This window comes from Centrocercus urophasianus, unplaced genomic scaffold (genome assembly GCF_019232065.1).
Source record: "Centrocercus urophasianus isolate 14NV4802_14NV808 unplaced genomic scaffold, USGS_Curo_1.0 seq_12, whole genome shotgun sequence".
In the NCBI taxonomy this organism is placed as follows: Eukaryota; Metazoa; Chordata; class Aves; order Galliformes; family Phasianidae; genus Centrocercus; species Centrocercus urophasianus.
This window is the reverse complement of record NW_024884364.1, coordinates 4,149,340-4,203,583: the sequence shown is the minus strand read 5'-3', so window position 1 is coordinate 4,203,583 and position 54,244 is coordinate 4,149,340. Positions and strand designations below refer to the sequence as shown.

Sequence of the window (54,244 nt, the reverse complement as noted above, 5' to 3'; positions counted from 1 at the left end):
GACTTTCACATCTTATCTGTTCAAAGTGGGCAAACAGGCCAAATCACTTCTGTTCTTACTGCAGGGCATTTGATCATCTACAGTATATGCTATGCAAAATGTTTATGCAGAATAATGCCTAGAGATGTGGTGGGGTCACTGTCTCTGGAGGTATTCCAGAACTGGAGATGTGACACTGAGGGATGTGGTTAGCGGGCATGGTGGGGATGATTTTGACTTGGACTTGGTGATCTTAGAGGTCTTTTCCAACTTTAATGATCCTATGATTCTAAAACACAGAAATATCTGCTGTTACAGCAAGTGACATCAGTTGTCAAGGGTTGTTCCCTGAGTTTTGAGGTTGGTTGTAACCGAAAGCTGTGCCCTGAGTGCAAGTATGTGCTGTGGAGGATGCTGGTAGGAGGTGCTGGTATGTGCTTCCAGGACCAGAGATAATCCCAGTGCCCTACTGGAAGGGACAAGCTCTAGAAAAGAGTTATCCTGGATGGGGCTAGCTCTGTGCTCTCTCGCTGTGCTCACTCAAGCCTGGTGGTCTTGCTCTGTTTTGATTTTAGGAGTACGCTTTCATAAAGCATCCCCCCCAGCATGTTCTGATTTTGTCTGAGGGTGGTACTGGCCTGTAAATCCAGCCTAAGAGATGTTAACTATTCCACTGCTGATGCTGAGCAGTGTGGTTCTCAGTGTCTTTTTTTTTTTTTTTTTTTTTAAACTCACCTTTGTTTTGGATTGATTTGTTGATTCCCTGGATAGGCAGATACATCTGAATTCAGTCATTCTCACAAGTAGCATTATATCAGGCTTACCCACATATCTGATAAACTGTTTGCTTTTGTTCCAACAAACTTGCTTTTAACATTTTTAAATGTAAACTGCAAAGGAATAATGTATACTAGCTAAGCAATAAGAATTCTGTCAGGAATCACTGCTCTTTCATGATGGAACCCCAAGAAGGGGTTTGAACCAGAAGCACTAGAATAAGGTGTTAGCAAATGCATTCACAGTTCTGGTTTTGAACTGTGGTCGTACTGAAGATGGTGATTCATCATTGCTGGCTATACAACTATATAAAACGCTTCCAGTGAAAAGCTCTTCTATAAGGTTGAATGATGTTTGCCTGAGACTTTGAAGGTTGCAGTGCTCTGGTGGACCAAAAAAAATGGGAACCATTGCTCCATGGAAAAGATATTGTTCTATTACGTACATTAATATTTCATTCCTGCTGACATTCAGTTCCCAGTTACCATCACTTCTATACCAAACATTTTGTTTTACGTACAGGATTGCAAATTTTGGGATACAAACATGTATGCCAAGTGGCTGTGTGACCAAAATAAGGTAACAAGCTGTTGCCTAAGTAGAGCAAATGAATCGTGGACTGATGCTAGTATACATGGGTGGATACATTCTTTGTCATTTAATAAACCAAAGCTTTCTGCATTCTTGGGGCATTGTAAATATCACTCCTTTGGGCTCTCCGGTGCCTAATAAGGATTACTCAAAAGCTGCAGCCTCTCCCTCATTACAGCATGTGCACACATATACACCCAGTGTGACTGTATAAGCCTCATTTCCTAAGGAAACCCAAGCTAAACTTGTGCCAATAAATTACTTCTGAAGCTCTCGCCCATACCATGATATCACCCTCTCCACATTACTTCATTGCTACCCACCACCCACATCACTCACGTCTCCTTTCTCCACTGCTGTACCAGACACACAGCCATTTACAGAGGCTCTAAGGGATAAATGTCCTTGCAGTGCTGAGCTCAAGTCAATGAGCACCATGCCTGCAGTGTGTTTAGATGGCCATTCAAGTCACTGAGTGGTACGTAAGTGAAAAAGCAGCTTCTTACCCTTAATGTTGGGAAGAGGCAGTGGAGGAAGCCCATTATCACAGGTTCACCGCAGCACTGAGACAGTGAGTAAGACTCTCAAACTGCAATAAGATGAAATGAGATAAACCTCCAGCACACATACACACGTGGGTGAACTACATCAGATTTAATGCTCCTTTGACTCAAAGAGACTAGCTCAGGGAGCTACTTTGCTAACCAAAATAAAACAAAGAGGTAACTGTGGTTAACTGTGATGTGTGGATACATGACACACATTATTTAAGCATCTTTTTTTTTTTTTACAATGATGTTATTTGATGTCTGTTTCACTTTCCTGTAATTTGGTGACCTTCCAGGCTGCATTTTGTTAAATACAGTTCTTACATTTGTTTTGTTTTGTTTTGTTTTGTTTCCCTTCTCTTCTTTGCTCTTGTAATTGTCTTTCTCACTGTGGTTCCTCCATTCTTTGCTCCTGCCTCAGCTGCAGCGTTTCTACTTACTATGATTGCTTAAAGCTCTGTTTCTTTGCAGACCTGATGCAGCTCAGTGCTGCAGTTTTTTCCTCTCTCCCTCAGCAGATGGTCCACATTTTGTAGGTGTTACTGGGGACACTGCCAACCAAAGGGCGCACAAGTCTGGCACTAGCTGACCAAGTGACTTGTATAAAATGCATTCACTAATGGCTAATGCATTTGATGGGCTTTTGGATATTTCATTGTCTAGAACAGTAAAATGCCTAACTGCCATTGACAACCTGGCCCTTAGACTTTACCCTTGATATCTCTTATTTAAGGAAAAATTCTTAGGTTTTCTAACCTAAAAGAGGCATAATTTTCTCACATTTTTCACCCAGGACTTAGCACCCAGGTAAGACACACCCAGTATCCAAAGCATGGAAGCATACCCATGTCCAGCCCATGTAAACACAGCCACTTAGTGTTTGCCACTGCTCCAGACCACAGCTTGGTCAACTGTGACTTGCCATTCTTAGCATCTTCTGTACTTGAATTACACTCACATCCAAGTTGTAGAGCAAGAAGGGATCAAAGAATCATATTAAGATCATGTAGCTTCAACTCCCTTGCTATAGGCAGGGACACCTCCCACTAGACCAGGTTGCTCAAAAGCCCCATCCAGCCTGGACTTGAATGCCTCCAGGGAGGGGGCATCCACAACCTCCCTGGGCAACCTGTTCCAATGTCTCACCATGCTCACCATAACGCGCAATCATTTAGTGAAATGCTCCTGCTTTTGACTCTACAGTTGTTGAAGAAAGCTGCAGAAATGCCTGGAGCTACTGGAACAGGGTGAAAGGACTTTCTGACCTTCTGACACAGACATCTTGCCTGTATCAGTGACCCTCATAGGACCACAGTACCCCCCAGGAAGTATCAGGTAGGTCACCATGGTCAGTTAAGAAACATAACAAGAACAAATACGAAGTCTTGCACTTGGGAAGACAGAAACAACACAAGGTAGAGAATGCCTACCTGTGTGTGAGGAATCTTTCCTCAAAAGGAGATTTTTCTACTGCAGTGGACAGTTGCTGGCAAAATAGGTCTTGAGAATGGCATCAAGATAAGATAAGTCATCCATCATGCAGGCTATGTCACAAACCAGCATACAGATACGTACTGCTATGGAGATACACTTGAAGATGGAGTCCTGACTCATCTCCATACCTACAAATGTTGCGTGCATTTCACAGCACATGCTGTTAAATACCACATTATTCTCCATAAGTGAGGAAACAATCATCACTTCATTCTACTTCTTCCCCGTTATCTTCCTCACTTTGCAGACATGCTTATAGAGAAATTCGTAAGGTCACTTCTGGAAGAGGATATGGTCAAACCCAGGACTTTTCTACAACAGCATGAAATTTCAGCAGCTTTATCTTTCCTGTATCAATGAACTATGTCATGTACTAGACTGTCATTTTCCATGCGATAAGCCTAGGCACACCATTGCCAGCAAGCTACTGCTATGCAGCAAGTAGTTGTTTACCACTGGCAAATCCTGCTTCACACCATTAAGAGCACTTTCACCATTAGCTCAAACAGCAGTGTGTTTGTGCTCATAAGTGTAGCAGGAAATCAACCCAGGGATGTCTTGAGCTCAGATGCGCATTCTGATCTATCGATTAGAATGTAATGTGCAATGAAACACAGGTCTTCCATGTGCCACGCTCACTTCTCTCACCTACAAAACGCTGTTCTCACACAGGGGCAAGCAGAGAGATCCTGATGAATTCCCCAGAGAGGTACTAATACCTGCCGTCCCACTGTACAGAAGCAGGCTCCAACCAAAGATCATCACTGGTGGCTTGGCTGTGGAACTTGCAGCTCTGGCCTACCAAATACTAGAGCCAAGAGCCAGAAGGCCTTTCAAGGGTATGTGTTGATTACTCCCCTTCCCATGTTTTTGCAGCCATGCCTTTCTCCCCTCCCTGCAGCATTTAAAACCCCCTCCAGCTCTGCTTCCAACTAAAGCTGAAGAGTTGTTTCATTGCTGAGCAGAGGAGGTACTGTGGAAGAGCCTTTGGACAATGCTTCTTCAGAAAGCAGTCTGCTGGGGAGGACAGTTTGCTCAGGGATATCAGATAAGGATGCTGGTAATTAAGGTGTGCCAGATGTCCCATAGCTGAGGTATCAGAGCGTCTGTGTTAATATGATCTCTACGTAGCATACTGGAGTATCTGGAGACAGGTCCCAGGCAGGGAGAGTATGGAAGCAAAGTTAATGAGCCCAGTGAGATCTGGGATGACCTTGTCTGGAGGTAGTTGTATGTCTCAGCACCATGCAATCCAGTTGTGACAAATGGGAGCTCAGAGACTTGTGGGGTGAACCTCTGTGCAGCAGCTCTGGCTGGGGATGTCTCCTAACTTCAAGGTATCCCCAGCTCATTCAAAAAATAGCTTTAGCATGTCCTGGCTTTCAACACCGTTACAGAACTGTCAGAGAATCTCAAACTCACTCCCTGTAGCCAACTGCTCCTTACCCTTACGCTATACTTGTACTAAAACATCTTCTAGACCGCTTGCAGGTCAGGTCTATGGCCCATAGGACAGCTGTTCCAAGGTTCTCCCACCCACACTCTGAGTAACGGTGCTATTTCTCATCTTCAAGCATGGGCAACCTGCTAGCACAGAACATGCTCAAACACGTTCAGCTATTTGTCCCATACCTCAGCAGACCTTGAGATGATTGCTAGAAGATGTTTTAGGAATTTCACTGCATGGGATGTATTCGGGTCGTGTCAGTTGTGCCTGGGTCAGTTGGGGCTGGGTGTGGAACAGCAGTTCTGTGAGTCACTATGCATCTGTGAGATTGGGAGGTGAGGTCTACACAGTCTTATTGAACTACAGTCAGTTGAAGTATCCAGGACACAGATTTGGGGTGGCTGTTCTCGTTGTCCACGAAAAAGCTTGAGAGTTGGCATGGTGAGTCTGGGCATCTGATCTAGAACACAAACATTACCTCAGGACTCTTATAAAATGAAAAACTGTTCTGTTAAGCCAGAAAAATGTGCAATGTGTTAGTAAATACAGCTCACCCTAGAGACCAGCTCTTGTCATTGCTTAGCAATGTTATGAAATCATACATTCCCCTCCCAGCACTGGGCTAAGCAGTGGAAACCAAAGGGTTTTGACTTTCCCCCACACAGAGGCCCAATGCTATCATTCCACTCCAAGTTATCATTCCCCAGGAGATGATAAGCACCCTCTGCTTTACCACAGAAGTGGCAAATGTAGTTGCTGAGCTCCTGCAAGTCAGGCTATTGCATTATGTTTTAAGAGCAGACAAAATGCTTGACTTCAGACATCTGCATTCGAACATGTTGGCCTTAAATTGCTGCAGCCAGGTTGTCCCTGTGGGTCAGGATTTATGCCAGACCTTTTACGTGCAAGAACAGGATAAATAGCTGTACACAAAGCTGTAAAGGAAGCTAATCCAAAAGAAAAGGTCATTGATTTCAATCTGCGTGAGAAAAAGCTTTTGGACTGGAAATGTTAGTGACAAAAGACAAAATGGATAATTTGTTGTTATTGCAAGCTGGACAACTTATCCCAGGAGAGTAGAAACTGGAAGACTGGGACAGAGAGCTCTGATGTTGTGCTACCTTCTCAGGGCCACTGCAGTGCGGCAGAGAGACTGCTGAACTGTTTGATGACATGGCAGAGGGGAAGGCAGATTCCTTTCTGGCAGCACAACAGGCTGTGATAGATGAACAAAAGGAAAGGACAAAAGGTCTGTAAGAGGGCTTGGAAAGGGGGACAGGCAGGTTCCAGCTGAAAGGCACAGATTCACAAGGGCTTGCTCAAGACAGAACACCTGCCTTAACAGTTTTGGCTCCTGTTGGTACCTCTCTTGGTTGCATGTCCCAGCTGAGGAGGAAACGTCATTTGTCTCAACAGGTAGGTGACATATGCTAGGCAGGATGGAGCCGTGCTTTATCAGCTCTGTCCCCATGCATATCTGTACATGGGATATGCTAGATCTGGTGAGAATCTCTGGGGCCAGTGTATTAAGAGGCCTTTCATACTGCCCTGCTCCTCATAAAACCCAAATCTGTCAAAGGCGTGGCTGAGTTTGTGCTGCCCCTGGAAATGACAAATTAACATTAGCTGTGAATCTAAATTCGTTTCAGCCATTTATGGCCTTATCTGAGCCATAGTCCCTGGAAAAGCTGGTCCTGTTTGTCAGTGAGACATTCCAGAGAAAACATCATGTGTTCGTTTCACAAAGTGAAACAAGAGCTTTGTTCTGCATGCTTTCCCCCCCCCTCCCCTTTTCTGAATGAGGCAGTTTTGTCCAGGGATTACAAGCCAATGTTCCAATCCTTCACAGACGTTTCCCATTATCAGCGCTGCCTCTTGTCCTCCAAACCATTTTCCACAAGACTTCTGTAACTTAGGCTGGGAAACAAAGCCAGGAGCTTTGAAGAAAGGACCCTATTCCAGACTGCTGACAACACTGAAAAATGCTGCAGGGTGTAGCTGGGACCACCCAGACTGAAGCACCCTCAGCAGGGGACCAGCTGAAAAAGATGCTTGTGGTGTGAGGAGGCTCACTAAGTGCTGTACAGCCATTTAAACAGCTTGGTAAATTAGCTTTGATGAGGTATAATTGCATTGTACAGAACTAGTTAAAGACTGCTGATAGACAACTGCGACTGATTGTTAACCCTGCAGCATGCAGCAGAAAAGCTCCTTGTGTTGCCTCCTTGAGACCTCCTCACAACCAGTGAGACCCCAATATCTGGGAGGCCAAATTACCGCTGCTGTGGAAAGCTACTGAAGTGGGTTGGAGGAAGGTAAGGAAAAAGTGGGGCTTTTTCTTTGCATTGTTTTTCTCCCCCTCAAAGCATCATCCTCTTCTCAGAGGAGCTGGACCACCTACTTACTGCACAAACGCAAACAAGTCACTTCCAAACAGAAACCACCAAATGGCACAGCATCAGGCTCTGTTCCGCGGATCCCCCTCCCACTGAGCTCAACTACAGCCGGGTTCATTAGGCTGGATGGGCCCCAGCAGCCTCCTCAGTGTAGCCATGTTTGCACACTCCTTCGGGGTATTCAGAGATACTTTTCTGAAAATTTACAGAGAGATGCAGTAGTTTAATCAAAGGTGAGACGCCTTGAATTGATTTCCTAACCTCAGTACAGATCCTGGTGCACATTCTGTTCTTTTAAGCCAGACACTAGTGAACTGAGATAGAGCTGCCAGCCGTTCTGAGAAACTTCCTGAAGCTGGATAGATCTTGAGTTTAGATAGCCTGAATCAGTCCCTAAGACACTGGTACTATGGTCTACAGAACACTGAGAATTAGCTTGAATTTAGGCTATGACTCCAAATCAGGAGTTATGGTCATCATAATATTTCGTGTTCAGTACTTAGCATAAACTCTCTACAACTCTAATGCTGACTGAAAATACATAAATAACACATTCTTTCTTTCCTACAATTTTTTCCACTTTCATTTCTTTCATGATTGTGAATAAATATGCATTTGACTGCACAGAGACACCTCCTGCTTCTGTTCCCCTGTTCTGATCAGCACAAGGTTCTCTAACGGCCTCTTCTCTTTATTTTTGAGCACAGACACAGTAAAAGAAGGAAAACCTGGCAATTTTAGCATAGACTAATGGTGTACTGTTTCACCCAGTTGATTTACTCTCCCCTTTGGGGCTCCTATCTGTTCTTCCTTTTCCTGTAAACATTATACTGCAATGGTAAACAAAATTAAAAACAACTTAGTTACATTGTTCAGTCAGAGCAAAGATCAGGCAATTTCCCTAAAGCCATGGTGATTTTTCTGTGGCTGCCAAGATACACTGCCCAAGTGAAATCTGTTCTGAACAGATGAGACACTCTGCTAAGGAAGCAATGGATTAGTTGTCAGCTCACACATGTTAAAGTAGAGATACCGGATGCCCAGGGAGAGATATCAGCTTTTGCAACCAAGAAAAAAGAAAAGGGGACATGGAAAAAGCAAAGAAACATTGATGTTTGAAGAAACATGACAGAACTGAAGCAGATAAACGGGGAAAAAATCAGATCTGGAGGGATGCATCAGAGAGTGCTAAGACTGAATGGGTGATAAAAGCCTTGGAAAGAAAATAATTTTAAAAACTTTTAAACCGTTATCTGCCCTTCAGTGGGAAGGTGATACCTAGTCATGTAAGAGAGTAAGTAATATAGGAGTGTTTCCTTGGTGTAAGTTACACATGACTGCCTGCATGGCATGGTTTTCTTCTCAAAAATTGGTGTTTGTTTGCATTTCAATGTCTTTTAATCACTGCTCCTGGTGGAAAAAATTAGGGTTGAGGTCATAGTATCCTTTCGAGTTGTGGAATGAATATCCAGAAGATCTTTACAAAGCCATCTGCAGAACACCTTCTACAGTAGCTCTGGACCAGGAATTGCCTCTCTCTTGGGAAGACACTTCTGGTAACACATTTCTTAGGCAGCTTATAGGGAGCCAGAATTGCTTTTGCTTCTGGACAGAGGCTTAACTTTTCTGGATCTCAGAGATGCTGGACTGTGCAGACAGCAAGACAGCAGAGGGCACACTGCAGTCAGTCACTGCAGGTATAGGATATCAGAACAGTCTGAGAAAAGATCACACAAAAAGCATACACAGATGTCTTCTGAGGTGCTGTTCAATGAGAAGATCAATGTCCTGATGGTTTGAAGCATTTCAACTTGGCAACATTCTCACCTGTCCTTTCTGAGTTTTTCAGAACACAGTAAAAAAACATTAAAACAACAGCAAATTCCATGCTGTGGTATCAGATGGATAAGTACCAAGGACAACAGCGAGGCTGGAGCCTTTAGCAAAAGATATTAAGCATCAGTCTTTAAAATAGGCCAACACGAGGAGAGGATGCTGTCTGTGTGCCTAGTGTGTCCCACAGATACCTGTAGACAGAGGAGGAGTGACTCTGTGCAGGAACAGGCCCTGGAAGCTCCTACTGACAGCATGACCCAGCCTTGTGTTCCCAGTCAGATTTTATTTCTGCCTTGCCTCCTTGTTCCCCATGGCTGGTTTATTTTTCCAGTCCCCTTTTCCCTCTCTCTCAGTCTTGGCCTCTGGTCTTTGTTCACTCAGTCCCCAAAGCATCTGCCTACCTGAGCCCTGAGGCACACTCTCCCTCCTCTCTGGCATTTCCCCAGATACACATTTCCTGCTACCAGTGCCCCTTCTCAAGCTCCTCAGGCAGTCCAAGGTCCCTAAACCTCAGCTGCTTCCAACTTTATCCCTCCACTCCTCCCACGGTCCAGATTCTACCATTCCCATCCTACATATTCCTGGTCACTCCACGCTATGCAGAGTCACTGCCTTTTCTCTATTTCAGTGTAAGGAAGCTTGTACCAATATAACACCTTTAATTCCCATCTTGTCCTTAACTCTCTGTTCTGCATTGAAGGTAAATGCCCTCCCTTCTCTAAGATGCTTCGGCAACTGACAAAAGCAACCTAGGAGTACAGGAAGGACAGGCTCCCAACCTCCAGCTGTGAATCAAATGGGTAAACTTGTCCACCTTGTGAAGAAACTCATGCTGATGGCTTCTGCCCTCCAAGATGTGAGGTGGCACCTACATACCCACCCAGGGTACAGGAAGTGCACAGGCAATCTCAGTGGCCTTCAGCTGATAGGATGACACAGATATAAGCCATCAGCTCCATTTTATCATCTCATTGTTGATTACCTTTCAAATAAAAATACCGTTCTGTTGTAGAAAGGCTGAATTTCAGTGTTTGTGTATTGAAATGTAACAAATCATCTATGTATCCTTGGGAAAAGCAATGGATTATCTCCAGCTATATTTACATCTTTGGGTCATTTCCCAATGGGAGATGGGAAAGGCTGTGAAACATGGTGGTTACAGTCTAACATTTCTAATGACAGAAATTAGTATCAACTTACCTTCCTTACAGACTGATAAGGTTGCACTAAAGCTTCCCATCATCTCCAGGCCTTTTAGAGTGAAGAAAACTCAAGCTAAGCCCATTTGTTTCCCTTTCCATACTGCTTGTAAGACTGATCCTGGTTAAAATAAATGCAGAAAGAAGTGGGCTGTAGCTTGGAAGGCTGAATACAGCAGGGGGAAGAAAAGCTTGTGGCTGAAGAGCTTGGCTATGGCTAGGACAAGAGAAAGGCTAAGAAGGTGGGGACAGACGTACTGGACTCTGAAAACTAACTGATACTTTTCCACTATATTTCCTGCAAAAGAAAAAACATTCCAACAGGCACACTTTTATTCCTTAAAAATGCGGCTGTTGGTGCCAACAAGACAACCCCTCTCTTACAGTGTATTAAAAAACCCTGTCAGCTCCCAACTGCTAAAAACTCACCGTTTTTACTGAAATTTTCCGTTCTTGCTCTCTGCCTCAGACATGTACTTCCTTTTAAGTTCTTACAGAAATAGCATCATTGCTTTCTGAAAGAGGACTTGGGAAAAGAATAGTTTTAACAGCACAGACTTGTTTTTCCAACCATTCCAGAAAGGGGTAGAAATTCGGAGAGCTGTAACAAGAGCTTTAGATTACAGAGAGGAGACATCTCCTTCATTCTTTTTTCTTGGATCCTTGAGTGACCATGTCAAGAACTTGTGTTTGAATTTATCAGCACAAATACTAGTCTTTTTGAGCTACAGCTACGTGATTGCTAACTGGTAGAAAAAAAACACAGGAGAACCTGGTTAAAAATTGTGGATTCTGATTCCTCTGATTTTACAGAGGAGTTCACACTCCTAAATCTTGGCAGCCCCACACATTCCTTAAGATAAAATAAAAAACTCCTCCCCCTTCCTTTTGTGACTTTCCTCTTTTTCTTTCCATACTTGCAGCAAGACTATGAAATTTGGCAGGATACTTAAATCAGGGTGAGAACTTTTTTTTTTTTTTTTTTAATGTAGTCTCATGAAAATCTGTTCAGATTTTGGGTTGAAGTACAAAATGTCACAAGTTTTCACTTCCCATCTGTGATTGGCATAGCACAGCTTGCAGTTCTGGCCACATGCCATAACTCCCTGACAGTTTTACTGCCATGTGCAAGTCCTGGCCCTGTGTCTCATTCTACCACTTTCTAGAGAGCTTTACTCCAGCTGATCTGTTGCCAGCAGAGAAGATGTGGCCAAATGTGATACAGGAAAACTCTAGGATGGCTGACGTCTAGATGTGTATGTATTTCTCCCCAAGCAAAACACTTGTTGGATTACTGGAAAACTGGCCAATGTGGGGAGTTATGGACTAGTGGGCGGACTACAAAGTGGGAGAAGCAGGCTGGACAAGTGGGCTCAAAATGTTGTGGTCAACATTTCAAAGTCTACTAGGAAGCCAATTGCAAGTAATATTTCTCAGAGGGTTAATTCTGAGACTGGTTATCATATAACATACTCATCTACACTGTGGAAAAGGGGGTAGAGAACACCTTGAAGAGTTCACAGATATCAAAACTCAGAGAGGTGGTGGACGCACTGAAGGGAAGGGCTGCCTTAATAAGCTGGAGAAGCAGGCTGGGAAAAACTGCATGAGGTTCAATATTGATAAAACGGGTGTCTTGAGAAACCCCCAATTCCCAGTGCAGGCTGGATCTCTGCCTAGAAGGCAACTTTGTAGAAAAAGGCCTCGGGCTCCTGATGGACAACAGTTGACAATACCCAGAAGTATGCCTTGGCAGAAATAGGCTAAAAGCACACTAGGCTGCAGAGGCAAGAGAGCAAACTAGGCAAGTGATCGTTCCCTTTTGTCAAGTGCTCATGAGGCTGCATCTGGGACAGTTTCCATTTCTGGTTTTCCCTGGTCATGAGAGATATCAATATACTGAGCTGGGTCCTCCAAGAAGATCAGGTATCTGAAATATGTAGAAAGAGAGGCGAGGGACCTGAATTTTTGGCCTGGAGAAGAGAAGGTTGTGGGGGACTCAATTGCTATCTCAGACTGTAGAAAAGGCTATGAGAAAGTCAGACACTCCATAAAGGTCCAGATTGAAAGAGTGAGAGGAAATGAATACAGGTTGCAGCAAAGGAAATTCCAACTAGACTTAACACACACACACAAAATCCCATCAGCAGAGCCAAGGCGAGTGGCTCAGAGTTGGGATTTTAGGACTCATTTGAACATTAGCAACCTTATCTTACTTTAGAATTAGGCCTGCTGGGAATAAGGGAATGGATTTGAGACTCAAGTGGTCTCTCCCAAGCTGTCCTCTGATTCTATGAATACAGCAGTAGCAATTCACAAACAACAGGACTGACATTTGCTTGAACTGACCTTCAGGGTTGGAGACTGGCAAATGGTTAAGGTTGGGTAACCTATAACTCAGAACTACAAAACCTCTCAGCTCCCACTGTCCTGAGCATTCACCTTGTAATTGATTAAAGCATCTTGACTTGCAGAAAGGAAATACAGAGTATTCATCATTCTTCCCTCTTACATGACATCCATTCTGGGTATATGGACCCTCTTGCTCACAAACTCTGCTTCCTCAAATCATTATTGGAGACATCTGAGCCCTCCTGTTTAAGTAGTGCATTCTCTGGGAGCTCAACCTGTAGACACCTGTTGGCCAAACCCTTCAAAGACAAGTGCAGCAGGCCTGATGGTAATGGAAGTCCTCACAAAGGAATTCCTTAAATCTCATGAAAGAGCTTGCATTTCTCAGTGTCTTAAGTTACAGACTTTAGGAAACAAAAAAAAGCCTCAGGAAGCACTGCTACGCATTTAGTGAGCCTGGCCCTCCAGAACTCACTTGTTTTTTCAAATGGAGATTGAATATGATGTTGGTTACCTAGGTATCAAGTATGAGACCTAGAGTGCGCAGTCCTGCTGCTCATCTTTCTGCCCTTGCAAAATCATTTCAATTCTGTTGAGTTGGACCAATAATTAGATGGCAGCTGCCACAGACAAAAAGCACAGTTCAGCAATCAAAGGCAAAGTAAAATCCTTACTTCTTTCTTCCAACACCTGTAGCACGTGAATGGCTATTCTTGTTTCGGTGCTTGTTTTGCCCTCTCGTGGAAGTGTGGGAAATCTGAGGCCTGCTTCATGCTGAGTTGTCTGAAAAAAAAAATCAGAAAAGTTGGCAAAGTCATTATTTTGTCCTTGATTCTAGATGGGACAACTTTTTTGGTTTAAAACTCTGTTTCTTCTTGGAATTAATGGATGTCTAAGTCCTGACAAAATTAAAGGAATCAGAGACTGATAATTTTGGTACCACATTAAACACCCAAAGTCTTACGTTGTCTTAGCTGTGGTTGCCCACAGCAGTAATCAGCATTTAATGAAGATAACATTTCAAGCTGCCCTCCCACTGCTCAGTTCATCTACACAGATGTACACATACACGAGGAAATTGGATCCCAGAATCACTTTCTATGTCTCTCTTAAAACTTACTTCCCCATCTTTACATCCCCTCTACAAATAAAAGGGCTTAGATCATAACATATAGTGATATTTGATTCAAAAAAGGGGCAACAGGAGGAGGCAGTGGACAGAAAAGAAAGAGCTCGTTACTGCATTTAAACTCTATTTGTTTCATTTGATGAGCACAACCCCTTGGGCTTAAATGGCCTTCCTGCTGGTGACAGTGTTTCTAAGGCCAGCTCAGAAACTGTAAATCATAATATGTATGATCTTGTATAGCAGTTGAGTACATGTCTTCATCAAGTGCATTTTGTTGGCAACTCCATCCATGACAGAGGAGTTGAAAGTCAGTGATCTTTAAGGTCTCTTCCAACCTAAGCCATTCTATGATTTTATGAGTCTGTGATCAATAGCAGGCTTCCCAGTTCCTCACAACCCCATGACACATTAATTACACAGGCAGCACATGATGTTCCAGGGACGTCTCCTAAACCACCTTACTCCACTACCTTTTTCTGAAGAACTGCAGGCATGATTCTATACTAAGTGAATACTGTCTTTGTGGTATTTGCCACGGTGCAGGAAAATTTGTAAGCTAACAGGGTAGCTAAACAAGACCTAACTTCTAATGATAAATCACAATTAGAAGGCTGTGGTATCTCTTGTATTGAACGCATCGATTGTCAGCTGCTGCCAATAACACAAAAGATGATTCATTCCTTGAGGTTCTGTTTCCAATTGAGCAACAGCATCTGATATTTCCTTCTACCTGAGCCTTCAAGCCATGACAAAACATTATATTTACTTTTTACTTTCTTTCTGCAAAGCACTATAGTAAAAATGCCCTTACCAATCCTTTTTTTTTTTTTTTTCTTTCTTTCTTTCTTTTTTTTTTTTTTTTGGTTTGTTGTATCCTTTTGGCTAGGAATCACTGTTTCTCCTTATCCTTCAGCCTCAATCTTGTCTCTGCAGACAATGCTTTTTTCATTCCAAGAGTCTGCAAGAGCCAAGGGAGCTTGTTATTCTTGCACAGGTCAGGCTGCTTTCTTTGTTTCCTTTTAAAATCCAGCACATCCCACACTCTGCTTCGCTTGCTATTTCTAATAATTTATTTGTAGACACTATTCAGTGTTGGACTATCAGATGTATTCCTTCCTCATATTCTTCCTCCATTTTTTCCCTTATTCTGTATGAAATTTCAAGAAAGAAAATATACTAAAATAATTTGTCTTCTTCTGATTATTTTTTCACTTGCAGGTTAAATCCTTCTGATATTAGAATTGTGTACTAATAACTTGGTGGTACAGAATCTTGAGGCTTGTGAAGAACATTCTGGAGGACTGTGATTTGCTTTCAGTCTTAGCCTGCAGTCAAGCATATGACAGAGAAAATTCAGACATAGGAATACAGTTTTGCAGCATTGGCTTCAGCTCATCTGTATGCTACCATCCTCCTATTATTTTAGCTATCTGGAGTGTTATTTTCCTTACTTTTATTATAACTGAGCTTGATTTCAAAGCAACTGCTGTGGAGGTCTTGTCAAAGGTTTAATTGTCAGAATCCCTTCTTAGCCTTCCTCATTTATACCTCCCTTCGGACCGTAAACTGTGCATTTATACTCCTCATGGTATAAATCCTGATAGATATGTCAATATTCCTTGTGCAGTTGCTGACTTTGAGGGGGAGGTTGCTATTCATTAGCTATTTGGTTTTTTTTTCATTTTGAATCAAATCTGATGCTTCCTCTTTCTGCAGCGTGGCCAAAATAATTCAGTTCCTCTGTGTGCATTTGCATTTTGCCATGGCTGAATTTTAGATTGCATTATCTGCCTCTTCTAGGCAATGCTATTAGGTTTTTTTTGTCATGTTTCTCTCTGGGTCTGTCACGCATGACAACGTCATCAAGAGCAACTCCAGCTCTTCACAGTCTTTGTGTTACTTTGTGAATCGTTCAGGGCATACCTCCAGGACAGGCAGTGTTTTTAAGAGGCAGCCGCTTGAAGTGCTGTCTTACACTCATCAACATGCCACTTTCCTGGGCCAGCCTGAACTACCGGTGCCCAGATTGAGTGTTTAGTACAAAGAGTGTATTTGCTGTATAGAGCAGACAGGTGATCTCAGCTTGGGTCTGTAGATAGCACTGTTTTCTCTTATTGCTTTCCTTGTGTCTCAGTAGTCTACGCAGCTATAGATTATAATTACGTTTCTCTCCTTTCTTGTGATTACTCTGCAAAATCATTCTGGCTCTTCCACCACTCAGTTGTCCTCATTTACAGCACACATGCTGCTCTCCCATCCTTTCTCAGTCTCACCAGTGCTGGATGCCACTGTGTATGTGCCACTGAGTCCATAATTTTAGGTAGCTGCTTCTCTATTGCAGGGAGAGGAAGTGCAGGTATGGAAATCCCAAGGGAACCCAGGATGTCATCCTCAACAATTCCTCCTGATTCAGTTTCTTTGCAGAAGGGAAGAAGTTAATTATTCATTATCCCCAGCTGCAGCACGACTCCAAGCTAGGCAAATACCACTTCCACAGCCTGGCAGCCACATGGCAGGGAGCAGCAAAGCCCAAAGTGACTCCAGTCTCATGGTGGTGTTCATCAGGTGTCCAGGCTGTGCTTTTCCTTTAGACTGTCTCAGGAGGCAGTTGGCCTGTGCCCTGATGAGAATATCCAGCATCACATCTGTGCCTTGTGGCCCTGCTGTGAGAATTACATATGGCTCATTGCTTTTCTCCTGTGTTGTGCCAGGAAGAGTGCAGTGCTACTGCTGCTGAATTACTGTCCTCGTTGCTGTTCTTTAGTCGCACACATAAGGAGTGCCAGGTATCTTTCTGGCTGCTTGAAGAAGCATTCACACCTGCGCTCCCGAGAACTGAGCCTGCTTGTTGCTTTGTGTGATGCAATACATGCACCAATGTCCTGCTGATGTACCTTTGCTACATACTTCTCTTTAAATGCTGAACATCACTCAGGCTCTCTGCTCTCTCCCTCTTCTCTCAGCAGTGTATGACTGTCTGCTGTCCATGTTTTAAGCTGTACAGCTCCATGTCCATCACTAGTAAGAGCTTCTCAATGCCTGTGCTCTCTGAGCACTCTCTGTTCAAATGCTAAATGATTCTTCATTACTGATTTTCTTTGTATGCCTTTCTGGCTTGATCCTGTTAAGATCTTTTCCATCCGTACACTGTGAAAGCAGCTTTTGTTATAGCTTCAGCTATCCACTCACTACTAGTCCCAGCCTCCCTAGGACTTTCTTTCCTGGAAAACTTGTTTTTGCGCAGAAACATTTTCCTTTGTAGAGCCTCCATACATGCACTGTTCCTCTCTAGATCATTTTGTCACCCTGTAAGCCCTTAGTTCCTCTTCAGTTCCCACTGCTCCCAAAAAGGCTCTGCTCCACCCCATCCCTTTTGCTGTCTTTACAGAAATTCCCCAATCCCTTGCTCTGCTCCCCTCTGCTACTTCTCCTCCATCCTTGCTTCCTTCCCACCATACCCTCACATCTGCACTCTGCTCCTTTCAGGTCAAGAATCCTTGCTGCCTTTGCCATGGCCTCTCCCTTGATGTCCACAAGGAGGAAGCCAAACAGCTGGCTTGGTCAGGAGATGTGGATTTGAATTTTTTCAGTCTGAGTTCTGATGTTTCTCAAGCACCGAAGTGACCTTCCGTGCTTCATTTGTCTATCTGTACTGAAAATTGGACTTTCCATCCCAAAGAAGAATGCTCAAGGAAGGCTGTGAAGATCAGGATCTGACTCTTGCACAGACTTCTTCCATGCCTCAGAAAGATGAGTGTGCATGCAAGAAAACAAGCGAGGCAATACTCATGCTGAATTACTCCTCCCTTTGCTCCAAAGGAAGCTACAACATCACAGCAACACAAGATGGCTCAACATGTCCTCTTAATGTAGTTTTTGAAATATGGCATTTACAGGAAGTGTCTCATCTTACCATCTCAAGGGACATCGAACCATGGGTCACCACTGTCCTGCTCCTGCATCCCTGCAGCTCTCTCCCCACTGCATACCTTAGCAGTGAGTCAGACCACCAATTCATCCACTGGACACATTCCTTGGTTTACTTCCAGCCAAATAACCAAGCCTATTTGAATTACTCAGCACCCTCACGTGCAAGCTCATGTGGATCAATGAGAGATGGTCCAAAGTCTGAGAGGGAGTGGTAGAGGTGGAGAAGTACTATGGTCTCTTTTGGCAGCACTCCAGCAGCAGATTAGCTAAACAAGACCATGCACACTGGCACAAATCAGTGAAGGGCTGCTGTTGGGCTTCTTTTCATAGAATCATAGAATCACCAAGGTTGGAAAATATCTTCAAGATCATCCAGTCCAACTGTCCACCTATCATCAATATTTTCCAGCAAACCAGGCAGGTCACTCAATCATAGGAGATGAAGTTGGTCAAGCACGACCTGCCTTTCATGAACTCATGCTGGCTAGGCCTGAACCCCCAGTTGTCCAGCACATACCGTGATCTCCCTCAAGATGATCTGCTCCACCACCCTTCCTGGCACCAAGGTCAGGCTGGCAGGCCTGTGGCTCCCCAGATCCTCCTTACAACCCTTCTTGTAAATGGGAGTCACCTTGGCAAGCCTCCAGTCCTTCAGTACCTCTTCAATTGGCCAGGAATACTCATAGATGGTAGAAAGTGGCTTGGCTATCACCTCCACCAGCTCCCTCAGCACCCTCAGGTGTATCCCATCTCACTGCATGGACCTGTGTCAGTCCAGGTGGAATAATAGGTCTCTAACTGCTTCCACCTGAATTGTGGCGGGGGTTATTCTGTTCCCCACCTGAGATTTCCAGGCCAGGGGTTAGAGTACCGTGAGGATAACTGGTCTGACTTTCAAAGACAGATGTAAAGAAGGAATAGAGAACCTCAGCCTTTTCCTCATCTTCAGTGGTTACATTCCCTGCTGCATCCAATAAAGGATGGAGATTCTCCTTAGCCTTCCCCTTACTGTTAATATATCTGTAAGAAAATTTTTTTGCTCTCTTTTACCCAACGGCCAAGTCAAGTTCAAGCTGGGCTTTTGCCTTTCTAATTTTCTCCCTGCATATCCTAACAACTTATCTGCACTCTTCCCAAGTTGCTGGTCCTTTCTTCCACAAGAGGTAGATTCTCTTCCTCTTCTGGAGCTTCAGGAAAACCTCCTTGTTCACCCATGATGGTCTTTCCCTACCAGCTCATCTTGCAGCACAGGGGGACAGCCTGCTCCTGTATCCTCAAGATTTCCTTCTTGAGCAGCAACCTGCCTTCCTGGACCTCTTTACACTTCAGGACTGAATCCCAAAGGACACTCCCTACCAGAGTCCTAAACAGTTTAGTGTCTCCTCTCTGAAAGTCCAAAGTAGCAGTTTTGCTGGTCCCCTCCTGAAAAGAGACCAGTTTTGCTTGCCCCTGTAGCAGCCTCATGATTATGGCAGACCTGCCTTGCAAGGCTAGATTCAAATATCTTTCTTTTTTAGTAACACTATCAGGCAACAAGCAAATTAGGAAGTTTAGTGGCAATTACTCTCAGAAACCTGGTCAGATAAAAAAAAACGTACCCTCTGTCTCTGCACACCTGAAGTCCAGTGTTAGTCCAGTGTTAGCAAATATGGATCAATAGGCATAATACAAATAATAAATAAAAGCACCAATGAGGTCTGGCTTTGTTTTGTTAATCTACGGAAACTGTACTCAGACACTGTCTTGGTACTGGTGTAAAATGGGTGTGAAGTGAGAGCAAAATGAAGCCCTGTGTGTCTAGATCTTACTTCATGCAAGAAAGGTTGTTCAAGAGGAGCTCCTCCCTGAAATCAGAGGAAAGTCATTGTATTGCTTGGCACCTGCCCAAAGTGATTTCATTTTCTGCTGGGGATTAAGATGCATTAATAGCCTGAGGACAGCATTTTCCTTGCCAAAAATGTCTTTCTTCCCTCCTCTGATTATTTTAAATATGAGGGCTTGCAGGTCAGGAGTGAACACCCAGCAAGTATTACTTGAACCATCAAATGAAAGTGCAGCAGTATCATTTTCTCTTGAGCAAACACTGAATTAATTAAAATCTGCATTCTGAACTTGGCAGATTTCACATTTTTCATAAGAAAAGTACAGGTCTGTACATAGAAAAGGCAGACTAAAAATAACTAGAGATATGACACCTGAATGGCAGTCTTTAAGACTTTAAGCCACACTAAAAGTTTTTCTGGCAAAACGCTATCTTTAAGACTGTCATTTACCCTCAGCTTGCTCTCTACCCCTGAGCAATATAGCAAAACTGGCAAAAGCCTTCATGTAAATGTGATTATGCTGGCCAGAAAATCCTTTCAGCAGCAGAGCTATGCTCTCTTTGGGGAAATGGCATAACCTACATGGGCCAAAGCACTCCTGCCTGCTGAATAGTACCCCACAAGGGAGCAAGGCCAATATAACATATAATCAGTGAAAAATGTTTCTAGCATTTGGAAGCCCAGGCCTGCAGATATCAGCTACCAGGCTTCTGCCACCAGCTCGTGGCTGCCTGTTTGTCTATAGCAGGCTTATGATAGCAGGAAGCTAATATATCACTATTCACATCTCTGTATCAACTTGGAAGAGCTGTGCAGTTCTCCCTTCAGGTCTCGAGAGAGAATTGAGTCCTCACACAGGCAGAATGCAGGGTGGGACAGATATGGGGCAAGAAACCTGAAGGGCCCAGTGCCACCAGAGCTGATGCCAAATAAAAGTAGCAGCAATCTATGTTGACAGAGCCAAAGCAATTTTTCTTAAAGATCTTGTGCAAAGGATACTGCAAAAGTAGAGGGAGAACAGCATTTCTCTTGAAGTCCACATTAATAAGTGTCTGTACGCAGACTGAAGGTTGATTTACCTTTTCTCCCCCTCCAAAACTCCTTTCTTTTGCTCTATTCTTATAATCCAAGTTCAGCTGATTTGTGTAGTGATACACAAGTATGAAATTTTCCTTCTCTTCACTGCACTTGTCATTCTCCAGCAGATTGATCTGAAAACACAAAGTCACTTCAGTCATCTGAAAATACCAGGCAAAATGTTTTCATTCCTACCTGTGTGAATCTGGAACAATCTCATCTGCTTCGGTACATTTGTTTGATAGCTGAAGGAAGCCAAATAGCAAGCTGAAAAGGCTTTGAAGGTCGGCTGGCTTTCTGCACATCCAAAACAGTTTAAGAGCAAAAGGCTTTTTTTTTTGTTATTGTTGCACAGTGAGATGATGTGGACTTCATGCTTAAATTCAGCCCTTGGCTGTAGCATGGGGAAACTGGAGGGATCCTTATGAAAGATGCTCAGAGGGGACCCAGTAAGTGGAGGTGAGGTACCTTGAAGCAGAGACATAGTAAATCTCTGCTGAACTATGTATATCTAGGTTTACATTAAAGAATAAAACATTTGTGCAGCAATCATTCTGGGCTCAGCAGTTCCTAACTTGGAGAACAGGCTAGCTTGCTAACAGATGAATTTCCTAATTCTCTGTGTAGGCAGAGCAGAAGGGTAGAACTCTCCCAGCAGTACATGACAGTTGCCTTCAGTGTAGGCAGAATGGCCAGCAGCACACCATGCCCATCCCAAGGGAACTGCCAAATGACACTGAAGCTGTAGCAGCCACAGGAGGATGAGGGAATGGCTGCCATACAGACCCTGCACTGCAGAGACTGGTTGGGACCACAGAAGGTATCTGACATGGATTTGAGCACAACGGTATGGACTGGGCTGACAGCTGCTCTGCACCAGGAGTCAGGCAGGGATCCCATCCTCATCTTTCTGAGCAGGAGCTCCATAAGATGGTCTCTGCAGTACAGGTAGGTGCCAGACACCACTGGGATCTGCTGGGAGGCATCTGTTTATCCCAGTAAGATGTTCTCCTGTGCCTGCCCTTGCCTCCATAAAGGAAATAGAAGCACCTGCGGTGGAATCTGCAGCATCTATTATGCATTGAGTGAATAACAAGGAAGTGTTTGATTTTCGTCTAAAGACATCATCTGCATAAGAATGCACTCTCATAGAAACCATAAGACTTCAGGGGGTGTGTTGGAAAAAGAGAGGGTATTAAGCAGAGTAAAGCATCTTCACTGTAAGAAAGGTTTTATCAAAAAAAAAAAAAAAAAAAAAAAGGTGAGCCAACACTCAGCTACAAAATAAAGACAAGTGTTCCAGGCAAAATATGACTAAAAAATGAGACATTTTATATCTCCAAAGGCATCTACAAGGAGAAGAATTCAGGTTATGCACTGAAATCCCAAAAGGCTCATATTAGGAGCACATCTGTATAGGTACCCTTGTAAAATGAAACAGCTCTTCAAGAACTTGCTGAAATAATGAGCAGATAATAACTGTCTTGGGGCACCGAGGTTTCAGCAGCATGCTTAGCTTGACTGAGAAGGTGTCTGGAGGTGTGAATGGGCAGAGTGCCACCGCCTATGGAAGACACTACACCTGATATTGACAGCCTGGAACAGCTGGAGGCAGGGGCAAATGTGTCTGAGATGGCTGTTTCTATTGTGCGGGTGGAGATCAGAGCCTGAAATGGGTCTCTACAGAGAACAGAGAGCTGACTGCATCCGCTCTGTATTAAGGAAGTCTATGGACAATGAGTCTATATGTCATGGAGATGTAGCAGTCCCACTTCATTTCACGGTAGATTTGTGCCGCTCTGAATGTGAAATTGCCCCTTCAGCAGCTGTTCCAGAGTCTTCCAAGGGCTAATTTTGTGAAGCAGTATCTGCCCGCCTGATATCAGCTCCATTTGCTACTGAAAGCTCTGCAAAGAAACAGAGCAAATGTAGCTCCACTCAACAAACAGCGAGTCCAAAAAAAGACAGTGGAAAGAGAATGGGAGAGCTATCAATATCCAGGATGGTGAAAGGCACAGGGAGTAACTGGAGACAGCCAGCATGGCATGAAAGACAAAATCACTGCCCTCTCTTCTCCTATTAAACTGACAGAAACAGAGACAGATGATAAATAAATGCAGCTAAGTGGGATGAAAGCCTGAGGGAAGCTCCAGGAGCAGCTCAGGATGCACCAGTTTTTAGCTGATCTCTAGGTCGGATGGAACTGCCAGTGGCAATGCAGGAGCTGATGTTAATGCAAAACTGATTCAAGATGCTCCTTAAACACCAGGCAAGGAAACTTGCTTGAACTGGAGCAACAGCATTATGTCTGTCATAGTTAATGGCCCACAGCAGCAGATCTCCTCCATCTCTCCTCCTGCCTACCTTCTCACCACTGCTGGAAGGATGTGACACCTGCTCAGGAGCTGGTGGTCATGAACTGCAGCACTGATCTCTGCTCCTTATCCCCAGACTCTTCTCCAGACTGGACAAAGTATTAAGAATATAGGTGAGCTGAGGACAGTGAAGAGCAAAAACATCTATTATGCTCAAACATTTATTATCACAGCCTTGCCCAGCTTAGTTTTTTCTAATTGAGCGAAGCAAACTTTGGTATCTGGATCAGTCTGTTGTAGCAGACCAACCGTGGTCTGTGTAACAAGGTCTGGAGAAGCCTGATGCCAGAGCTGCTTCCCCTGCTTATGCAGCAGCAAGCTTGGAAATGCCACTGAATGACAGGAATAGTGCTGCAATCTATAGGATGCATTTTGCTGAATCTGGAGTGAACCTTGGGCTTCACCCCACATCCTCACAGATCATTTAGATATTAAAAGCACCTAGGATCAATCTCGGAGTGTGGTTTGCTTCAAATTTATGTTATAGCTAAGGACCACAGAAATTCTGAAGCATATTCAGCAGTGGCATTTCAATAGCAGAGTTGGTTTTCTTAACCTGACCTCCTATATTCCCAATGACAAGCACAAAACATACAAGTTTGGTCTCATCAAAAAGCTCAGCAGCCACTGTTGCCTTCAGGGTGAATGTTAATCTTATAATCTCCTTCACTCTCTGTGTTGCAGCATAATGTGTGTAAATGTACTGCAGTAGAGATCATGCAGAATCTGGTTCATGGAGCCTTGCATAAGCTTGGGTGAGACCAAACAGAAAAGCAAAAGAAGCATCCCTGTGCTTTGTCCCTGACCCATACAGAGGGCTCTGCCATGAGCAGAATCTGAGACCAGACTCAGAGCTGATTTGTTCATAAGGAAATAAATGTGACCAGTCTTGCACAAGCTCTCACTCAGGTGATGGCAGGGCTATTTCAGGCTGGAGCTAGTAGGCACAGGCCAACATGCAGCCCAGTGAGCAGGCTAACCATTAAGCAATGCAGATGATGGCAGACAGTCTGCTGCTTGAGCTCATGTTTAGATTTACTAATATGGATAAAGCCTCTACTAATACAGTGGGCCAAATCTGGTGTTACTTTTGTGTCTGAATGGTAGCTCAGTGTCATCACCCAAGGGCAAACTGCATCTGAAAGCAGCCTGTAACAACAAATGAGATTTTTTTACTTGCAACATAATGAAAAGAGCTCATCTTAGAGCCTAAGAAGTAGGGCTTTGTACATGCCAACCAAGAATGCTTAGCAGAGGGAAGAAGTAATCACTGGCTGTGATGCCATGAGCTCTCCTGGCAGCCTAAAGCTTGTTTCACTCTTTCTTCTGCATGCAACAGCAAAACCATACGCCAAGTGCTAGCTGCAAATTGAAGTGTCTCAACTCCCTAGACAAGAGAAATGTTGCATTTATGAGTAAAGGGATTGTTTAAGACTGAAAACAAATCAACACATTTGAATTAAGAATTCAGAAACAGCTCCTTAGACAATTTTTTCTTTGAAATTTTACCTTTTCCCCTCCAGTTAGTGCAGGCTGTTCAAGCAAAAGAAGTGTCCCTCTCAGGGAGGGGAAGAAATGCTCATGTGGAGGAATAGGACAGGCAGACATTTTGCAAGCTCCTTCTCCAGTCTCTGCTGATGCACTGCATTCTGCTAATTTAATTCCTCCAGAACAGAGACAGAGCTTGTGTAATTGGTTGTATACTGGTGCTTGTAAGACTAACACCACAATCCAACCCCAGTGATGCCCTCCAGATGTGATTGCCTCCTTCAGGTTAGAAAGGTTATCAGAAGAGTCACATCTTTTAAATTCCCTGGAATGTAGGAAACAGGGTGTGTACAAGCAGGATTTTGTAGGCATTGCGTGCCTTTTCTTACCGCTGTTATAATTCAAAAGGAAGCTTTCAGCAAGAGTTGTATTGCTGTTAAAGTCAAGCCCACCAGCCTCTGTGGAGATAACAATCCAGTCCAAATGGCTGTGTGCTCCACTAAGGTACACTAAGAACCTAAGTGGCAGAGGAGCCAAGATAAGTTCCCTTCCCTTTTCTCCTTCCTTTCCCTTCTGTTATGTCTGCTTGGTGGCTAATAGTAAACTCACACTCAAGCTTAATGGGAATTCCTGCTGCTAATCACTTTTGTAGAAGCCTCAGGGTGGAATGGCAGTAAATGCCTGGGTGTATGGGGCAGTCTGGCATTGCTTTAAAAATAAACTTTCCTTAGTTATCTTATTCTCCCTTGACTTTCACACTCTCTTCTTGCTAAAAGACAAGCAGAAGAAATGAAGACAGCTCTTCTTTCTGTCTCCCAGAAAAAAGCCATTTCTTTCCATGTCCTCCATCCTGTCCCATCCCAATCTGTTTTGTACATACCACAGTGGAAGAGCTTGGCTGGACCCCAGATCCCCTGCCCTTGCAGGACACAATATGATTTGAATGCAGATGGCCATGCTGCACAAACATCTGCTAGCTGACAGACAAAGTGAAGATACGAACAGAGCAGCAGAGGCTGCACAAGGCTTTGCAAGCCACCAAGTACTGGATGTCTAGCACTATGTATATGAAAACATGTACCTGAATTCATGATCTCATTGCTATCGTAACTGAGTAATGTAGTTTTGCCGCCCCACAGCCCAGGAGAGGAGACCAGTTAATAATATGCTATTTCTCTAATACAGAACATCAGCTAAGTCTTGGCAAGAGCAAATGATTTGCCAAAGACCTTGACGGGAATTTACAGGAGGCAAGGGGACTGAACCTGATGTTTTCAGTCTAGTGTTTGCATGAGATGTTCCTTAAAGCTAACTAAGGTGAAAATGGACCGAGAGAAGTGTGAAGCTCCTTTCAAAACTTGAGGTTGTAATTCAAGACTGAGAAAATGACATAACATTGCAACACAGGCTAGATAACGTGGATAAAAGTGCCTGAGAATAGGATTTTTGAATTCTGTTTTGGCATCTGGTTGAAGGTAATTTGGACTCAATAGAACATGGACTACCGCAGTATCCAGGAGTCTTTAGAAGCCTACAGATTTTAGGGCACTAAAGAAAATACAGGAATCTCCCCTGGAGAACTGACTTTGTTCATTAAGACACCTGCTAGTGCACCATATACAGCAGATTGCATATAAACAACTAGCCTGGCAATATAAAGAATGCTTTGTGTGACACAAGAAGGCATTACAAATAAATGAATTAGTAGATATCAGAATCACCCACCACCTCACCTCTCAGACATAGAAAAGGATTCCAGCAGTAGGCTGCTTCTTGCAGTCCTATGCTGCACAAAAGAAGAGTATCACAGAATCACAGAATAAGAGAATCGCAGAAAAGGAGACACAGAATTTCCATATATTCTGTTGCTGTAACATCGCTATGATTCTGCAGAGACTGAGACAGTCTGTTAATATTTACTTACCAAAAAAAAAACCCAAAGAAAGAAAGAAAGAAAAAACTCCTTGAAAGCTGATACTTTGTATGCCAGATGTATATTTGGTTCCAAAAGGATGGCTTTAAATCTATCAGGAAATATATAATAATTCAAAGGATTAATATACTGAGTGCATGTGACAAAAAACAAGCAAACCAAAAACAAAACAGCAGTTCTCAGGTAAGAAAAATCTATTCAAAATTGAAGAGTAGAATGGAATTATAGAATTATAGAATCACAGAATCATTAAGGTTGAAAAAGACCACTAAGATCATCCAGCCCAGCTGTCAATCCATCACTACCATACCCACTACCCGTGTCTCTCAGTGCCACATCTACATGGTTCTTGAACACCTCTAGGGATGGTGACTCCAGCACTTCCCTGGGCAGCCATTCTAATGCACTACTCTTTCTGAGAAGAAATTTTTCCCAATATCTAGTTCACCTCCCATGAAGCAACTTGAAGCTTACTTGGGAGAAGAAGCCAACACCCACCTCAGTACATTTTAGGGAGTTGTAGAGAGCAATAAATTCTACCCTGAGCCTCCTCTTCTCCAAACTGAACAATCCTAGTTCCATCAACCAATTCGCTGCCCTTCTGTAGATGAGCTCCAGGATCTGAATCATAGAATCATAGAATTGGTTGAATTGGATGGGACCATTAAAGATCTTTTAGTCTTACTTCCCTGCAATGAACATGGACATCTACAACTAGATCAGGTTGCTCAGAGTCCTATCCAGCCCAACCTGAAATGTTCTCCAGATCCACCACATCTCTGGGTAACCTGTGCCAATGCCTGACCACCACAAATAACTTCTACCTTATATCCAATCTAAATGTCCCCTTTTTTAGTTTGAAACCATCTCCCCTTACTCTGTCATAGCAGACCCTGATGAGAGTCTGCCTCCTTCTCTCTTACATCCTCCCTTTTGACACTGAAAGGCTGCTATCAGGTCTCCCTGGAGCCTTCTCTTTCCTGTAGCGAGGGGCCCAAAACTGAATGGAGTAAGCTGAAGGTACTCCTTTCTACTTCTTAAATGAACTTAGAATCCTTAAAAATTGCTTTCAAATGGGAAGAATAACTTTTGCTGAAGCAAAAATATATAGCAAAAAGAGAAGTTGAAAGTTCTCTTCCAAACAATAATTTTTGTCCTCCTGGTTGCTTAAATTATGAATGCTGAATTTCTTACTGTTTGTTTTCTCAAACTTCCTATGGTCATCAGACAAATTAGCAGTGTTACCACAAAGATAATATACCAGTGAGTTCAAATTTTAACTTACAAGTAATTTATTTTCCTATTAATCTGTTAAAATGACTTTTGTCTTCTTTGTGTTAAAAACTTTATATCAAACAGCAAGGATTCTCTTTAAGGCAATTGATATCTTTTTAAGATTTTTGATTCAGATCTGACAAAATTCCCATTTCACAACTGACTCTTCAGCAAAACCTCTACAAAGTTAATGAAATTTCAGGCTTAGCATTCTCACCTGAAATAAAAAATCAAGCAGGAAAAATATTAAAACAACAAGCCAACAGTTTTATGTTCTTTGTATATATTTTGTGAAGAAATAAACTCCACAGAATTGTGTGGTCTTTTTCTGTTTGCAAGACACCTTTAAAAATAAGACTCAATCTATTATTTTAGCATTTGAAATCAATCTTCTCAGGCCCACTGAGGTTTGTAGATTGAGCAGCCTGCCATGCAAGGAGCCAGGAAAATCATTTCTAAGCTAACGAACTATCACACCAGACTTTCTTGGCAATTATTTTAGGTGTGACTGATCAGATAGTCTTCTCAAACAAGCTGTTTTAATTATGTCAAATAATGCTTTAAGCATACCTAAGCTCTCCTGAGTGTGATTCCACACCAGAATCTCCTAATAATCACAGAATTATGTAATAGCCTACCACGGACTTGTCCACTTGACAAGAGGTCTTTGCAGCTGCAGCAGTGTTCAAATTTGCTACAGGCCCACAAATGAAGTGTACCAAGCAATGCTGGATGGGTGTTACCCTCTTAGGCCTTCTTATAACCACTGCAATGGGGACATGATTCCTTGGAACTGCATTCTTTTCTGTCTCCCTCCCTAATTCTGTATACCATCCTCTCTGTACTCTCTAACACCTGACTAATGTGTCTCTGTGTGGTTACTGAGACCTTGTAGGTCATTTTGGAGGTGCAGATGGCTTGGTAAAACAGTAGCATTTTGTTCAGGATTCAAGCTGCAAAGTTGCATCAGCAGGAATGGAAGTAACAGCAAGCAGCTCCTGTCTGAGCTGTGCTGCTCTATGAACGAAGGAGAAAAATCAGTTTCTCAAGTGACGTTCCGATGCCACTCTCATATCTCACACACAACATTTGGGAACACATTTGGGAATAAGAACTGTGTCTTGTGCAGCTCTGCTGATTTTATGCCCCAAAGCACAAACATGGCAGAAGAGATACCAATGAAGCTTGGAACAGTATAAGCTGCATTTCTGTTTGCTTCTCCTCAGTGCCCAAGTCATGCACCCCATGCATGGCTCTCAACCAGTCCCACTGTAGGAACAGCACAGTATAAACAGATGGAAGACACCTACCTGCAACAGTTTTCTGCCACATTCATCAGTGGGAAACATGGGCTGTAATCACCTTAAACATTTTGCCACATTCCTGTAAAGGAAGGAAAAGCAAACATAAAAAACTCGTACCTCAGTGACTTGCAGTTCACATTGAAAGAAGCAATTGAGGCAAAAGGAAAGCACCCAGGAAGGCTTGAAGCTATGGTCACAGGTGCAATGGGTGCCACCAAGGTCAGGAGCAGAAGATTATTCTGGAACACAGAGACCTTGTGCATAGGAAATAAGAGCTTTACAGTTTTACATATTTGGTCAGAGCTATCCTTTCAAGCAGCAAAACTCTCCTGCTTGCTTTTTACACACATTTGAGACCATCATCTTTATTCTTCAGCATGGACTGTTAAAAGCTTCCTAATTGTGCCATGCAAACAGCTTGTGATATATAGAACAGAGTCGGTACTGAAGCCCTCAAATGATGCTAACCATGGCCAAGTATTTGGGAGCTGCAAAATCTGAGCAGCTTGGGAATGGAGAACGTTCTGAATGAGTTGCTCAAGGAATTATCTGAAATCTGCCAGTCTGGCTGACACTGTGCCTAGGAAGAGCAAAGATGCCTCTTGCTGTTTCTGCCTGCAGCAAGAAGGCACTGCCTGCAGAGGAGTAGTCCCTTAGCATGAAAATCAGTTGAATTTCGTTGGCTGCACAAGTCTGACTGGAGGCACGTCCAAATCCTGCTGTGGGACTGCAGAGAAGACTGGAGATTTCTTACGGTTTTAGATGTATTTATTCTCTTTTCTGCCACTGGAGGGCACAGCTCACTTTCCTGCAAGGTGAAACAGAAATCACAGGGATTTTGCCTACTGAAAAGGTTTGGCATTCTTCCCATCTTCCTCCATGCCTGCTTTCTGGCCCTTTGGCCGGACCTGAAGACCCGGCTGAGAAGAAGAAAGTATCTGTGACACAAGTGAATGACACATAGGCACAAATGCCTGTTGATAGGCATTTTCCTCAGCACAGCTTTTTGCTACCAGAGACCTGGTGCCTGCTGATACACAGGGTAGGGCAGCCAGTTCTCACTTTGCTCTGTTTGAAAGAGAACTCGATACTCAATGGATTGCATTTAGAAACAATTCTGCCAAAATGCCACATCTCCTGGTTTTGCTCTGCCCTGTTTGTATGCTGCCATGGGTTTGTGTGGCAATAAGAGCCTTGCTTGGGGGCAGTGATGGCTCCTGTTATCATTGGACAGGCTATGCAAGGGGACAAGCTGTGCAAGACGGTACTGCCTTGCTTTCAATGTCAGGGACTGATTTTTGAGAAAGAAGAGATGCCACCTTCTGCAGAGCAGGGAGTGACCTTTTCTGCAAACAACATTTTATCAGCAGTGAGTTCTTATATAATTTCTCTTTCAGCAATCACAGGCAGAACAGTGTGACCATCAGCACATCCTCTGTTTTGAGATGACAGTTAAAATTTAAAAAGAGCAACCACAGATTTGAGCCCTTTTTTGTCTTATTCCCTTTTACTCTCAGTGCATTTCTGAACTGCCATAGGCTTTCTGATGCTGCGTTGAGGACTAAGGACTAATTTCCTAGATGTGCTTTTCATTGATGAGCATTCATCCAAGTAAATATGCAAAAGCATTTCAGGTTGGGAAGTGCCAGGAAATTGCTCTGTTCCTGATAAGACATGTGCAACTGATCTCCAACAGTGGCATCAACAGTAGTTTGGTTTGTTGATTAGAATAATGAAACTTTGCTTTTAAACATTACAAATGAAAAGAAACAAAAGCTGTATTAGTGACATTGTTTCAGTTTGTTGAACTAATGTTCTGTGTGTCCTAGTTACTAATAATTTTGATCATGATGAATAGAGTTGCTCAGATACAAATACATAAGGAGTTACAAATAACTGTAATCTTCCATCCAAATGAACAAAAGTCCATATAAAATAGGCAAACATGATCTTACCACAGCAGTCAATTAGTAATAACAAACATCAATAGTAAATATTATTTCAGTTTTGTGTTTTTTTTTTTTTTCCAGAGACAATGGATATTAATGAGAATTTGGCAGATGAATTGTAAAAGCAAAAATAAAAGGCACTCCATGAAACTGCTATGTCCAAGTGCCAGCTATCAGCCTGCGAAAGACTAGGAAACTACAAACAGTGACTTACCCAAGCAACAAGACTGCATTTCCATGCAAACTATCAGGCTGCTAAAAATAAATGCCAGGAGATTGAAAGGATCCACATTATATAAGCAGAAATGCATATAAATCAGCATTTCATGAAAGCTCACCAGAAGGCATCAGCAAGTCTTCAATGGGTAGCTTAAACATCTGTTTTTGCTCTCTGTCTCTGACAAGTTGGCTCTCCAAATGCACCAGCTGCCAGGCTACCAGCCCTGAAAACTCAGGAAAGGAACAGACAAGCATCACCAGCAAAGAGCACGACATGACTGAACGGTGTGTTCCAGGTGCCCGAGGGAGTTCTTCTCAAAGAACTCCAGAAATGTGTTGAACCCAGTAGGGTTAAACCTCAAGATGATTATGTAGCAATCACAACACTCCAGATTTACTCCTGGGTTCCTTGGAAAATCGAACAAGCAATCTCCATTAAGAGGTCCCAGAATATGGGATGCAGTCTGCTTCTAATCGCCAACATGGTCAACAAAAAAAATGGTTTAAAATGCTTTTCAGAGAAACTTTAGTAGACAGCAGGAGAGATTTCCCAAAGTCAGTAAGAGATGCAGGAACAAAAGCAGGCCTCCCACTGCCTGCTGTTAGTCACAACACACCAAGCCACAGCTTGTAGCGGTGAAGGATGAATGAGCACCTCCAAAAAGGAGACAGACAGCTGTCACTGTCAGTGCTCTTCAGTCACGTTGGTTTAATGGGTAAGAACTTAAAACACATCTGAACCTGAATGTCCTACTGATAATGGCAGCTGGGGCCATAGGCCAGACTGCACATCACAAGCAAAGCCCACTGTGCAGGTTGATGGTAAATCCCACGGTCCTGGTAGGAGATCATTATGCACAAACCTCTTTGCATTCCCCTGCAGGCAGCAGGGATGAACAATCCTCCCCTGCTGCGAGCTCTTCTGCCTTGAAGAAATGGTACACAGCTCCAACTCGCTCTTTCGTAGAGTAGCATGTTGTGCAAGGGCCTTTCAAAGCAACCCCAAGAATGGGTTTTGACGACATCACCAGATGGCCAAGCCTTCTGACATTTAATAATCCACCAAGACTGGGGACTGGAAGTATATTTTCTCCTCCTTCGAGCCCTCCCACACATTGTATCTTGCTTTGTCTACTTGACCCAGCAGAGATTGCTTCTGTCTTTCCCCTTCCTGCCTTTTTGCAGGGCCAGTGCACAGACTTCTCCTTTCTTTTGAAGAATCCTTAGCTTCACTGCATTCCTGATGAGAATCCAGCCTCCTTTTTTCACTGAATTCTTCAAAGCCTTCAAATATCCCTCTAAATGGATCCTCAGAGATCTGTTTCAGCTCAGCTCAAGATCCTGTGTATTCATTTTTGCCTACAGCGAAGAAAGGACTCTATTCAAAGAAGGATCTTGTATTTTCATTTTGCCCTCGATTATTTCTTTTGGAAAAATTAAAGAGCAGCTGGAAAATCTCTATTGCCACTCTAATATTATTTTCTCTACCACATATTTGTTTTAATGCTGTACACAGAAACAAAATGGAATTCCTCTGGAAGCAAAAGCACCGCAGCTTCTTTAAAGCCATCACTATTTTGGCAGCAGCTATTTTTACCAGCAGAAAGAAGCCTAGGGTTAAGAATTAAGCTTTAGAAGCCTGACTGATCAGAGCTCCAGTCACCTCAGTGCTTCCTATCATGACCTTCCTTTTCTTTTTCTTCTGGGAATTTTTATTTGGGCTGAAACCCAACATAAATAAAACTGGCCAGAGTTATTGTTGGTCTTTTAACTTCTACTGTTGTAGCAGCTATGCATGTTGAAAACACATATTAAGTTTTGAATTAGACCTAGGCTCCCTTCCTTTCTGAGCCCTTCTACTATTTTAGAAGTTTGAGGCTGTGTTGCTCTAAACCCTATCTGCATTCACCTGAGCATATTGTTGACCACTTAATGGAAAATAATTCTAGTGCTTTGTACAGAATATTTTAGCTAGAAGATGCTCAATGTCAGCTATTTGAGAATAGAGCCTGTTTCAATTCTCTTTTACTCTCTGAAAGGCACTGTGAACACTTGTAGACAATATCTCCTTTTCCAGGAAACAGTCTTGTTGCATCACTGCTATTAACCCCTTGTTTTCTGCAGAGTTTGGCTGATTTTGTCTCAGGAGAGGTGGCAGAAGAGCAATAATATTCCTCTCTGAGCAGGACTCAAGCACAGTTCTGCAAATCAGACCAGACCAGCACATGTGGAGTCTCAGCAGACTTCGATCAGTAGTGCGGAAAGGAGTAACTCCAGGTTAGGTCAGAAAGTGAAACACCAGTTATGGGTAACTGCTAAGGAGATAAATAACAAGGAAATAAACCTATCCTAGCAGCTGCTGTTTTCTGTTGATGCAAATCCTTCAGACTTCCAAGAAACAGGAGCGGCCATTGTTTTTGTTTGCTATTTGGAATGAGTTGTCTTCATTCCTTGAAGAAATGAAACATTCTGGTTTGAATAACAATATGTTTTCTTATGAAGGTGCCCTTTCCCAGAACCCACAGGGAAATATTTGGTGCATATACATTTGTTGGCACTTCTCTGAATCTACTTCTTACTCTCCAGATTTCGGAGAATGACCTGGTTCATACTTATCATTGATCTATGAGGGGAGCAATTCTTTGCCAGAAAAAGCCACTGTGAAATATCCACACTCTGATAAACTACAGTTCTGAGCAAGTCATTTCTCACCCAGTTGCTGATTTTTCCTTTCCTCTGAAAATAAGTTATTAGTCAAGGACAAGCAAGTGCTAACAGCTGAAGATATCTGCTTTACTCTCAGAGATGGGAGTGCACAGCCAGAGGTATCTCTGCTTTCAGACTGTTCTTCAGGTCAGAATGACCTTTTGCATCATTGCCCTGATGAAGGGGAAGCATTGCTGCTCGACACAGATCTTGCCCATAGGACCCATCCATGAAATGAAAACTGTAAGAACAAAGGATCCAAAGGCTTCAGCTTCGTAATTTTCACAGATCTTACAAAATATGCAGTAGATTTTTAAGATTAAGGGATCAGTTTTCCTGCTTGGGCCAAGCTGTGGAAGTAAAAACAAGAATGGTCACAGAGTTGATGCAGTTCTAATGGGCAAAGCAAAGGGAAAGGAAATGGAGTCTTGCTCTGTGCTTAGGAGTAGTTATAAAACTGCAAAGAACTTTGATTGTTGTGCAGAGTGATTTTTTTTTTTCTTCTTTAAATTTCAAATACTATTTGAGTTTGAAACTAACAGATTTTTGGCATATCAGCTTCCCCTGTGAGTATATCACATTCTCAGCCCTTGGTAGAAAGATCCATCCTGGAAAGGATTAAGCAGTTTGAGAGGTGTGTCACTGCTCTTATTCCTTCAACTGATGGCATATACTCACTGTCCAGGGAAATTATGGAGAAACACAACCTCCCTATTCATTGATCCAACAGAAGAAACATCCCAGCCAGTTGTGAAAGACTGATACAGACATAACACGTGGCTTTGTCTTTTCTCTTGGACCCATTCAGTGTGTGACCATGTCTATGAGTATATCTGGACAAAGAGAAGCAGCTTCTTTGAAGCAGCTTTCAGCAACCACACAGAAACTGAGGCCAGGGAGACAATGCTTGTGCCTGAGCAAAGCCAAAGTCACTCCTGACAGTGCAACAGCACACAGTGAATGGAAGAATTACCAATGTGAAGCATTTTCACAGAGGTGGATGGATCCTTCTCTATAGCCCTCAGCATAATGCTGGTCTGTAAAATGGGGATGGAATGAGGGGTAACAGAAGTCTAGGGAAAGCACCACATCTAAAGCAGTCCTGCAAGGGTCACAGGAGACATAGCAATCTTTCCTCCAGGGCTGCAAATCGCAATCATGTCAGCTAGGCTAGGGGGACATGACACTATAAACAGAAATAGTTTATCCAAAGAGCAAACCTCTCTTCTAAAATGCTATTCAGAGAGGTATGAAGATGCCAGTTTAGGAGGCAATTATTAACCTTGGCAGCTGCCTCACCCACTCTCAGCAGTGAGGAATATGAAACCTGATAGATACAAGGTTCTGTAATGCTTAGGGACATTTCTGTTTTAGTTTACGTTTCTGATTTATATAATAATAACAAGAACACTAAGAAAGAACTGCTCTGCCATTCTGTCTTTATAGGTCAGAAGTTTAAGATTTTAGTATTGCCATCATTTTTTTAAACAATAAAATAGTCAGGCTGCACATTGTATATATATCCCACTAGCTGGCATTCTGCAGTAGCCTCATTTGTATTCTGTCTTTTCCTTAGCAAAAAAAAACTAAACTACTACTCTGCATTGCCACAACTAAGTAGTTCCCCACTGTGATACAGACATTGCCAAACATCTCACTAAATTCAGCATATCCCTGTTAACACATTTTATTCATACTGATGGTCTGCATCACAGTGTGTTCCCGAAGCCTTGCTTTAAAATTTAAGCTCCAGACCTTTAACAAAAAAATATAAAGCAAAGTAAAGTGAGTATCTTTTCCTATGCAGCTGTGCAGTGGAACAGTATCTCCTTCAAGGATGATCTATCACAGATTTTAGGCTTTTTTTTTTTTTTCTTTCTCCTTTCCCCTTACCCCCCCAAATCCCATGAATGGCTTAAGTGTCTCCCCATACAAAGGAGAACATCTTGACTTCTTGAAGTATTATTGCCTATAAGGCCCTTTTTCATTTCTATACATTCCTTGAGGATTGGGAGTGGGCAGATCTATTGGGGATTAAAGTCTCACTGGTCCTCTTGGTTCTTCACAAACATGCCAGTAGCCATCATGCTCCAATCTTGTGAAGGGAAGTCCAGCTAAGCACATGAAGTAACTTCAAGTAAAGAACTGTAGGGAATCCAATGACTTTCTGGGCCAGAATCATTTACTGTAAAGCTCTCCTTTGCTGTCAATCAGGTAAAGTTTTCACCTGTGAGTCTACGCAGAACATACAAGAGGATCCCTCAGCTAAATAAAGGCTTTACCATTTGGTTCTGAGACTTAAGAGCTACAGCACTCTGAAACACGTTGGATTCTCTGGGGATTGGAGAAGGGGAAGAATTAACCTCACCTAATTTTAGTCCTTTCAAAGTAGAGGTGGTTAGGCTGAATTAGACCCATCCCAGAACCCACGGTAGGCATACTAGGAGGTGGCTCACAGCCTCTTAGACTCATTTCAAGATAAGAGCATTCACAATCTTGAGCTCCCTCTATCATGTCAGATAGAAGCAGTTGAAGTTCACAACGGGCACCTCTGGGTTTCAGATATTCAAACTGAGTGAGATCTACCACTTCTTTTGTGGACTGAGCAAAATATCTGTGGAGAAATGGGAAAAAAATGTCAGGGATATGTGTCAGGAGCAGCAGGACAGGAAAGATTCTTCACCTTACACTGTGTGAGACATTTTCTGCAACACTTAACTTTCCTCTCCTCTGAATCTTCCTGGGAACCACTTTTTCAGCTTTACTGACATCACTCTTACTCCACCCTTTGACACTACACACGCTCCCTACAGTTATTAGATTGAACCCTACTTCCTGAGTAACAGTACAGTCGGTGGGCTATAAGAATGGGCTGCTCCACAAGGGACAGTGAGCAGGGGCAACAGCAAGGCAAGCAATGCAGGGACCTCCCTGACCCATGGCATAGCCCCACAGCACCCAAACAATGTGATCAGGGCAGGTCCAGTGCCAGTAACCATCATAAACCACAGTACAGGGATTTCCAGGCAAGTCCAGAGTAGTGACGAAGGTGTGAGATCAAGCTAGGAGCTCAGGCCACTGTAGTCAAGAAATAATGTCAACCCTTGGCTGGTTAAGCACTTCTTACACAGACTTGGATTCAGCCAGTAATAGGACCTATCTTTAAACATTCAGCTTTTTAATGATCAGGATACTTTATTCTAACATCTTTCTTTCCCACTCTTGTTTTTCTTTAATGCTATGTCAACTAACAATCTCCCCTAAGAGGAGAAGCAGAGAGAGAACTATGAAAATGAATTATAATATGAGATGATACATTCAATGTCCTGCAAGCAAGCGGAAAAGATACGATCACTGCTGGATTCTCATTCTTCCACTAGAGCTTCACCAGGCAGCACCAGCTCCATAGCTCAGGCAGCTCAGCCACGGCTATAATTCAGTGTAAGTAAAAAATGTTATTTCAGCAGGAACAGCTGAAATAGCGGAGGGCTTCTTGTCACCATCTCTGGACAAGCCCAGGAGAGAGAAATGGCTTGTTTTATGCTGTCTCTCATTATTCCTGGCACTTTATGACTCATTATGTGTCCTAATTTTGTGCCTAACTCCTGCTGAGCTCAATACTTGATATACATTTATGGGTGGCCTGTTGGCTGTAATAACAACTGAACTATTCATAATTCCCCTAATCATGTTAACTCCTTCCTTTGTGTGCCAGGTTTCCTTTAAACAACAGTCAGATAAAGATGCTAGGGAACTTGGTTCTAAACATAGAATGAATTACACATAGAATGAATTACCTTTATCTCGACAATTAATTAAAAATGCTTTTTACAAGAAAGGAAGTAAGGAAGACCTGGGCAAGAACAGGCCAGCGAGCCTCATCTCTGTGCTTGGGAAGATCATGGAACAGATCCTCCCGGAAGATACGTTAGGGCACATGAGGGATGAGTGGGTGACCTGAGACAACCAGCACGGCTTCACCAAGGAAAGCTTGTTCCTGACCAACCTGGTGGCACTTATGATGGAGTGATGGCATCAGTGGACAAACGGAAAGCAACTGATGTAATTTAGGTGGACATCTGCAAGGCCTTTGACATGATCCCCCACCAAATTCTTCTCTCTAAATTGGCGAGACATGGACTTGAAGGGAGGACTATTCCTGTGGATAAGAAATTGGTTGGAAGGCTGCAGTCAGTGGGTTGTGGTCAACGGTTCTACGTCCAGGTGGAGGCCGGTAACAAGCAGTGTCCCCCAAGGGTCTGTCTTGGGACCGGTGCTCTTTAACATCTTCATCAATGACACTGGTGATAGAATCGAGTGCACCCTCAGCAGGTTTGCTGATGACACCAAACTGAGTGGTGAGGTTGATAAAACAGAAGGAAAGGATGCCATTCAGAGTGATCTTGGTAAACTCAAAAGGTGGGCCCCTGTGAACTTAATGATATTAAACAAAGCAAAGTGCAAGCTTTTGTGCTTGGGTCAAGGTAATCCCAGATATGTATACAAACTGGGAGAAGTACTCCTTGAGAGTCATTCTGCTGAGAAGTACTTAAGGGTCCTAGCTGATGAAAACTTAACATGAGCCAGCAGTGTGTGCTTGCAGCTTGGAAGGCCAATGATATCCTGAGTTCCATTAAAAGAGGGGTTGCAGCAGGGCAAGGCAGGTGATTGTTCCATTCTGCTCTGCCCTCATGAGGCACCATCTGGAGTACTGCATCCAAGTCTGGGGCCTCCAGCATAAGAAATATATAGAGCTTTTGGAGAGGGTCCAGAGGAGGACCATGAAGATGATCAAAGGTCTGGAGCACCTCTCCTTTGAAGGAACTGAGGAACTGAAGGAACTGGGCTTATCCAGCCTAGAAAAGAGAAGGCTGCAGGGAGACCTCATCGTGGCCTTCCAATATTCAAAGGGACTTTATAAACAAGAGGGAAATCAACTTTTTACAAGGGTGAATAGTGATAAGGCAAGGGGGAATGGTTTTAAACTCAAGGAAAGGAGATTTATATTAGATGTCAGGGGCAAGTTTTTTACTGAGACAGTGGTGAGGTGCTGGAACAGGCTGCCCAGAGAGGTTGTGGATACTCCATGCCTAGAGGTGATTAAGGCCAGGTTGAATGGGCCCCTAGACAATCTGATGTAGCAGTTGATCTAGCAGCTGGCAACCCTGCCTGTGGCAGGAAGTTTGGGACTTGATGATCCTTGAAGTCCTTTCTAACCCAAGACATTCTATAATTTTATGCTTCTATGCTAGCTATATATTGCAATTAGACACACTTGTTCTGAGCCTAAACAAACCATGCTGTGTCCCAATACATTTTATATCATTCCTCTTCTGAATCAAGCACTCTTAAAGTCCATGTAGATGGATGACTAATATTGATTCCACTCAGAAGGCTGGCAGCAGACACGTAAGTATTACATATGGGAATTGGTACCAAATGACTCTTCCTCCCATTACAGGTAGGAATTCAGAGTAAGGAACCACTGTTTGTGAATGTTCTTGTGGTATTAATGATCTTGTCAGTTTCTGCCCCCTTTTTCAGCTTGCATTCTTTGCAGTAGGTCAAAGACAATGCAAAACAGAGCCCAGCAGCATGCTGATCCAATCTGGTAACCAATGCAAACAGGCAAACCACAAGCAATCCACAGAAGCTTGACAAACACAAGTATTTTTTGAGATTACCACACATTTAACTTGTCTCTTCTAAAAGCATCATGCACAATTATCTCAAATGTAGGCAGACATAACTGCACCTTGGCTTAATTTTCCTTTCATTCATTTGAAACAGAGCCACTTAGCTTGGTCACTGAAAAATGGCAACTTTTGTGATATCAGTTGAACAAAACTAGTCTATTTTGGAACATAGCTGATAAGTCACCACCAGACTCACACAGGTCTAAAATGAAGATTATCTTGTGTTACTTTAAAACTAAACTTGAGCCAGAGTCTGCCACAGAAGTGTGCCCAATTTCAGATCTCTGATTGGGAAAGCTATGTGCAGAACTAAAGATGCAAGAAAGTTCCTACCATATACTGTGTTTTGCGTTTGTGGCTAAAACAATGCTGACAGCACATCTGTGTTTTGGCTACTGCTAAGTAGTACTTGCACGGATTGAAGCTTTCTCTTTAACATCTTTCCACTCCCTCCAAAGGCCAGTAGGCTGGAGCTGGGCAAGAAGTTGGGAAAGGACAGCCAAGACAGCTGACTCCAACTAACCAAAGGTTCCATGCAAGGGATATGATATCATGCTCATCAGTAAAAGCTGAGGGACATGGGGAGGAAAGGTGACACCTGTGATTGCAGTTCTCTCAAGCAACTGCTATGTACACTGAGGCCTTGCTTCCCAGGATGTGATTGGACATCTGCCTGATGATGAGAGGTAGTAAGTGATTCCTCTTTTTGTTTTGCTTCTGTGCAAAGCTTTTGCCGTTTTTATTAAATCGTGTCTATTTCAACCTGTGAGCATTTCTGTCTTATTTTCTCTCCCTGTTCTGTGGAGGAGAAGGAGAGAGAAGTCAGTAGAATGAGTATCTTACAGCCAGTCAGGTTCAGCCCACCACAGAGTTCTGGATAAAGATTAATTTTCTGACCGCTTTTCTCCATTTCTATTGCTGCTCACAAAGAAAACAGATGATGTACATTTCAAAGGCACTTTCATGTAAGAACTGTCAACTTGATTCCATATTGTCAACCTCAAACATTCAATAACCAGCAGTCCTGATTAAAAAAAAAACAAAACAAAAAACAAACACTTGGGGTCTTACTTTTTAAGTCTTGAAGTTTGAGCCCACAAGGATGTGGTTTTGTGATCAGCATATTCTCCTTCCAGCCTGTGTTGCCCTCATGAGAGCAGCCCCATGCTCACCGGTGTCTATTTTTACATTGACTTTGGTCAACAATAGCTTCTGTACAATGAAGAGGAGAGTCAAATGAGCTTCCTGATCTGATTGGGAAAAGTAAGTACAGTTTGTTCATTCTTGCAAAATATTTTGTTTCAAAGTTGTTTTGCACTGTGTTTTGACTCTGCCATAAAGCGTCCAAGAATGAGAGGATGATGCAGGAAGCCTGCACAGGAGTCCAGTCTGCCACCACAGCATTTCTCACTATGTGCAGCAGTTCTATCAGCAGGAAAAAAAAACCACAATCAATGATTTCTGTCAAGGACTTTAATTGTGGTAGGTTTGGTTTTTTTTTCCTTGCATTGTTTTATGCAATTTTTAAACCCTTTTTCTTGGTATCTGGAGCTTTTGCTGAAGTTAGAGACGTATTAAACAGAGAAAATGCAAAGATCATCTCTGGAGGAGTGAGAGCAACAAAGTGCAGTGCACAGGCTTAAGTTTAAAGGCTGAGCAGGTTGGGGGTGCTGAGCCTGGAGAAAGGACAGCTCTGCAGAAACCTCATTCTGGCCTTCCAGTACTTCAAGGGAGCTGATAAACAGCAGGGAGAGTGACTTTTGACATGGGTACACAGTGATAGGACAAGGGGGAATGGTTTTCATCCAGAAGAGGGGAAATTTAGGTTAGGTGTTCGGAGGAAATTCATTACTCAGAGGATGGTGAGGCCCTGGCACTGCTTCCCAGACAGCCAAGAGAGACCCAGGGCTATGAGCACCTGGTTTATGGGATGTGCCTCTGACCATGGAGGGGTTGGGGCTGGGGAGGCTTTAAAGGCCCTTTCAGCCCAAATCAGTTTGGAATTCTATAATTAACACTGCCCTGGATCCACTTAATATCTGGCTGTCTGTGGGACAAATTTGGGGCAATTTTGCCATGTTTGAATTAATTGTGCCATTTTGTTGCCAAGTGCTGGTAGTTGGATTCCACATGGTTGCAGGACACAAAGACCATGGGATGCTGTAATCCCATACCAGCAGCGTTGGCTGAATTGCTTACACCAGCACTTGGGTGGCACATTGGTTTTTGGGAGAGGTGAAGAGCACTTTAGATAGAAAGAGCTGTCTTAAGTCATTGGTTTCGTTTGAAATGTAAGTAACATCCTAGTGCTTTTTAAGAATAAATTGTAAGTTCCATGCTAAAGCAAGGAAGAACTTCACTGACAGAGTGACGTAGCATTGGAAAGGTCGCCCAGAAAGCTGGTGGAATCTCCTTCTCTGGAAATATTCAAGACCTGCCTGGATGCCTTCCAGTGCAACCTGCTGTAGGAAACCTGCTTTAGCAGGAGGTCAGACTCGATCTCTAGAGGTTTCTTCTAACCCCAACAATTCTGTGATTCTGTAATATACATCTCTGGAAGCAACTTAGTTATTTTCTTATCCCATAAAACAAGTGACGTTGCTCAGAAAAGACTCTAGGGAATTAGATCCTTTGAGAAAGAGGATGAGTTAGTACTGAAGATGAAATGCAGATGTTTTTTTAGCATAGTATCTGGTTGTTTGATTTTCGAATACAATAGATTACACTGATAACGGAAATGTAGCTTTGCACCCTCTGTTTTTCTCCCAGTAGACTTAATCTCGGCACTGTTTGCATGCCAAGCATGCACGCTCGCAGCTGGGAGCTCTGGAGAGAGGGAGAAGGCACAGCTTGGATCTGTGCTGATAAGATCACACAGGGTCTGCAACAAGGCTGGGAACGGGCCCCACTGCCTTTGCCAAGTGACTTCACCACAAGACCATGCTTGCTTCTGCCTGCAGGAACTGTCCCACACCATTACAGATAGATCTCAGAAGCCAAGAGACTGGGGGAAAAGCATGTGGTTGTTCTGGAGTCCTTTGGGAGATCTGCAGGAACAGGAGTCTTCTGTTTCACTCCTGTGTTCCAGAAAAGAGGTAAAAAACGCACAGTTTTGCCTACAGAGCAGTTTTCACTTCCAGTATGCCAATTGTCTTTCCTAGCTGTCACCTGCACTCCACAGCTGCCAGAGTTCCCTCTGTTTCAAGGCTGCATGTGTCACTCAAAAATAACACAGAGCAGTGAGGAACAGCTTTTAAATTACAGTGAAAGAAGCAGGCCATGCATGGACAGGAAAAACACAAGCCTCTAATTGCTTGGGAGCCCTTGGAGATGAAAGTACCACAGGAATGCCACATGGCAGTGTTGCTAGCATTCATGCTGTGCTTCTAACTGAAGTAGCTTTCCATATGTACCAGTTGTGGAGAGAGACAATAATGAAGGTGGAGAAAATCACACAGCTCATTAAATCTGATGGCCTGCTATGTAACAACATGGGGAAGTACATGGAGTAAGCTTCCTCATACAGTGGAAATCACTGTCCAAAGCTGTCCATTCCCCACTAGCTGCACTGAAAGCCCCAGGAAAAATGCATTGGGGGAACAAGGAAGGTCCTTTGGAGCTGACTGCAAGTAAAGCAGCTGACTGGCATTTGTAGCAGTGTCTTTGTGAAGAAAACCAGGGTGGACAAGCCAGAAGAACATTGTGTTTCTGAGATGACTGCAGGATTGTACTGGAGAGAGGGAGAAGTGCCTCCTGCTGCGCTGGTATGTGCAAGGTACACAAACTGAGGGAATATCCAGCTCACATTTCTTCCTGCTGGAAGTAAGGCATCGAGTTCCAGCTGCCAATAGGCTGCCCAGACCAAAAGCTCACCTATTTTCCAAGCACTTAGGTAAAAATAGAGAAATCGTAAGTTGCAAGTAAAGCTTTTGCTCTATTATTGTACCAAAGCACTGCATCTTAAATAAAGCCGGTGATACTACTTTGTGTGCTCTTCGGGGCAAGCTGCAATCCCTTATCTAACAGCACACGAGCATGCAGACAGCCCAGGGTAAATGAGATCATTACCATACACAGACAGCCATCACCCTGCTTGCTTCCAGCAAGGGATCGACTTCCTTTCGCTGGGAGACCCTATCTTCACAACCAGCACTCTGAGCCCTCCGGAGCTTCCCCAGGAGGGAAGGATCGGACGCTCCGGCTTCATACGGCGCCCTCACCGCTGCGCAGCCATGAGGGACCTAAGGGCACCAGGGCGCGCGCTGCCCTCGGCGCCCCGCGGCCCCGCCCGCCGCCATGTCGCGCTTGCGCGCTACCCGCCCGGGGCGGGCTGTGCAAGATGGCGTCGAAGCCGACTCGTACGGCGGTTGAGGAGTACCGGCCTAACCGCTTCGTTTCGTTGCCGGCTGAGCTCGACCCTGCCACTTATGACACGTCGCCGGAGAAGCGCCGTGCCGAGGCCGAGCGCTTGGCCATCCGCGCCCGGCTCAAGCGGCAGTACCTGCTGCAGCTGAACAACCCGAAGCCGCCGGCCGTCATCGTGAGTGGGGCAGGGGCGCGGGCTCGGGCGCGGTCTGGGGGCGCCGGGCTGGTCGGGGAGACGGGGGAGGCCCGCGGCAGAGCCTGAGCCCGTCCCGGGCCCTTGCAGGCGGGGCCGTGCCGCCCTCTGCCTGTGACCTTGGTGTGTGCCTCTCCTGGCCTGCTCTGCTGGGTCCATATAGCGTGTTGCGGCCTGGGGCACTCTTGCAGTACTTCTGGGCCGTGGTTTGGGGCTCACAGTTTTCTTGCTGTCTCAGGAAGATCCTGCCTTGCTCCGCTGGGACTATGCCAGGACGCACAACATCTACCCCACTTTCCGCCCGACACCCAAGACGTCCTTCCTAGGAGCTGTATTTGCAATAGGCCCTATCCTCTTCTGGATAGCTGTCTTTAAAACTGAGAGGGTGAGTTCTGCTGGTTGCGTTGAGCATCAGGGAACACCAGGCTGTAAAACACAGATCTGCCTAAAGACTTAATTCTGCCTGCATCTAAGGGTGCTTAATACTAGTGAAGTATTAAGGGACAGAAGGCTAGTTAGTGCCAAACCTTCTATCTGAAAGTCTCATAGCTGAGTTGCAAAGTTGCAAACAGCTGAGTTGCACTGTGCTGAGGCCTGTGTTGCATCCGCAGATACAGCCAGTCACAGTTTCTCTGGTACGACATTTTGCTTGTATGTGGAAACCATAATAAAGGTTTCCATGGTTCCACTGACTCTAAATTAATTATAAGCTGATGACAGTGTCTGATCTCATCTGGGTTTTTGGGCTTTTGGAAGCTTTTGTAACTTGCTTCTGTTGTAAATCCTGGAATGAGGATGTCAGAATCTAAGCAGCAGCAGATTTTTCTGAAAGTAATCGACTATATTCATTAGAATTATAGAATTGCTCAGATTGGAAAAGACCTTAAAGATCACCAAGTGAACCACAACCTAACCATACTACCTTAACTGTGACAACCCACCATTAAATCATGTCCCTGAGTACCACATCCAAATGGTTTTTGAACACATTCAAGGATGGTGACTCAAGCACCTCCCTGGGGAGCCTATTCCAGTGCCTAACTACCTTGTAAAGAAGTTTTTACTGTACTTTGGAGTATGCTAGGTGACTGCCAGTCAGTGGCTGGTTTTATTTCCCTCTTCTTTCAGAAAAATAGCAAATTTAGATCAAGTAACAAACCAGGAAACACAAAGATCAGTATTATTTGGAATAATATTTTCTAGTATAAATCTAAAGCAACAAGTGCTAACAAACTTACCAAGCATGTTGACGCAAATATTGTTGGAACTTCAATATTTCCACAGTTCATTGTCACTCTGGATTTGCTTCATATGCTAAACCATGCTTGGGCTTCGCCACAAAGCGTGGATCAGCATGTGAGCACTTGAAAATAAACCTGAATGAGTTACATCCCTGACATGCATGACTGAGAATACTGAATCTGAAGTGTTTGATACTATCTCCAGAACAGTGTTTTCTGATTCCTTTACTGGTGTTTAGGGATATTTCCAGTGGTTTATAAAGCACAGTAGTTGTTATGTTTTTTTCTGAGTAGTGATTGTTGTGTGTCTGGGAAGCTAAAGAGGGATTTCTCAGTCTTCAGCAATTCTGTATTTATCCAGGCAGAAAGAGTCAGGGCAGTTTCTGTGTGCGGTAACGTGTCTCTGAAATGGTGGATGACTGCAGTGTGAGATACAAATGGGCTGAAAGTGAGCACATTTAGTGAACATCTAGGCAAGTTACTAAGGAGTTTCACCATACTTAGGTCTTTAAACTAGGTATGGTAATATATTCCTATACTCATTGCTGAAATACTAGAGTTGTTTTGCTCTTATCCCTGGCTGATTGAAACTTCCTGTCCATTAGAGTAATGATGAATGTTCTCTCTTCCACAGGATTATAAAGAGAAGCTTATCCGAGAAGGTAAATACGAGCGACCATTCAGTGTTTTTTAAGTTGCTGGAATCACAGTGCTGCTCTTGAGACAGAAGTAAATAAGATGTACTGTATGCTGATGTTTCTCCTTCAGAAGAATAAATCTTAATTACTCCTCAGTCGTCTTCCATCTTTAATAATTACGGAAAGTGCAACTGTGCAGAATCTTTATATCTATTGCAAATAGATACAGAGAGCATGTCCTGAGCTTACCAGTTAACTCTTTCGTTATAAAGATTTTAAAATGTGGAAATTGCTGCTGGCAGAGCAGTTCAGGCTGAAGGTTAAAATTAATAACAGGTTAAAATATGAAGCAATCCCTATACAGTTTCCTAAAAATCAATTGCTCATTTACTAGGTACTTCTTCTGTTGTTGTTTTGACAATGTAATTTGCCCAAATCAGGTAATAGACAAACTCCTTTTCTATATTCTAGTTAACTATTTAGGAGTCTGCCTGCCTGTTCTCCATAAGTTGATTTTTCCTTCCCTGAAAAAAACATAATCCTACACCCTATATTTCAAATACAATTACTGTACTGGTTTTGGAAATAGTGAACTGCACATTGTCAGTTTTTATGTGACTAAGCATTTCCACAAATTTTGTGATTCCTGTATGCAGAGGATCAAGAGCTAAAAAGATGAGGTGCTTCTTTTTGGCAGTGGTTCCTTTGCAGTATAAGAGAATTCAATTTCTCCCCTGGAAACAAGCTATGATATTTATAATAAACATGTAAAAAGCATAACTCGTAACTGAACCTTGTGTCTGCAGAAGTATCTCCTCTGCTTATTCTCTGCCAGGGTCAGTGATGTAGGGTGGCTACAGAATAGTCACCACGAAGTAGTGAAATGTGAGTGTGAGGAAAAGATCTTAACTCAGACTTGAATTCTCAGATGGCCTCTAGGTGCCATCACAGTCCAAACAACCCTCATTCTTCAGACAGTGTAAAGGAGCTTTTTTCCTGAATGTTGAGGTCAGCGTCAAAAATGCAGCCTTAAACATGAGTTACAAATCCTCCTGCTGTGAGTGCAGCCTACGTTACTGACTGCAAAGCAGGTCAGTTCTGGTAGGCGTTCTGTCTTGCATGATTAGGATGTTGGTGCAGGCCATTTGGAGTCTCCCTTCATCTGAGCAAACTGATGAGCCTCTTCACAGAATCAGAACAGCTGGTTTTGGAAGGGACTGCTGGAGGTCATCTTGTCCTCCTGGCTCGAGCAGGGTCAGAACTGTCCAAAAGGCTAACATCTCTGAAGCAGGTGTCCTCTGTGGGCAAACTGTTCCAGTACTGTCACAGTAGATGTGTGTTTGCTGATATTTAAAATAAGCAAACAAAAAAGTTTTTAAAGAAGTGTTTCCTGTTCTAACTCATCACTTTCTTGCCTGGGTCTTGAAACGTTCAGGCCGGCTGGAGGCTTGGCACTAGTAGCGTGCAGCAGCTACTCTGGACTTTGGCCTGCTTTTGCAATCCCATATGTGCTCCCAGCAAGCACCTGTCTGCAACTTGCTCTTCTACTGCCTTAGCTAAAGCACACCTCAATTATTTTCTTTGCAGAAGTGCTTCTAAAAGGTTACTGCAAATGATGCTACAAAATAGAGCTGTGGGTCACTGCAAGAGAAGAGGCATCAATGCATGGAGGATGTGATATGTAGGGAAAGAAATAACTACTTGTCTGAGCATGCTAAATTAACTATCTTCCTGCTGCCATAAGCTAATTTGATTTCCCAGGACTCATTTCCTCAGTTAATTGGAACTTCAGTTGCCACATGTGTAAATTTTGCCTTGCAGCTGCATTGTTTTAGGCCAGTTGAACAAATTGTTCAGGATGGGTTGTGGATGGGAGCAGCATCTCTGGTCTTCTAGGCCAGCCTTTGGCTGGCTTGCTGCACCTTCAGGAGTGTCTGCTATGTCTCCATGGGTTTGAGTATGGTGATTTGAGGAAGGCTGCCCTGCTTTTCTCTTGTGCTACTTCCAGATCTCCCCAGGCTGGTGGTTTTCGGGTTTTTTTTTTGTGAGGATCAAGCATTTGTTGCTGGGGGTGAGGTTGGTTGTTTGAGGCTGTGGTGCTGGGTGAACACAGGAAGAAGAGGGGTGTTCCCTTCAGAAGTGAAGAGAGAAGACAGAAGGGTAAGTGTGCCTGATGGAATTTTACCCTTGACTGATGTGTAACCACTCATTTCTGCTTCAGTGGTAATTCTGTAGCAAGAGAAACCCAAGCCTGCAGGTAATTGGATCATAATTTATGTCCCAAACAGAAAACAAGCTTTTCCTCTCAGGCTGTGAAACATTTAGACCTCATTTATTCCTGGATCAGTCTGATTAAGTCAATTTTTCTGACAAATGGAGCCTCCTGATCATCATCTTCTGAGTTGGCTATTTTAAAGTAAACATCTCCCTGAAGATTATATAACGTAGTGCTTTGCTCCTAGCTGATGTTTTTTTTTTCCCTGAAGGATCTGGTGTAGATCCAAGTCTGATGTTGTACATAACTGACTGAAGTGAGGTGTTCCAGCTCTGTGTTTCCTTCTCTTTTGGGAAATGGAAGATTGATCCTTTGGGGAAGTAGGAAGCACAGATCCTCCTGGTACCAAACTTAGTAACAGTTTCACATCCTAGACTGAAACACGTACCCAATCTTTTCAGTTTCCATGGGCGCAGTAGGATAAATCAGTTCCCTGAGAAAATGAAATGAGCATGATTTTCAGCAAATTAGTTCAGGATCTGAGAGGCAAAGTGCTTGGCAGCAAAATTTAGCACTACCTATCGGACTAAATTTGACATTTCAAAATGTTGTTTTGATATCACAACAAAAAGTGCATGTGCTAAAGCAGAGGCCTGAAGGTAGTTATGCATCTCATTCCCAGAATAATTGTTTGGGGTTTCCTTTTGTGCCCACACCCTGTGGAACAGGAGAGTGGCTCAAAGTTACCACCGAGGGGTGAGGCTTGAGTGTTCCTGTGCTTTTTGAGGCTCTTTGTAAAAGAGACATCAATTGTTGACAAAGAAGTCAGTGTTGATGGACAACTAAAATAAGATTGAAAAGGAAGCTTTTCCTTAATTAACAGTGAGGCGCTTTGGATTCTCTGACCTTTTCTAATCTGCAGAATGCTTTTCTGACCATAAGGGCTCTTCTTGGCAACCATCCACAGCCCAGCAGGCTGAAATGCCCTGTTCTGGTAGGAGGCTTACATCTGATAGAGTTTTCAGCTCTGTTTGGAAAAGTCTTCCCTTGCAGGTGGCATGAAATGCTTCACTGATCTTCAGCTTTTCCCTGTGAAAGGCACATCACACCATATAGTCAGGAGCCCTTGGAATGGTGGCTGTCACCTTGCATTTACAGCAAGTACAGCATTCATACCAACTGCATATGATGAGAGGCACTCAAGTAATTCAGCTCCAGAGTGGCACCAGGATAGCTTTAATTGGGTACTTGAAGGCTAAAAATAGTGGTTTTCATTTCATTTCCCGAATTACATAGGCATGGTCATTTTATTAACTTGGTGGCTGCTGGAAGTGCCATTCTGCACTCTCGTTGTCTGAGCTGGCTGTGCTGCCACGTATAGGTCTGCTGGGTTTCCTTGTTTTTGTTCACACACTGCAAGAGACAAATCCATCTCTTTACTTGCAGTTAGGGTTGAAGTGGCTTTTCAGAGGTTCCCAGCACTTGTAGTAGTTTTTATCTAGGCGGTTGGAGGTCTTGAGGCCCCACTCAGTAACAGCCATACTGAGGGAAGATTCAAACATGAAGGCCTGGTGGGAATAGGAAAGGTAGGTTAGGAGAAGGGAGAGTCTGAATCCAGGCAAAGGGACTCGACTCTAGCACAAACAGGAACTGTACACATGTCCAGCTCTGCCAAATTCTTCATCCGACCTGGTCAGCCCAGGGGGAGAAAACAACTCCCAGCAGAGATAGGCACATCTCTTCAGAGCTGGTGCTACAGTGCTGGTGTTAGCCAGGTCCCAGGAGTGACTTTGGACTCTGCATATCCTGAAAGCCAGGTTGCTCAATAAGCTCTAGCTCTGAGCCTATTGGTGATGATTTAATTTTATTTTAGTGAGTAAGAAAGGAAGACAGTTATGGGTTTGACTTCTTTGTCCATAGCCTAAGACAAAAATTAAGTTAATCAGCATGAAAATTCCCAGCTTCCAGCTCAGGTAACAACTTATGTGGTCAAAGCTGCCACATCTCATATCCAATCTGCCAGAAGTGTGAATGCTACAGCAATTTGGTCCAAGAACTTTTCCACCTTGCTTGTAGGAAGCTAGGCTTTGTGAGTGTCTCAGCAGCAATATGTTGTGCTGCATACAAAACCTTACAGGCTCCTTACCATAGTCCCTTCTGCAACTCTCTCAGGCTCCAACTTGGCTTTGCTCGCCTTCTCAAAACAGTCAGCGTCTGGCCCGTGTGCAGTCATCATGCTGTGCAAGGTGGCCCCTCCAGGCTGGAAGCCCTCCTCCTTTGCTTCATAATGGCCTTTGATGAGCCCCATGAACTCACTCATGCAATTCCCTAAGGACAGCATAGAGAAGAGTTTGTAACACAAAAGCAGCCAAGAGCTTGAAACCCACAGAGCAGGCAGTATGGGGAGTGGAGGTTAATAAACATGGCTGCACAGGAGAAGACATCAGGGATCCTACAGGCAGTGCTTGCAAAGTGGTAAAGGTTCTATCACACTTTCAGTTATCTGGAGTCAGAAACAGAAAACTCCCTAATATGAAGGTGCATTGATGTGGGTAGACCTGTGTTTCTCCTGCTACACTGATCTGCATAAGCACTGAAGCTGCACACAGACTGTGTCTGGGTAACTTGGTATCAACAGACCAATATTGGAGATATTAGAGATCTGAAAGCACTGGAAAGGTAGTTCAGTGTAATCATCCTTGTGTTTCTGAGGCACAACCACCTGGTGAGACAGCCTAGGCTGGAAGCACAAAATTATTGTGTTCTGTGTCCTTCTGCCACTCTAGTCCAGCCAGGGACTTCAGTACCTTATGCTTTTGATGCACACAGGATCTACTTAGTTCTCAAGAGCCACTGTGTGCACGAAGACAAGGAGACAAATTCTGTCCTTCCCTAAGGAAGAATACCTTAGGCAGACCCTCTGAAACTAATGGAGTGATGTACCCTAACTTAGCAACAGATAGCCAGATCCAATAATGCAGTACTTACCAGTTATACTCCCTCTGAAGAAAGTGTGTTAACAACTGTCATTGCAGTCTTCCAGCTTTAGTAGATCTGATGTGACTAAACAATATGGCAGCTTTCTGCTGAGTGGTCAGTTTGCTGCAAAACCAGGACATGCTTCTGCAGCCCTGCTATATATAGCCTTTTTTAACCACTTGTTCTGTCTTTGGTAAGTACAACCTGAGGCCTGAAGTATTTAACAACAAAACTAATTTAGCTCAGAGCACAGTTGGCCTAAAAATGTATGCAAACAATCATTTATTTTCATCCCATGTTGCCAGCATCTCCTGTAAGAGTTGATTGTACAGGCTTTTCATTGAACTCACTTAAGTGCTGTGCTTGGAGCAATCAGGGAGCAGTACAGGCTGTGAGAGCTTCATTACCAATGTGCCCTCTACATAACTTGTCGTATCACTTGGGGAGAATGGGCTGGTGAGTAGGAAGCCAGGCAGGGACTTATGTGTTGAGCAATTTCTTGTTCAATTGCAGGTTTCCTATGTCACTTCCAACAACTTTGGTGTGCTTCTGCTCCCTGTCTGTAAAATAGCACTGTAAAATATCCTCTCCAAAGACAGTGTTGCGAAGTCAAAAAACCTCAGTGGCTATTAGATATTCTGTCCTACCAAGATAAGAATCATACAAACACTCTCTCAGACACGGATGCAATATATACACCTGGTATAAAAGAGGTATCAGATATATTTCTACCTCTGGCCCAAAGACTGTAGGAGTAATTCACAACCTCCAGGCATGTAGAAAGTGATGGTGAGAAATTTTTCTTACGAGCCATCTTTGTATTGAAATAGTTGTGGTGTCTAGGGATGTCTGCTAAGGTGGGAAATTTTTGGAATACCATGGCTATATTCCTGCTTGGGGCAAAGTTAAGGCACCAAGCAAACCGTAACTCTGAGTGCACCAAAATTCTCTGAACGCTTCTTTGAACAGACTTTTTAATGCACATGAGAAGAAGAGGCCAAAAGGCATTTCTGGGAAAAGAACTCTTGAACTCTCTACAAGATCTCTTGAAAAATGTTTGGAAGAGAACATTTACTGAATTAGTGTTTCTCTTACCTCCCAGTTTCTTGTCCTGCTATGCCTCTGCAGTGATGTAAAGTTCTCATCACAGCACAAATTTCTGAGGGAACTAGTAAGCACAGCATCCTGAGAGCTAGCTGTTGTGATTCCAACTGTACCCATTCAAGCTTTAGTCTTCTATGTCTGGGCTAGAGTAGATGCATCGTGGTCGCCATGGATTCAGTGCTAAACCTATGGCCAAGGCATTGTTGTCAAACAGATACCTGTGGTAGCTGTCTGCGTGGAGTCTGGTAGGGAGCCAGGTTTCTAGCATCCATTCAATGCAACATGTGGCAGGGTCTACCAGAAAGAAACTACCCCTAGGGGTGGTGACAAAATCCCCCAAATACAGCCAGTTCTCAGTCTGAGAAGGAGCCCAGTTCCTCCCTCTGGCTTTTGTAAATGCCAGTGGTACCTCCACCACTGTGCAGGAGTGAAGAGGGGCTCAGGAGAGCCAACCCAACCCTTCACTGCATCTCTGAGCTCACCCTGCTAGTTCATGGGAGCTCTCACAGTGCTTTACTCCATGTGTGTTGTCATATTTTCCATTCTCCCATTCTTTCGTACCTTACTGAGTTGTTCTATAATTCATGGTTGGATGGCAGGATAGTATCTGACCTGTTCATGCAGTGCAATTTAAGTGTGCACCCCATCTCAGCGGGAGTCCCTTGGGTACAGGCACAACCACCTATGCCAGCACAACCAGCCCTCACCTCTGAGCTTTCCCGAGATTCTGCAAATAATAACCTCTCTGGTTTTGTTCATTTTTCAAGGAGAACTCACTGACTTCAAGAAGCTGTGTGTAACTGTGCCAAGGGCAACAAATGAGACTTTTTCACTGTGTGTGCTTTCAGATAAATGGAGGCTTGTTTTTTCTGTGCCTCTGCACTCAAACAAAACCCACAAAAACCAGACGTACTGTGGTAGTAAGGCGGCCGGAAGGTGTTGTTGGCAACCCCCCATCGTGGGGGGAATATGACAAAGTCAGCGATTGCCACTCCAGGACGGGTCGACTTGGCTGTCAAGACAGTGAAGATAGATGGATCCTGAAAAAAACAACAAAGCAAAAAGCATCAAACAGAGCATGACTCAGGTCACCCCATCGATAAATGTGGATATGAATATGCATAACAGACCTTGGCCTTTCCCTAATTTCCTCAATTTGAGGATCTCAAAATAATTTGCTTTCCTTCCCTTCTCACCCTAATGGGTCACAATTCCTCTTTGTGTAGAGGAGAAAGCTGAGTGTGTGCAAGCATGGTATCCTTAGGATTTGGGATGCAGCACTGTGACTCCAGGAGCTCCTACCTCCTCTTTCTTGGCAGTTTTTGAGCACAACATCCTACCAGGGGTATTCACCTCATAGCACCAGTGGCTGACTAACAGGGAGAACAGAGTGCAGAGAAATTGTCACTTGCTTCAAGGATTTTTGAAGTTTCCACTCCAGTAGAGCGATTTTCTGGGCTTTGATCCCAAACCTATCTTTCTCCTGGCAGGTTTTTCCAGAAATTAAACAATGCTTTCTGCTGGTTGTCTCACTAGCGGTGCTTCCGTCTCCTTGCACACCCACTTGCAGAAGCAGCCAGGAGATGGTATGGCTGTGGGCACCTCTCCCACTGGGCTGGTTTCCTTTTTTAGAAGAGCTGCTCACATTGATTTTTGCTTTAGTTATTTTCCATAAGATCTAGAAATTACTGCAATGAGAGCTGCCAGCTCTTGGAATGTGTTTCAGGGGCTCAGATGAGCCATGGGAAGGAGTACAATTGCAATAAAAGGATGAGCCATGGGAAGGAGTACAATTGCAATAAAATCAAGAATTTTAAGCACACGTCTTTTCTCTGAGTTGCATGGTGCAACACTGGCTTCAGTATTCAGCCCTCTTCCAGAGCACAGGCTTTCTATGCTAAGTTGTTTAGGAAGCTGATCAACCTCCAGTTCTGTCATTGCACCACCATGGAGGCTTTTTTTTTTTTTTTTTTTTTTTTTTTTTGA

The 54,244-nt window shown here is 43.5% G+C and overlaps 2 protein-coding genes and 1 long non-coding RNA gene across 3 annotated transcripts in view; 1 reads left to right on the top strand and 2 right to left on the bottom strand.

Moving 5' to 3' along the window:
• Positions 1-10,298: 10,298 nt before the first annotated feature.
• On the bottom strand, positions 10,299-31,319 carry LOC122156207. The gene is made up of 5 exons (XR_006167408.1): positions 31,241-31,319; positions 28,960-29,032; positions 20,581-20,712; positions 13,294-13,402; positions 10,299-10,388 (listed from the first exon to the last, which is right to left on the bottom strand). It is a non-coding gene; the product is annotated as an uncharacterized LOC122156207 (long non-coding RNA).
• A 12,519-nt stretch (positions 31,320-43,838) lies between these two features.
• NDUFB4 (NADH:ubiquinone oxidoreductase subunit B4) lies at positions 43,839-46,115 on the top strand. Its single transcript, XM_042810888.1, has 3 exons — positions 43,839-44,063; positions 44,320-44,466; positions 45,957-46,115. Exons 1-3 carry the CDS (start codon positions 43,863-43,865, stop codon positions 46,014-46,016), a joined length of 408 nt encoding a protein of 135 aa, XP_042666822.1. The 5' UTR covers positions 43,839-43,862; the 3' UTR covers positions 46,017-46,115.
• Positions 46,116-49,395: 3,280 nt separating this feature from the next.
• HGD (homogentisate 1,2-dioxygenase) overlaps positions 49,396-54,244 on the bottom strand; it is an 18,877-nt gene continuing 14,028 nt past the window's right edge. Inside the window, exons 12-14 of the mRNA XM_042810886.1 lie at positions 53,172-53,298; positions 50,322-50,503; positions 49,396-49,743 (exon numbers count right to left, since the gene is read on the bottom strand). Of these exons, the coding sequence (XP_042666820.1) occupies positions 49,612-49,743; positions 50,322-50,503; positions 53,172-53,298 (441 nt within the window). The 3' untranslated portion in view covers positions 49,396-49,611. The remainder of the gene's footprint in view (positions 49,744-50,321; positions 50,504-53,171; positions 53,299-54,244) is intronic.

Coding starts and splice junctions, on each gene's coding strand:
- NDUFB4 (XM_042810888.1), top strand. CDS start 43,863: ATGGCGTCGAAGCCGACTCGTACGGCGGTTGAGGAGTACCGGCCTAAC. Junction 44,064..44,319: donor CGAAGCCGCCGGCCGTCATC/GTGAGTGGGGCA, acceptor TTGCTGTCTCAG/GAAGATCCTGCCTTGCTCCG. Junction 44,467..45,956: donor CTGTCTTTAAAACTGAGAGG/GTGAGTTCTGCT, acceptor TCTCTTCCACAG/GATTATAAAGAGAAGCTTAT.